Here is a 72,089-nt window from a genome sequence, read left to right as displayed (position 1 = left end):
CTGCAGCGGATAGGCACTTGGTGCAGGGAGTGGCAACTGTCCCTTAACATAGACAAATGTAATGTATTGCGAATACATAGAAAGAAGGATCCTTTATTGTATGATTATATGATAGCGGAACAAACACTGGTAGCAGTTACATCTGTAAAATATCTGGAGTATGCGTGCGGAACGATTTGAAGTGGAATGATCATATAAAATTAATTGTTGGTAAGGCGGGTACCAGGTTGAGATTCATTGGGAGAGTGCTTAGAAAATGTAGTCCATCAACAAAGTAGGTGGCTTACAAAACACTCGTTCGACCTATACTTGAGTATTGCTCATCAGTGTGGGATCCGTACCAGATCGGGTTGACGGAGGAGATAGAGAAGATCCAAAGAAGAGCGGCGCGTTTCATCACAGGGTTATTTGGTAACCGTGATAGCGTTACGGAGATGTTTAATAAACTCAAGTGGCAGACTCTGCAAGAGAGGCGCTCTGCATCGCGGTGTAGCTTGCTCGCCAGGTTTCGAGAGGGTGCGTTTCTGGATGAGGTATCGAATATATTGCTTCCCCCTACTTATACCTCCCGAGGAGATCACGAATGTAAAATTAGAGAGATTATAGCGCGCACGGAGGCTTTCAGACAGTCGTTCTTCCCGCGAACCATACGCGACTGGAACAGGAAAGGGAGGTAATGACAGTGGCACGTAAAGTGCCCTCCGCCACACACCGTTGGGTGGCTTGCGGAGTATAAATGTAGATGTAGATGTAGATGTAGAACACCGATACTTTCTGCTATACGGTAGCTTTCGTAAGGATATAAACTAGAAATCATATTACCTTCACACCGACATGATGTAACAAAAAACAACAAAATTCACCTCAGTAATTCGCAGAATTGATAATTGTTTTACAGCTTACGCCACCTCACAAATTAACACCGATTTTAATTGGTACCTGTCGATAGACAGATTTGGCAATTAAAGTAGTTAATGTATGCAGATTGCAGTACCCATAATTAATTTCACGTTATTATCTTTTACCTCGTTTCGACGCGATCTCCAATTACGTTTTCCTGTGTCTTGAATATTTAACGTTGTAGTGTGCTGTTGTCATTCGTGTTTAATTATTACATTCAGTTTTACAGTTGCTAGTGCAGCATCAGAAATGTTGCGAAAAACTAAATTGCTCGAAGTACCATTTATTATTATTCGGTATGTTATTTTTGCATTATAGTTACGGATCAGTCGGTAGAAAAAAATATAATGTTACGTAGAAGTCGCTCATTTGACCATTGACAGCCAGAATCAATATTTAATGGCAGAAGTCTGTAAAAAAAACCATGTAAATAATTTTAAAGAACTTAAAAACCAATCGAATTGCAGGCTGAGTTCATGTAGAAAGGTTTCTCTTTTACAGACAATAACTGTCAAAAATTGTTAACTGCCCCACAATAGGATTAAAGACATTGATCGTTGACAAAAAGAAACATGTAGATATTTTTTCTATTTGGGAGACGTGAGTTAAACACTTTTAAATATTGATTGATGTTTTAATAAGCACACAGTGTAAAACTAAGACACTTTGAGCACAATTGCCATGCTTACTTTGGATAGCTGGATTCGGCTATGACCCGCCCGGACTGCCCCGCGCGCCAGCACGCCGCTCCCGGCATTTGGGGACGTGCGCCGTTCCTGCATGTAATCAGTCCGGAGTATTGACGACGAGGTCCGGTGTGTTGGTCAACCTGGATGTGGCTTTAAGGCGGTTTTCCTCATCCGGCTAAGTGAATGCCGGGCTGTTACCCAAGTCCCGCCTCAGTTACACAATTCGTAAACATGCAGAAAACATTAGCACACTTTCACTTCATGCGAGGGGCGTTCACTAGCTAATGAAACACACTTTTTCTCTCAGCCAGATTCGGCTGGAAAAATGCAGAATTTGTTGTGAGACATCCTGGAATATTCTCGCTTCAGGTCCCTGTAGTTTCATCAAGTTCTGGTATAGCCTTCAAAATGGCGTCCCTAACGGAGGTGCGTTGCAAGCAGAGAGCTGTCATTGAATTTATTTTGGTGGAAAACCAGAGCATTGCAAATGTTCATAGGCGCTTGCAGAATGTCTACGGAGACGTAGTAGTGAACGAAGTCACGATGAGTCGTTCGGCGTTACGTGGATGATAGGGAGGTTACCGATGCAGCAAGACGTTGGCTCCGACTTCAGACAGGTAGAGTCGTACCATGCAGATATACAGGCTCTCGCAGGGAGATGGCGTAAGGCTAGCACATTGGACGAATATTACGTCGAAAATAGCGTTTTGTAGCCAAAAGAGTGAGGAGTAATGTGGTGTATTGGAATCCTATGTAAAACTAACCTACTTTCAGCAAAAAAGTGTTGCATTACTTACTGATCGACTCTTGTATAACACAGACAAGCTACACAAACTTCGTCTTGTTGGTGAATGGGTAAGGGGTAGGGGGCGCGTTTTCGCGACACCGAGGGCATCCGGCCCCCACACGCCACCGATGTTACTAAATGCGGATTAAGGTGCCGACCCTGTGAAAACACTGGATAAGGTCAGGAGAAAGAAGAAGAAGGAGCAGAAGAAGAAGTTGCGTTCGGCTGTGACAGTTTAATTCTTCCCAGCTGGTACCCGAATCGGTTTTTTTTTTTCATTTACCAAATTGGAATTACGGTGCTGACGATCCGCTTGTGGCAAACAATACCATACAAAAATGTAGAAAATATCTCCAGATATTCTGTACTTTGTAGACTGATAACACATTTGTATATTGTGCAAGCAGTCCGAAGGAGAGCTAAACACTGACAGTAGCGTTGTTCTGTTTCTTTCTATTTTTATCAGGCGAATTAAATCTGCTAGCATCCAGTGAGTGTGCTTAGTGGTCGTACTTTCTTTCACAAATATGATTCTCTTCTGAAACAACTTGGGGTACAAATGCTGTCGGTAAGTACACCATTAGATAGCTTCATTGCATTATCCCCAGAAAATGTGCTGGCTGTATTTTGTAGTACTGATCGGTATAAATCTGCCGTATGTCACCGAACAGCACGACACGGAGTTACAGGAAGCTAGCAAAAATATGAAGGAGTGGTAATTCTTCTGCGAGTGACGTTCAATAAGTAATACAACACTTCTTTCCGGAAAGCCCATTGGTTTTGTTCATGATTCCAATACACCATATGATTCCCCAGTCTTTTGCATACAAAACATTATTTTTCAACATAATCGCCATTCAGTTCGACGCCCTTACGTCGCCTTACCAGGAGGGCCTCTATGCCCGCGTGGTATCACGCTACTGATTGACGTAGGAGCCAAACTGCTTGCAGCGGAGTGCATCCTTCATTGAGCCAAACATATGGAAGTCTGAAGGTACGAGGGTACGAGATCCGGGCTGCAGGGTGGGTGAGGAAGGACAGTCCAATGAAGTTTCGTGAGCTCCTCTCGAGGGCGCAGATTTGTGTGAGGCCTTGCGTTGTCATAGAGAAGGACGACAAATTCGATTGCATTTTTGTTGCGACGAATAGGCTGAAGTCATGCCTACTGAAAAGTATCGTGGTTGGAATATTGCAAGAAAATGAACATACGAATAAAAGCAAGATATGAAAAAAACACTGTTTTTCACTTGCTTCACTAATGATTTACGTTTGCGAGCTATGTTTCGTGTTATTTGCCCTTTGTTCAGCGTAACTGACAGAGACATTGTTGTTTATAATGGTTTAAACATAAACAGCCAAGAATTTACAGGAGATCAGAAGGAAGCAACTGAGCACACGCGCTCCAGTTACTCTTCACTTCTTGGTATTGTCAGACCTGGATGGCCGGCCCGTTGTGACCGAACGGTTCTAGGCGCTTCAGCCCGGTACCGCGCTGCTGCTGCGGTCGCAGGTTCGAATCCTGCCTCGGGCATGGGTGTGTGAGATGTCCTTAGGTTTAAGTAGTCTTAAGTCTAGGGGACTGATGACCTCAGATTTTAAGTCCCATAGTGCTTAGAGCCATTTTTAGACCTGGATGATTGACCAATCTCCATTTTCCAGTAATATTTTCTTTTAGTGCCCCACGATTGCGAATCTATTAATTTATATATTTCATCATAGCAACTATTGCATCTGAGATTTCCACTTCTACGAATATACTGATCATATTTGTAGCACTATGCACATCTTAGTAACGATAGAAAAGTTGGCCGCAAAAATAAATCATTTACTGAAAAAATGTCAAAAATTTTTTGCCGTATAATGAAGTTCCACAAAGCATCCTCCAGTGACGTCAACAGCAAAGAAAGGCAGTTCCGGACGCAAGAGACAGAACGCGATGGTCTCTCGCTACAAAACTAGTAGGAACCTGTCGCAAAAAAAAGAGGAGGAGGGGGAGGAGGAACGTATAAAGCGATATGAGAGTGACCAACATGTCATATAAGTACTAAGAAAAGCGAATGAAATATTAAGATTTATTGGGAAAATTGATTTATGAAAACTGATAAAACACCCTAACCTCCCTATTGTACAGTATTGCTTAAGTGTTTGACGTTCTTACCACATTCTGCTGACAGCTTAAGTCGAACGAATTCAGAGCTGCGATGCCAGGATCACAAACAGATGGTACAGGTCACACAAAAGTGTAACTAATTATTTCGAGCAGTTAGTCCACGAACCCACGCGAATTGTAAATGGTTGCGAAAACACACTTGACCTCTTAGCCACAAACAATCCAGAGCTAATAGAGAGCATCATGACTGATACAGGGATTAGTGATCACAAGGTCGTTGTAGCTAGGCTAAATACCGTTTCTTCCAAATCCACCAGAAACAAACGCAAAATAATTTTATTTAAAAAAGCGGATAAAGTGTCACTAGAAGCCTTCCTAATGACAATCTCGATTCCTTCCGAACTGACTATGCAAATGTAGACGAGATGTGGCTCAAATTCAAAGATATAGTAGCAACAGCAATTGAGAGATTCATACCTCATAAATTGGTAAGAGATGGAACTGATCCCCCATGGTACACAAAAAAGGTCCGAACGCTGTTGCAGAGGCAACGGAAAAAGCATGCGAAGTTCTGAAGAACGCGAAATCCCGAAGATTGGCTAAAATTTACAGACGCGCGAAATTTGGCACGGACTTCAATGCGAGATGCCTTTAATAGGTTCCACAACGAAACATTGTCTCGAAATGTGGTAAAAATCCGAAGAAATTCTGGTCGTATGTAAAGTACACAAGCGGCAAGACGCAGTCAATACCTTCGCTGCGCAGTGCCGATGGTACTGTTACCGACGACTGTGCCGCAAATTCCTTCACCAGGGAAAACGAATGGAATATTCCAGAATTTGAAACACGAACAGCTGTTAGCATGAGTTTCTTAGAAGTAGATGCCTTAGGGGTTGCGAAGCAACTCAAATCGCTTGATACGGGCAAGTCTTCAGGTCCAGATTGTATACCGATTAGGTTCCTTTCAGATTACGCTAATACAATAGCTCCCTACTTTGCAATCATATACAACGGATCGCTCACCGATAGATCTGTACCTACAGATTGGAAAATTGCGCAGGTCGCACCAGTGTTTAAGAAGGGTAGTAGGAGTAATCCATCGAACTACAGACCTATATCATTGACGTCGGTTTGCAGTAGGGTTTTGGAGCATATACTGTATTCAAACATTATGAATCGCCTCGAAGGGAACGATCTATTGATACGTAATCAGCATGGTTTCAGAAAACAATGTTCTTGTGCAACGCAGCTAGCTCTTTATTCGCGCGAAGTAATGGCCGCTATCGACAGGGGATCTCAAGTTGATTCCGTATTTCTAGATTTACGGAAAGCTTTTGACACCGTTCCTCACAAGCGACTTCTAATCAAGCTGCGGGCCTATGGGGTATCGTCTCATTTGTGCGACTGGATTCGTGATTTCCTGTCAGGGAAATCGCAGTTCGTAGTAATAGACGGCAAATCATCGAGTAAAATTGAAGTGATATCAGGTGTTCTCCAGGGAAGCGTCCTGGGACGTCTGCTGTTCCTGATCTATATAAATGACCTGGGTGACAATCTGAGCAGTTCTCTTAGGTTGTTCGCGGATGATGCTGTAATTTACCGTCTAGTAAGGTCATCCGAAGACCAGTATCAGTTGCAAAGTGATTTAGAAAAGATTGCTGTATGGTGTGGCAGGTGGCAGTTGACGCTAAATAACGAAAAGTGTGAGGTGATCCACATGAGTTCCAAAAGAAATCCGTTGGAATTCGATTACTCGATAAATAGTACAATTCTCAAGGCTGTCAATTCAACACTGTACCTGGGTGTAAAAATTACGAACAACTTCAGTTGGAAAGACCACATAGATAATATTGTGGGGAAGGTGAGCCAAAGGTTGCGTTTCATTGGCAGGACACTTAGAAGATGCAACAAGTCCACTAAAGAGACAGCTTACACTACACTCGTTCGTCCTCTGTTAGAATATTGCTGCGCGGTGTGGGATCCTTACCAGGTGGGATTGACGGAGGACATCGAAAGGGTGCAGAAAAGGGCAGCTCGTTTTGTATTATCACATAATAGGGGAGAGAGTGTGGCAGATATGATACGCGAGTTGGGATGGAAGTCATTAAAGCAAAGACGTTTTTCGTCGCGGCGATATCTATTTACGAAATTTCAGTCACCAACGTTCTCTTCCGAATGCGAAAATATTTTGTTGAGCCCAACCTACATAGGTAGGAATGATCATCAAAATAAAATAAGAGAAATCGGAGCTCGAACAGAAAGGTTTAGGTGTTAGTTTTTCCCGCGCGCTGTTGGGGAGTGGAATGGTAGGGAGATAGTATGATTGTGATTCATTGAACCCTCTGCCAAGCACTTAAATGTGAATTGCAGAGTAATCATTTAGATGTAGATGTAATGTTCTCAGTAATCGTGTATGTGATCAATTCTAAGGAAGTAGGTGCGGGTGGATATGTTTAAGGATCTAGTATTCGAGTTGGGCTCCGCCACTAGTCTACTAGCTCCACCGTATTTCTCGCATGGGGCTCATGAGAGACTTGTGCGTGTGCGGTGGCATTTCAGAGTCACCATAAAACCCTGTAGAAGAGATTCCTGCTCAGCCTTTGATTATTTTTTGTGATCCTCATTGCTTATGGACAATAGTTTCCCTCTTCAGTGCAGCTTCTTCTGCTTAGGCTACATGCCAGTGTTTTCTTCTCGACTACTTCGGCTGTTGCGATTCAGCAGTTGTCTGTGCCAAGTTGTTAACAAGCAAGTGCAACGACCTCAAACTCGGACGAATGTAAAGACCGAACTGGCTCGTGTGCAGCTAGTCTGTTATTTGTACCACAAGCCGATGGCTAGTGCGCATGCTTCACGGATGATGTCAAGGCGGCTTGACGGGATATGCACGAGAGACGCTTAACGGCGTATGCGCCGAGAGACAAAACCGCGTCCCTCGATTCGCGGCAACCCCGCAGTGATTAACTGTCTGGCGGGTTTCCGCTTAAACTCGCAGCAGGCATCCTGTTTTTAACGGACGAGAACTAACCGTCCTTCCTTCCGAGATCGTATTCACTGGAAAATCCTCTTTCAAATAAAACCCACCGTCCTAATTGAATGGCCTCGGCCAGCTGTATTTCACCGTTTCTCTTATCGCCTAATCCTAGCCGGAGCCAATCTCACGACGCTCTCATCCATTAGCTAACTGGGAGGTATATATTACGGAGCCCTTGGGGTCTTGTTTCGGTTGTCGAAGCCATTTGTGGGACTTACCATAGCAGTTTATTAATACTCGCTGTCTTTATTATAAAACATCTCTCAAAGCTCTCAGATGAGCCACAGTCTTGTCAAGTGGACAAGAGGATTTTTATGAAGGCACCCGTTGTTAGAAATAAATTTAAACGCATGTTGTCAACTCAGACTTGTTGTATGTTGCTATCCTCAATGCCTTTCGAATTTCACGTGTGAAATATCCGGTTCCCTTAAACGCTTGCCGGATGATGCTGTTCGTTCTGTGGGCTACTGGTGTGACCACACTGGTCACAATTGTCCGAGACGGATGCTGGCATTCAGACACTTGCAGATACATATCCATGTAGGAGAGTTCCTGGTAAACCTACCGCAAAGAAGGAAAATACATTTGAGAACAAAATTTCCTTCTTGTAAAGTTGTGCTGTTCCTATAAATCCAATAATTTTTCTTCGACATGGGAATATGAAACGCGTTAAGACCATTGCTCAGTTTCAAAACAGCAAAATCCATTTACGTCTCGTCAGAGACTTCCATAGAAAGGTATGCCACCAGGTGTGAGCATTGGCACCCATCTGTGAGAAGATGGATGACATGAAATGTGAGACGGAAAGGGAAACGAAACCTCTTGTCGGAGAAGTAAAATTTTCACTACAAGTAGAAACGTTCCATAATGTCTAAAATACCCATTTTCGTTTGCTTGCGTATCATAATAATTATCTTCATTCTGTACATACCCGCATCGATTTTAAATTTGTTTGAATCCAAGAGGAGTCAGTAATATCATTAAAAGCAATCGATGTCAGTCTTCTGAAAACGGACCTCTTATTGCTATACCGAAATAACATTGGCCTGACGAGAGACCCATCTTCAAAATGACGTACCTGTGTACAGAATGCTTCGAAAAATAGCGTCTCGTAAATTTTAGAGGCACTTGTAAGGAGCTCAGAGTAGTTTTATATAAAAGGAGGACATTTTGTTATTACAACTATGCCAAAGACGACAAGTGGTCCTTTTTTATAATAGAGCTATAAACGCCTACAGCTGTCGCCAGTTTGCCGCTGACTACAACATAGAATAAAAATACGAATACTTTGCCAAAAGAAAATAATATTTGGGTCAACATTTGTAAAACTCTAATTCCTCTCTTCCAAACCCCACCCTATAGGGAGAGAGAGTTTTAGTTTTAGCGAGCCGTGCGGTTCTAGGCGCTCCAGTCCGGAGCCGCGCTGCTGCTACGGTCGCAGGTTCGAATCCTGCCTCGGGCATGGATGTGTGTGATGTCCTTAGGTTAGTTAGGTTTAAGTAGTCCTAAGTTCTAGGGGACTGATGACCACAGCAGTTGAGTCCCATAGTGCTCAGAGCCATTTGAACCAAGTTTTAGCGAATAAAAATTTACGAAGTAAATAAGTATTTTTTATTTATCCGTAATCATTTTCCACGCAAAAATCAGAACATAGATTTTCTTGAATTACAGCGTCAACTACCAAGAGTCAAAACAAATGTTCAAGACAAAATGTATGTAGATTTTAAGTAGAATATGATTCTGCAATTAAAAATGGGGTTTCCCATTTGAAATTTTAAAGTTGCCTCCCGCCCCACCCCCAGGGGGCTGGGGTGGCGGCCTAATTTTAGCACCAGCAGATGTCCCCCTCGAAAATAATCAACTTTGGATTCTACACATTTTTTCGTGTGGAGCTTATTTTTCGTGTTATTCTGGTTTGTCAACTTAAAATTTACACCCTGTATATGTAGCATTTCTTTCTTAAGTATGTCCAGTTAAAAAATGGTAAGAAAGTGAAACTTTAAAACGCATTATCTCAAAACACCTATTTTCCATCAAAAATATTCAACCTGTCAAATTTCGAGAGAGAGATCTGTTTTTTTACAAGCTGTTCAAACTCAAAATGAAAAATATACAAGAGGTCCCTATTCTCTTTCCGCCGCACAAATCGGTAAAGCTGAATTTCATTTATTTTCCTCTCAGAAATACAAAATAAGACACCCTAGACTTCGTAATCACGTGTTCCTTGTTTCTGGGGATGCCATTCTGATTTGTTCAACTAGGATGAACATTTTGTATACGTGGGTAAAGTAGAACTGCATTGTATAGAAAATATCTTTGTCTCCAGGAAGTACCATATCCTTCATATCCTTCTACATTTATTTCATGGGTACTATAAACTGTTTGCAGCTAAGTCAGATCTGATGGTGTCATTACCAAACTGTCATGTTTTCTGATACTTTTGATTGTTAAAAGATACGCCTACCTGTGTTCCCGCCAGTTTCGCCAAACGGAATGCGGGTTCTGATACGACAGTATTGTCAGATTCCGTCTCTCAAAATAACCATCCTGGAATAAAGTAGTTTTCTTTTGTCTTCCGATTATATCACTGATATTATGTGACTACGCCTTACATATAAGTATCCAACTTTATTCTTTCCACGTGAAGAAATCGTTTCGCCCGTAGGTTGTTTGGTAAAAGCAGGAGCAAAGTAGTTATGAAAATGAAGTGGATTTCACGCATGGTGCTAGATAGAAAAAAGTAAATTAATTCAGATGAATAGGAAAAACAATCCCATAATATTCGAATACAGCATTAATAATGTTCTGCTTTACGCAGTCACGTCGATTAAATATCCAGGCGTAACGTTGCGAAGTGATATGAGATGGAACGAGTGGTTGACTTCTTCTTGTAGAGAGAATTTTACGGAAGTGTAGTTCATTTGTAAAGAAGACCGCACATAGAACAGTAGTGCGACCCATTCTTGAGTATTTTTCGAGAGTTTGGGATCCCTCCACGTTCGGCTTAAAGGAAGACATCGAAGCAATTCAAATACAGGTTCCTAGATTTGTTATAACGGTAAATACGATGTAAACGCAAGTATTACGGGGACGCTTCGGAAACACAAAAGTGTATCCTGCAGTATCCTGGAGGGGAGGAGACACTCTTTTCGAGGAATACTACCGAGAAAATTTAGAGAACCGGCACCTGAAGCTGACTGCGACACGATTATATTGCGACCAACGTACCATATCGCGTAAGGTCGAAGGAGATAAGACAAGTAGGAATTGTTCGCAGGCACATAGACAGTCGTTCTTCCCTCGCTCTTTTTGCTAGAGGAACAGGAAAGAAAATGAGTAGTGGTGGTAAAAGGTTGTATCCGCCACGTGCCATACGGTGGCTTTCGGAGCATGTGTGTAGAACTGAACGACATAGAATGAACTAGGGCGCCGGCTGATTACAAGATTAATTTGCTTAGAAATCTGGCAACAAATGCTAGGCTCATTTGACAAGTCTGTTGAAATGCTTTGAAACAGCATGATTGTCGTTAAGTATGGGCCGGCCGCGGTGGTCTCGCGGTTCTAGGCGCGCAGTCCGGAACCGTGCGACTGCTACGGTCGCAGGTTCGAATCCTGCCTCGGGCATGGATGTGTGTGATGTCCTTAGGTTAGTTAGGTTTAAGTAGTTCTAAGTTCTAGGGGACTGATGACCACAGCAGTTGAGTCCCATAGTGCTCAGAGCCGTTAAGTATGGCTATTATGACAGCTGTATACAAACATTGAACCAGATTCAGGAAGATAGTTGACCGTTGACATCTGATGTGGTCATTGTAGCAGCTACTGAGTAAAAAGAGGCGAGAAATAAGTTTCGTGCCGTTGTCAAGTATTTTGATTTCAAGGATGGAACGGCTGGACAGAACAAAACTGTGTTGGGTGAAGTATGTGGGGCTCTGAACGTGCACTGATGGGCTTTTAGTTTTGGGTTAATGAGTTCAAATATGACTGTAGAAGTATCCGTTTGAGACGATCAAAAATGACGCACGAAACTGAAATTCAAGCTCGCAGAGTGAAACGTACGAGGTATTTGAGTCTTTGGACATCTCCACTGAACGAGTTAAAAATTTTATGCACGGAAAACTGGAAGTGAAAAAGCGATGGTTGCTGAAATTCCTGACTGTTGACCAAAAACACATCCGAAAATTGGGAACTGATGGAAATTTGTGTTATCCTGGGTGAAGAATATCTTCCGAGAAAAATTTTTGCTCTAAAAATCAATTAATTTATTTTTACAAAAATCATAAAACGGCTCTCATGTGCACTAACCTTCAGGAAGGATGTATCAGAATTCGGGAGGAAGCCTTGGCCATAGAAAAAGTAGTGTAGTGCTAGGTGGCAAGTGTCTTCGTCGCTAACACAGCTGGGTGTCAGTAGGCACTAGCTCACATGTCGTGTGAGTATGCAGAACCTGTCGTTCTTTTCTGCTTACGAAACAATACTAATACAATAACAATGCCTGCACGCCACACGGCACTTCACGCCGGCACGCCTGCAGCTCGCGGCCGGGCTGTCCCGTAATGCCATCTGTTTATGCAGCAGCGCAAGCACGGCTGGCGGGGCGCAAGTCCGGTGTCGGTGGGGCGCATAATGTGGCGCGCTTTAGCCGCAGAGACAACAGGCGGCAGCGGCAGCAACAGCAACAATCGACGACCCCTAATCTACGGTGCTCCCTCGCTGCTCCCTTTGACGTACTCAACACCTCGCACTCGGTATCGATCAATTCTTCATTTAATCTCTGTCTATTCATTGGTCCTGTAATTAATGAAAGTTATGCGCTCAACCAGTACAAATTGTTGAGATTTCATAAAGCTAGACTTTCTTCAGCTCTCAGTATAATTGGAGCGAGATAAAAAGACGTCCGTTTGGCAATGAAGCTCTTGTTGACGCAAACTTTTTCCAGCCACAAATATAATCTCACCCAGCCGTGCTCTTAACAGAGCGCCCTGGATCAGCGTACATGCTGTGGAACCGGTACCAAGCGGCCATGTGACCTTCCATCACTAATTTATGTCGCGGCAATGAAGAGTTGTGTGTGTGTGTGTGTGTGTGTGTGTCAGTACGATGTAGGGAATTAAAGCAGTAAGATAGATCGAGGAAGACACGTAACACGTGGCAGAAAGAACAATGTTGGACGGGCCCATTACCGTACCGTGAATGAATCTGTTCGATTTGTCAGTGTATCAACGTGCACTGTGCAACTCGTCTTTAAGGAATAGTGTACAAGTTGCAGCCATACAATATGACATAAGGACAGTGGTCGTTAAAGAGTCCTAATCTACATCGACTAGAGGTGAGTGTATTGCTTGTCGATGACACTCAGTTCCAAATCAGAAACTCCTGCCGTCGGTGGATGCAGGTCCATCTCGACCAATTTCCGAGCGAATACTGCAAAAATGGCTCTGAGCACTATGGGACTCAACTGCTGAGGTTATTAGTCCCCTAGAACTTAGAACTAGTTAAACCTAACTAACCTAAGGACATCACAAACATCCATGCCCGAGGCAGGATTCGAACCCGCGACCGTAGGAATACTGCAAAGGAACTGTGTTGCAGTGGACAAACGGAGTCTAGAGTCTAGTATCTTGCAAAAGACCGTGCTAAAAGACATTTGCGTCATGTCTCTTTGAGATGACTAATTTTTCGTTCGGTGTGCCTATTTAGATGTGGCAATAGACAGAGGCTGTCAAATGTGGAGAATAGGGTGATTCTTCTGATAATTCGTACATGAAATACCTCAGTTTTCCCACTGCCAAATCCCCTTTATAGGTGCACTGTCTTGATGAAAGTTTTATCTTCGTTTTGGGATCAATGCCCCTCTCACTTTTTCTTCTTTTTGCTTGATAAGACATGCATAGTGTTTGTCATTTAAAATTCTGCTCCTTTCAAGGTAATCAATGAGAACAAATTATTTTTCATCTCGTAAAATATCGAGCATAACGTTCCTACCAAGTGAAATTGACTTCCAACCATTTCTCTGATTACGTTTTGTGAAGCAAAGTGGCAGATGTAAGTTCCTTCTACACTAACAAGTCGACACACAAAATCGTTTATGTTCTGATAAGAAAAGTCTAAAATTTCTTGAAAAATTTCGTTTTGGATCTGCATTTGGTCAACATTTACGCATAGGTTATAAAAAAAAATTTCATGTAGTGAATACCCCGTGTAATGAATACCTCCCTCTATCTTTTGGTATGGCTACTGCGTGAGATTTTTTACTTGCTTTCGCCCAGTACCAATCTGTGTGTACACTTCCTCGATATTTTTATCGGCCGTGGTTGTTTTGCGATAGTCGTCTTCGCTTGGATCATCTGTATTCTAGAAGAATAGTATGAGCGTACTTGGAATAAGACACTCATTTCTTTTACTGTTGGAACTAAAGAGAAGGTTTCATACAACCATTCAATTCTACATGTATTTTATGTGTCTGTAAATCGTACAAAGCAAAGAAGTTTGTTACGACACAGTTTCAACCTTTATCCATTTGAACAGAATACACAAAACACGACTGTGAATGTAAATGTTCATCAGATCAAGCTGTCACGTAACTTAGGTAATTGCACAACTATTACCAACATAACATTTTTTTTTCATGGCTCCTTGTCCATACCAGGCCTAGAAACTCCATTTCTCACATAATACACTGACGCAAAATAAAAATCTCAACGCCAAGAGGTTGTGGTAGGCGTGATTTTACATGTGAAAGATGACGTCTGCTCACATTTTGCGCCAGATGCATAAGAGTGGCGCTAGTAGCGTCAGTTTAAGGACGCAAATCATGTTTACTGTAATCGTCGTGAGCGTTAGTTATCTTTGAGACTGGACGTGGTGAGTTGATGTTTGTCAGTAGTGCCTTCAAGGCGACAAAGACGCCGTTATCAGCAAAATGGCTCGGAGCGCTATGGGACTTAACTTCTGAGGTCATCAGTCCCCTAGAACTTAGAACTACTTAAATCTAAGGACATCACACACATCCATGCCCGAGGCAGGATTCGAACCTGCGACCGTAGCGGTCGCGCAGTTCCAGAATGCAGCGCCTAGAACCGCTAGGCCACCTCACTGAGTTTGAACGAGGTCACGTAATAGGGCTACGAGAAGCTGGCTGTTCCATCTGCAATATAGCGGAAACACGTGGCAGGAATGTAGCCACTGTACTTGATCGCTTTCAGCGGTGGTCACGAGAATGTACGGTCGCAAGAAGACAGGACTCCGGACGGCCACGTGCCACTACCGACAGCCGTGCGTAGTGGCCGCGCGGTTTGAGGAGCCTTGTACGGGCTGCGCGGTCACTCCCGGCGGAGGTTCGAGTCTTCCATCGGGCATGGGTGTGTGTGTTGTTCTTAGCGTAAGTTAGTTTAACTTAGTTTAAGTAGTGTGTAAGTCTAGGGAACGATGGCCTATTTAGTTTGTTCCCTTAGGAATTTACACACATCTGAACACTACCGACAGGGAAAAGTATCATGTTCGGCATGAGGCTTTTTCGCACCCTACTGCGTCTGCAGCACGAATTTGAACGTCAGTTGTCGCCACAGTGGCACAACGAACTGTAACAAATCGGTTACTTCAAGGACATCTCCGATATTCCACTGACCCCAAACCACCAATATTTGCGACTTCAGTGGTGCCAAGGGAGTGCTATGGAGGGCGGGGTGGAGGTCTGTCGCGTTTTCTGATAAAAGCTGGTTCTGCCTCGGTGGCAGTGATGGCCGTGTTTTGGAGGCAAGTTGAGGACCTGCAATTAACTATTCTGCTTGCTAGATACGCTGTAGTTACACCTGGAGTTATGGTTTGCGGTGAGATTGCGCATGACAGCATGAGTACTTTCGTGGTTATTCCACGCACCTTGACTCCACATGTGTACGGCAGTCTTGTGCTTCGTCCTGTTGTGCTGCCATTCATGAACAACATTTCAAGGAGTGTTTTCCAGCAGGATAACGGTCGTCCATTATACCTGTTTTAATGCAACATGCTCTACAGAGTGTCGACATGTTGTCTTGGCCTGCTCGATCAACAGATCCGTCTCCTATCGAGGACATATGGGACGTCTTCAGACGATAACTGAAGTGTCGTCTGCAGCCAGCATTATCCGTTCCTGTATTGAATGATCAGGTACAACAGGCATCGAACTCCATCCCACAAACAGACATTCCGCATCTGTAAAACACAGTGCCTGCATGTTTACATGCGTGAGCATTCTGGTCGTCATGCCAATTGTTAACGTACCAGCATTACACACTTGCAGTGGCTTCTCTCGTACTTTCACTAACCTGTGATGTTGCAGTGTTAATCACTTAAATATGTTACCTATAGAAATATACTCCCGAAATTTATTACTCTACATTTATTATGTTATGCTGCTGTGATTTTTCCGTCAGTGTAGTAAGAATCGTAGTTGGTTCAAATGGCTCTGAGCCCTATGGGACTTAACATCCGAGGTCATCAGTCCCCTAGAACGTAGAACTACTTAAACCTAACTAACCTAAGGACATCACACACATCCATACCCGAGGCAGGATTCGAACCTGCGAACATAGCGGTCGCGTGGTTCTAGGCTGAAGCGCCTAGAACCTCTTGGCCACACCGGCCTGCCGAATCATAGTTGCTACGCAGCCTAAACGTACTCGCCGAGGAGCTGCATTTTGTGTGCTCAATATTAAAACGAGTTGTTCATGTATATTTATACCCCTTTATTAGCAAGAAAAGTTCAGCCTATGAAATGATATGATGCCTCCCTACAGCTGCCCTGTGTTGTGGTAACCTTTTGAGGTGTACTGCCTACGACAACCGTTTTATACATTCTGTTCTTTGTTTTTCCTCTCTTCCATTTAAAATGAAACTATTAATTTATGCCGTATTATATGTCCCACTGAACTCCTGTTAGTTATATTTTGCAGGGTTTTTCCCTCACTCTTTGTGCCAGTACATCGTTTCTTGCTTTGTCTGCTTACATTTTTTCGAAATAAATATGGTAAGATTACGAGGTGTTATTTGGGATATGTGCGTCTGAAACGTAGCACCTTCTGGCGAACTAGAGTGCGGTGTGGGGACAAGCGCGAGGTAACGGCTGCTTGGAAACCTAACTGCTCCGACCGTTTCATAGTAGTTTGATGAGTGAGAAATGCGACGTGGCCTTCTGACTAACGGCCCAGGACTCGGCCGGCAGTGGGGTGGGGCGTAGCGTGGTGTGGCTGCGCTCGGAGTCCAGCCGGCTGTGGCAGCGGCCGCCGCCGGCGCCGGCGCCGCCGCCGCCTGGTTCACGAACAGCCGCCCCTCCGTCCGTCCGCGCGCCCTGACGCCCAGCCAACCGCCACAGAGTTTTTAATTAGCCGGGGTTGGCAGCCGTGATATAGCACCGCGCAGATCAATATGGCGGCGGGTCGCGGGCGCTCGGCGGGCCGCCTCCGCCTGCGCTCACTCATTGCCGCTCGCTCACACCGGCAGACAGGTCGCCATCCGCTTCAGCTGACAGTAGCTGGGACGTCGTCAGCTGTGCCAAGCACAGCGTTTTGGTGCGGACCAGTGGGAAGCTTTCTGTTCCCTAGCTACTTGTAATTCCACGACGACTACAGTGGAATCTGAATGGTCTGCCGGCGCTTGACGATGTAAATAAAACTACCAACTTCCCGGCTACGGTTGTCGCAACCTTCATAGGAGCTACTATTGATAGTGTTTCGTTACTACTGTGCAGCTGCGAATGTGCTGCTGGACCCATGTCCCTGCATATCTCACAGAACGGAGGAATTTTGACATCCCGTGTGTTGAGTGGGTGACAGGATCAACTGGGCGGGAGATCACGTGTTTTATAGATGAGATTTTGAGATCAAACACCGACAAGGAAAAGGTCGTTGGAGTTTCCTCAATCCTGTCACTAACCCAACAGAAAGGGTCCCAGTATGGATCCAAAGTTGCAGAAATGTAGGACCATGAACCAGCTAGCATGTACTCATCCGTAAGTAAAAGAGCGTATATGCCTTGATGACGGCAACCTGTATTCGTATGTTACACATTGTTTTGTTTAAATCGTGATGTGTTCGCACAGCACAAGGAATTACACTGAAGCGGAGTTCAGACGCAGAATCCTTCGGTCATAAATCTTTGCTGTTTGTTAACCCTAGCCGTTATCGCGCTAGACTTAATAGCATCCTGGGTGAGTTTTGTTTTATGGGCATTGAGCTGTGATCCTACGCATATTTTCTGCCTAATGTTTCGTGTCCCAACACTACAGACATTATCAGAAGCTATAAAGAATCGTGTATCATTTCCAAACCAACCCACTCCGCGATCTTAGGTATCGCTCTGATGACATCACGAACCGACCATGGCGTGGGTACGTATAAACAGTTCGGCTTGCTGAGCTTGTTTATCTTTCGTACTGCTCAGTCTTTATAGCCTACAAGGAAACAAAGGTTTATTTTGAAAGGAAACAGTTGAGACATAACAATTGTTACCTGGTCGTCACTGTTGACTGAGCGCTCAGCTTCAAAGAGCACTTGCTGAGAACTGCCGTAAGATGAAGACAAGAAACAGCATCCTGCAGAAACTTTGCGATACGACATAGGATTCGTCAGGTCCAACGCTAAGAACATCTGCTCTCGCACTGATGTAACCTGTAGCAGAATATTGCGCTACACTCCGGATAAATAACCCGTAAACTAGACTCCATGGTACACAGCTCAACCAAACTATTCGCATCATCACAGGAACAATCAGAACGACTCCATGTTTCTGGTTGTCTATTCTCAGCCATATAGTTTCCCCATTTTTGCGCAGAGAATCTGTTCTCAAGTCGGAGTTTCCAAAAATAGCTGCTCATCCTTATATTGCTGTGCACGAGGACGTTTCTGCACCCAATAAAAACAGGCTTTGCCCGCATCCGCCGCGTCCTCAAGGTGCAAAATTTTTGGTGAACAACAGAGTAACGACAACATGCCGATGGACAGAAATATGGTGAAACAACGCTACCCCAGAACAGCTTAAGATGCGTCTCGTCAGGCCACCAGGTTTTGAATAGCACCGAAAAATCTGGTATGTACTTAACAAAATGAGGACAGATAGTGGAAAATGTTCTGACTCAGTATTCAAATGGGGATTAACAATCTTGCCCATCCGTGGAAGTGGTGGTGAACGACAAACCATTCAGCATGCCATATGTGCGTGCCCAAAACGATCCTTTCCTCGCGATTCGAAAGAGTTCCTGATAGCAACAAACATGTGTATCCAATATAATCAGCAGCTGGATATAAGTCTGTGACCTTCTGCGATTTTTAAATACTGATATGTATTCGTAATTAATTTATAAGTATGCTTTTTCTGTGTATTAGTTTGTGTTCAAATGGCTCTGAGCACTATGGGACTCAACTGCTGTGGTCATAAGTCCCCTAGAACTTAGAACTACTTAAACTTAACTAACCTAAGGACAGCACACAACACCCAGCCATCACGAGCCAGAGAAAATCCCTGACCCCGCCGGGAATCGAACCCGGGAACTCGGGCGTGGGAAGCGAGAACGCTACCGCACGACCACGAGATGCGTATTAGTTTGTGTATAGGTATTGTTAAAGAAGAATGTTTTGCGATGTGATTCTTACTAGCCATACGCTAAATAAATAAACAGCCTCTTATGATGCCTCCATCTTTGGAAGACGAAAATTCAGGTCAGAAAAAATGTCTTGGACCACGATTTAATGCCCATAAAACAAAAATGCAAATACTGACCGTGAAAGCCTGCAAATCACGATTACATCGAAATATTCATCTCTTGCCGCGGGTAGGATTCTGTTTCTAAGATAGGGCATGACAGCATACTTTATTCAGTGTTCTTCCCCATAGGCAGATATTTATCCAGTTTGGTACTGTATTTCTTTGTCTTTTACCGTTCCCCTGAAACTGCACAACTACTTTGGAATTCATATTGTTTTATCATCATGTGTGTCTCCTTCGCTCTTCCTCTTTTTCTTAACGCCATGCACTCCAGTGCACCTATTTATATTGTTTCAATAAACGTTTATACTACTTTCGCATTCCTAATTCAATCTATTCAGTTTTTTTATAACTTCCTCCTTATCCAAATTCCGAAGCCGACTAATCACTTTCTAAGTGATTTTCTTATCACACCTCTGCCTCATTCGTAACCACCCCCTACAAAACAACACCTGCCACGTATTTTACACCATTGACACACTTGAATTAAAATAACTCAGTGGGCGTGGTTCAATGCGTCGAGTGGTAGGGTCCAGCCGCGAAGCAAATCTCACAGTGGGGAGATGTCAGACACGGCCAACCGATTCAGCTCATTTTTGGTACGTTGTTTGTGTACAACCTAAAATAAAAGACTCTAAGATATTTTCGTTCAGAAACCCCCCATTCTCGAGAAAAGTACTCTCAAAGTTCACGACGCGCAATCGATTCGCAATTGACGGCAACGATACATAATTAAGCACCGAATACAGGGTCCACAGACTCGTATTGTCCAAGCTCAAATGGCTCTGAGCACTATGGGACTTAACATCTGTGGTCATCAGTCCCCTAGAACTTAGAACTACTTAAACCTAACTAACCTAAGGACATCACACACATCCATGCCCGAGGCAGGATTCGAACCTGCGACCGTAGCAGTCGCGCGGTTCCGGACTGAGCGCCTAGAACCGCATGTGACCGCGTGTTGCAGGTCCTGTACGGGCCTTTCAGGGTACAGAAAATGTTCGACTGCGGCCCTGGCCAACACATACTCCAGATCTCTCACCAATTGAAAACGTCTGGTCGATGGTGGCCGAGCAACTGGCTCGTCACAATACGCCAGTCACTGCTCTTGATGAACTATGGTATCGTGTTGAAGCTGCATGGGCAGCTGCACGGGTACACGCCATCCAAGCTCTGTTTGACTCAATGCCCAGGCGTATCAAGGCCGTTATTACGGTCAGAGGTGGTTGTTCTGGGTACTGATTTCTCAGGATCTATGCACCCAAATTTCGTGAAAATGTAATCACATGTCAGTTCTAGTATAATATATTTGTCCAATGAATACCCGGTTATCATCTGCATTTCTTCTTGGTGTAGCAATTTTAATGGCCAGTAGTATATATCGTTAACATATGGGCTGTTAAACGAAAGCGCCGCTGTCGTAGCCGCCATGGAATCAGGTTCCCAAGTAGACAACCTGTGTTTGATCCGCAGCTGCATTGTACGTTTTTTCCGCATCTAAACAGATAGGAATCAGAGGGTTGTAAGGTAAGTGAATCAATAAGGAATATAATAGTGTAAACTAATACATTTCTCAAAGACTTAGATTAGTAATGAGCTAAAATTTTAAGCCTCGTTGTATGAAAACAATTGCGGTTAAGACTGCTACGAAGATGAGCATTCAGTGCACGTTATCGCATAAAAGAGAAAAATTAATCCTTGTCGTAGTTGGTAGAGTACATAACACATTCATAGATGAGACAATATTCCATCGCAGTGTCTGGAAAATTGTTGCCTATAGTTTTCCCGTGCTAATAAGAAACCAATGATTAATTTGGTCCTCGGTTTAAAGTAGTCAGTCGTTTAACTGACACGTTAAAAAATATTTATTGCACTTGCTCCAAATCCGGGAAACAGAAGAATTCAAATTACAAAGCATATCTTGAGAACATTTCAAAACCATATGTTGCTGGTAACAAGCTTTGTCTGATACAGGTTTCCTGGTGTGGACAAACTGACACCGTCATGTATGATAGCATGTTTATCAATGGCGAGGGTCTACCGGCCTGCACGGTAGAAGTAATACTGCCAAACTGCACACCTTTGTGCTAGACGTGTGATTTATATTTTCATCGCCAATTTAAAAATTTTATTTAGCGGCTTCAAAAATACAGTCTGCTTCTGGAAATCTAGCGAGAACTGTGCAACAGAGCGGACGCAATAACGATTTTCAGCATAATTTTTGATCAACTGTCAGCAAAAATGTTTCTGACAACGACAACGTTATCGAATGCGTGGTTTGCATCAAAATTAATTGCCGAGAAAGAAATATTTTTAAATGTAAACTAACTTTGTTTTCCCTCGAATCTTCGGAAGGAACGATTTCGCTGCACGAAGACTGCATTATATAGGTGTTCTTGGTGCCGCGATTATATTTCCTTCAAACGTTTGTATGACCGTTACCACCCATCCGGTTGTTTGAAGGAAACTGAGGCCATGTAACATAGTGAGTGAAAGAGTTTTAAAGCAACCAGGATAAAATTTTTAATTATTTACTAATGCAAATCGTAGGAAAAATTTATTTTCTTACTTTGTTTTTACTATCCCCTGTTCCTTTGTCACCTTATGAACACTGCTATCCCTACAAATTTCGACACGTAAAACATACAAATTAAAAAAAAAACCTGTACGATGCAACTGGGGATGGAACACAAGCTGTCAGCTCCACAGCCAGATGCATTGGTCGCTGCAAAAGTGGCGCTTTCTATCAACTACTCTGATCTTATGGGTACATAAGGGGCAATTGAAAGAGTTACTTCCCTCGATTTCTAGGGAAATATGCGTTTGAGGACCTACATATTATGTTGGTGCTTAAGTTCGTAGCGTTTGTCCATAGGTTTAATAAACATAACAGGTACACATAACAGAGATGTTAGTCATCAATAATATTTTCTCCTCCACTGTTTAAATGAACCAATGCCACGGTAACTTTTCGATAAATCAAACCATGTTCGGAACCCTTTTTTACCAGGAAAGGAAATTACTTGAAGGTTGTTCGATAGAGAGCGGAAAAGATGAAAACCTGAGGGCGCAAGATCAGGTGAATAAGGCGAGTGCGGTATGACTTCCCAACCTAACTCCCGTATAGTGTACCTTTTTCTCCCAGCCTAGCAGAATGCAGACCGGCGTTGTCGTGGAGTAGCATCACTTCACGCAGCCTTCCTGATCGTTTTTCTTGGATTGCGTCTGCAAAACGTCTCAGTTGTTGACAATAAATATCAGCACTGATGGTTACACCTTGGGGAAGCAATTCTAGTACTACACCACACCGTCACTGTTCCGCCAAATGCATAAGATTATCTTTATGGATTCGTGCAGGTACAGGGAGCTGGTGCTTGTTTAGGCTCAACCATTCCTTTGTTTTTCTTACCCTAGCGTAGAGACACCATTTCCCGTCACCAGCAACGATACAGGATACGAAGTGTCGGTGTTGTTCACGAACCAATTGATGACAAGGTGAGATGCACATATGGCCACCCACTGATTAGAGCATGCGGTACCCATACACCCAATTTTTTAACCTTCCCCATTGCATGCAAATGTCGCACGATGGCGGAATTACAGTTCATTACATCTGCCCCCTCTCGAGTACACTCACAAGAATCATTGAGGATTAATGCTTTTGAAAGTTCGTCGTCAGACTCCGAAGGTCTTCCTGAACATGGAGAGTCACTAACGTCAAAAAGAGAAAATTATGTTCTTGCCGTGTTCCCTCCAATGACATTATCCCCAACCACGACGCAGATGTTCCTGCTTAGGTCCACTGCTGTGGCTCGTTTATTGAACTCAAACAGAAGAATACGTCGGAAATGTTTCGATTTCTCCACATGGCACTCTGTTTTCTAGCGGCCACAGCTCGACTCAACTATCTCCAAATGACAAAATGACAATATGTAAACTAAAATAGCAACAGTAAACTACAAACTGAAAATGACAGTCTATAAATAAATTAACAGCAACCGGAGTACCAACATGCAAAACAAAAACAGTACGAGTTTATGCACCAACATAATCTACTGATGAAAAATCCTCAGTATTCAGTTATTTATGGATCTTGTCAATTCTGAGTCAGTTGCGTGTAACGAACTTTATGAATAGTTTTCTCAAAAACGGGGGGGGGGGGGGGGGGGAGGGGATGAGCCGAAATACCTTAGACTCTTCAATTTTAGGTTGTACACAAGTGACCTGCCAAATATGAGACGAATCGGGTGGCCGTCTGTGACGCCCTCGCCTTGCCAGTCCTTTGTCGAGCTGTCCTGCCTGTTTTGCAGGAAGAGACAGGTGCGTCCCGTGAAGCGGCGGTGGCCGCACGCCGCCGACACTGTCGCAGCCACTGCAGTCTGTCGATTACAATTTTATTCGAGCTCGCAACTGACAGCGCGAGGTCTGCCACTGTCCTGAAGTGCCGCAAAACGTAATATCACAACCCTCGCTGCTATATTTATTATGCCACCTGTTCGACGAAAACCAATATATGGCGATTGATTGAAACAACTGGAAGAATACAAATCAATTTCCATGAGTCTTGTCGCGGCGTTTCAAGGACGCAGAATGTCAGCTGAAACTGTTGTCACTGCGGCTGGCTTGTACGGACGCAGGTCCACCATATGTGTTCTGTTCAGAATACGATACCTCTGTGCCAAGAAATTTGACGTGGAGGATGTAAACACATGGAGTGCGGCCGTATTTTGTTTCATGGCCAGGTCTGAGGTAAGGCTTAACCCAACAGCGGACTCTTTTTCATCTTGAACGGTGAAAGAAAACCTCTTTTCGGCGAAATATCGCAACTAGATACTTCCAGTCTCGGCCGAACATCTTGTGGGATTCGCTGCTACTTCCTTTTGAGAGACCGATCATGTTCATCTCTCCCAGAGACCAGGTGTTGGTCTACTTGGCTAATTATGTTGATATGATTCTGAATCCAAACTTTAGATCCCATTAAATACATCTGGTACGTACTAGGATGACGTATTGCGCCTTTGTCAGCGCGTTCCTTGAGTCTTCGAGAACTAGAGTTTGGTTGTTCTGAAGAGAGACGAAATGTTTGGTAGATGTTCATCATATACCTCATCCGTAAAAGCGTAACAGCGTTGGATGTTCTCAGTCAGCACATACTGTGTACGCTTCTTCACTGTTCTACTACTGCAGTTTTGTCGCCTCAGATCTGGACACATGCCAATATGTTACAGTACAGTTGTATATTCCTTTTCGCGTAATATCACAGTGAATGAGAACCTTACTATTACTTATTTGTAATATATAGTATGTTGCTGTATTGTTTTACGAGTGTATAAAGATTCGAAGCTGTTGAAGATACTCTCCTTTCTTCGAGGGAAATTAGAAACACAATGACAGATCAAGTGATCTCTCTCTCTCTCTCTCTCTCTCTCTCTCTCTCTCTCTCTCTCTGTGTGTGTGTGTGTGTGTGTGTGTGTGTGCTTTATGAAGTTCTGTGACTTGTATCCCTGTGGCTGATTGATTTCAATATCTAACTGTCCAGTAACTTGTTTCTTGTTTCAGTATCAGAAAATTTAATATTTTGCTCTGGAGGAAGATTAACCAGGTGCTTTTTTTTATTCTCCGAACATTCGAAACATATAATACGAGACCTGGTACTATGTAAGACCCCCTTGTAAACCCTTACAGACAGACGAGGTCTCGTCCGACTTAAATCCCAAGACCCGTTGTTTTTCATGCACAGACTGACCTGTTGCGAATTGTACGGATTGTGAAGGTCTTTAGGTATTCAGTGTCCAATGATTTTCGAGGCAAGCAGTTAACTGAAGAATGAGATTAGCTCGCCTATCAGCTAGCTGGAGCACATGCTTCATAGATTATGTAGAGGTGACGTAATGGTGCCCGCGCCACTGAGCAAAACAGAAGCTGGAAGTGCCGCCAACTACGACCAATAACTAGGTAGTTGTCAGGCAACTTGTGGCAGTTGTGTGCAGAACGGTTGTTCAACTCTTCAAAAGTCGAAATCTTTTGTGAGCTATAATAGAGTACTATTCACGGCAGTTAGAAGAAACAGTGGTGTATTGAGATGAACCGTTTTTCTGGAGGAGTGTATGTTTCAAAGCAAGCACGATCCTCAACAGATATCTCACGAAATTAAAGTCTCGTCCACCGATCAGGACTGAAGTTCTAATTTTTCGCATTAAATCGGTTCTAAATTAACAAAACGCGATTTATTGTAAATGGAAATGTCCAAGTAAATACAACTGATGTCAAAGTATTTATATTATTCTTTTTTGGCTTTTTATCGTTACTTGCTACTGATGCCACCATGAATGCCAGTTACCTATCGTCTTCTTGGTCATGGTATTTTCATTGCTTCTCATTGATAGTAAACCTGTCCTGAGATACTATTGGTCTAGATGCTGGGAGCATACATAGTAATCGGGTTTAAACCTGCCACAATTATTTAAAAATTGTGATTTGGACTTTATTTCAACTGAAATATAAACTGAGATGACAAAAGTTACTGGACAGCGACAAACACACACTCAAATAGCGGTGGTATCGCGTACACGAGATACAAAAGTACAGTGCATTGGCGAAGTTGTCCTTTTGCACTCAGGTGACCCATGTGAAAGGGTTTCCGACGTGATTATGGCCGCAGAGCGGGAATTCACAGACTCTGAACGGAGAATGGTACTTGGAACTAGTCGCAAGGGGCATGCCATTTCGGAAATCCTTAGGGTACTCAATACTCAGAGATCCACTGTGTCAAGAGTGTGCCGAGAATACCAAATTTCATGCATTAACTCTTACCACAGGCAGCGCAGTTGCCGACGACCTCTTCGCTTAACGACTGAGAACAGCGTCGTTTGCCTAGAGTTGTCAGTGCTAATAGACAAGCAACACTGCTTGAAGTAGCGTCAGGAATCTATGCGAGACTTACGACGAACATACCAGTTACGACACTGCGGCGAAATTTGGCTTTAACGGGCTATGGCAGTAGACGATCGACGCCGGTGCCTTTGCTAAGTGCACGACATCCCCTGCAGTGTGTCTATGGGCGCGTGACCGTCTTGATTGGGCCCTAGACGACTGGCATGGCCAGGTCAGATGAGTTGTGATTTCAGTTGGTAAGAGCTGATGGCAGGGTTCGAGTGTGGCGCATACCCCAGGAAGCCATGGATCCAGATTGTCAAGAAGGCGCTGTGCAAGCTGGTGGTGGCTCCATAATGATGTGGTCTGCTCCAACTGAACCGATGATTGACTGAAAATGGTTACGTTCGGCTGCCTGAAAACCATTTGCATCCATTCGTGAACTACATGTCCCCAAACATGTCACCGGGCCGCAATTGGCTCCAAGAACATTCTGGACAGTTCGAGCGAATCATTTGTCCACCCGTATCGCCCCACATGAATCACACTGAACATTTATGGGACATAATTGGGAGGTCATTTCATGCACAAATCCTGTACCGGCAACACTTCCGCAATCATAGACGACTATAGAGGCAGCTTGGCTCAGTATTTCTGCAAGGGATTTCCAACGATCTATTGAGTCGAGTTACTGCACTATGCCGGGAAAAGGAGGTCCGATACAATATTAGAAGGTATCTCATGACTTTTGTCATCTGAGTGTATAGGGAACTTTATAAATCCATCTATGTCATAGCTCCTTGATAGGACAGACAAGTCAAATAATCCAGATCACTGTGTCGAGCGATACGACACACTCTCTTCCACCAACAGAACGGGTCTTAAGTGCACAACATACATATCGTAGCCCCTTTTTCGCCCTTTCTGGTTTAGGTGATCAAGAAAACATTAGCAGTCATTACCAGCGGACAACTAAATCGGGACGACAGGCCTCATCCGACCAATGCTTGTAATCCGCTACTAGTATTTCTTACACTCAGTTTTTGCCTAGTAACAATGCAACGCCTGCCAACTTGCTCGTATAGCTTAACGCTCAGCACGCTAGATTTGGAGACAGGGAGATGAGCAATATCCGTATCGTATCCGCGCAGTGCATTAATGACAGTTGGTGTGGTGTGAATGTGATTTTTAGGCGGTTTTCCACTCTCTTTTAGACAAATGTAGCAGTAGTCTCCAATCTCCGCATCAAAGATCATGAGAAAACTTGGAACAATGTTTGTACGATTCATAGGCAGTTGGTACACACGACATTCCTCACTTAGGCTGGTTGGCAACTGGGCGACGGAAAGGGCATCCAGGCAGTTAAAATAAACTTGCCAAATCACGATAAAAACCTCGGGCACGTTCGACATGATGGACCCTACAAAAGAGAGAGCAAGGCAGCGCCTGCCATCAGCTAGAACGGTAACCCGCTAGACACCAAATGTTCGCGGGACTGCCGCTTCCCAGCGGACCGGGGCTAATCTTTTCCTATCACATATGGTTCAAATGGCTCTGAGCACTACGGAACTTAACTTCTAAGGTCATCAGTCCCCTAGAACTTAGAACTACTTAACCCTAACTAACCTAAGGACATCACACACATCCATGCCCGAGGCAGGATTCGAACCTGCGGCCGTAGTGGCCGTGCGGTTCCAGACTGTAGCGCCTAGAACCGCTCGGCCACCCCGGCCGGCCCTATCACATACGTCTGTAATGAACATTTGTCAGTGACGCATGCGCTCGAGCAGCTATATTTCGACGTAAATAAGTGGTTGTTAATATTCATGCCGTACACTCATTTCTCCTTTAATATATCTGCAACGTGCACACTGAGATATCGGACTGTGGAATAGTCATTACCTGTGCGTCTTCCCAAAATATCACATGTAATCGAGTGAGCGAGTAAACACTATGGATCCACAGATGGATTTCGTTATGAAAGTGAGCAGCAAAGCCGCACAATATGAAATAGTTCGTGTATTAGCCGCAGTTATAACGCCTGAGACAAGGAGGAATTTACTGAGTCTGGCATAGATACCGGTATATCGATGTGTACCGGTAGTTCAGGGTTTGCTTCCATCTTGTTGTATTCCCTGACTAAGGCTGCTTCTCGTCGCATTTTTGGGGGTGGTATATGACAGGTAGCCATATGTTAGGTGTAGACGTAACGGTTTCTGAAATAATGCGCATGGTCTTGTTAAGTTCAACATTGATTTAGTTCACATGGCTACTGTTTAGCCATACTAGTGCACAGTACTGCGCCGCAGAGTATACCAGGCACAGCGCAGACGTCCTTAGAGTTGTTGCCACCGATCCCCAGGTGGCTCCGCAGATTTTATGTATGAAGTTGTTTCTTGTTCTCACCTTGGTACCCGTTTTTTGTAAGGCGTGATTTAAATCACAAGGTTCTGTCAAAGTGACCCCTAGGTACCTTAGCTCCTTGTTATGGTTATGGCGTTTGTCTTCCAAAGCTCTGTCGGCTTCTTTGTTATTGAGATGGAAGCAAGTTACTTCTGTCTTCGTGGCATTAGGCGTAAGCCTCCATTTACGGAAGGACGCTGCCAGGGCAGACAGATCGGATGTCAGGATTTCTTCCATTGAATCAAAATCTGTGTGCCTTGTTGCAATGGCCCAGTCATCAGTGTAGCCAAATTTCCTATAAGCTGTTTCCGGCATGTCAGCAATGTATAGGCTGAAAAGCAGTGGGGCTAATACTGAGCCTTGAGGTAAGCCATTTTGAGGGAATTTCTGGCTGCTGACTTTGTTTCCCATGATGACCTGGAATCCTCTGTTACCAATAAGCTTTGTCACTTTTTGACGGGGAATTATTTTCATGAGTTTATAGAGTACGCCTTGTCTCCAGACGGTGTCGTAGGCTCCTGACAAATCAATGAAGGCCACATATGTTTTTAATTACTTTTGGAAGTCCGCTTCAGTATGTAAGGACCAGGACTTGGTCTGCACAGCTTCGGTTGGGACGAAAGCCGGCTTGTTCTACTGGGATGGCCGTGAGTATTGTCTGACCGATCCTGTTAAGTACTACCCGTTCCAGAAGTATGTACACCATGCTAAGCAGTGCTATGGGCCCGTAGTTTCGCGAAAGATTTCCCGGTCTACCTGGCTTTAGGAGGACGATTATCTTGGCACGTTTAAGTTCTTGAGGTATATTTCCTGTCTGCAGTAGTGATGTAAAGAACTTTGCTTACCATGTTTTCGTATATTAGCCAGACTTGATAAGAAACTCGGGGAGGATGTCATCTGACCCGGGGGCTTTACCTGGTTTTGTGTCCTTTACTGCTGCCGAGATCTCTTCGGGGGTGATGTCGCATGAATATTTAGTGTCAGCACTGGCTGTTGCTTTTAGCTTTCTAAGTTCGCATTTAATGCGTATTGTTGTCTCTCGTTCTTTTACCTCTTTAGGTGTTTTAACAAATTGTGTAAAATCAACGGATGTTATTGTTATATGCTGTCTGCATTAGCCAGATGGACCTAGTTTTTCGCGTTAGGTGGTAAATCCAAGTCATATTTGGCCCTCAACGGAGTGTTTAACGCTTTACAGTAGTCAGTTACAATATGCAAACGATGCGTTTCGCGCTCTCGTTGAGGGCTTCCGTCTAACGCTCTGTAATACACAGCTTATGTAAATGACGTGAAAGCTTTCGCACGGCTTTTGTCACAGACTATTTTGGAGTGCTGCGTGCATACTGTGTGCTCAGGTGCAACGAGCATGCTACGTAGTGAATTTCATTGCGAAAAATTCAGTACCGGCGGCATTATGTCGGCAAGTTAACAGGCTATGGTTGAATAGCAGCCTATGTAAAATCAAGAGATCATTGGAATAAAATGTACAGGATATGGATCTGAATAGATTTTTTGTATAGTGCCGAAAGCGAGAAAATTTGTCCCGTATTCGGCGATACGACACTCTCTGCATTTACAAAACTAAAGTACCTAGCTTATTCTGCAAACATTACTTATTGCACGTACATATGATATTCCGCTAACAGCAGAAATAACTGAAAACAATATTGCTCTAACGACTATTACTCGTCTACCATTTACCCGTGAAAGCAAAGGCGTCTATCGCTCAATATTTATCTTATTCTTAGTGTTCTCTACGCATATTTGTCAACACCTGTTTACTTTCGCTCTCATACAAAATCATTGGGTATACGGTAGTGAAAAGAATCGTAAATCAATCAACCCGTAGTCACACGTGGCATTCTTCTTTCGTAATTGTTAGGGTAACACGTCTTGTATTCTCTTACTGTAAAACAACCACGTCCCTCACATAAATAAATTTCTAGTGTTGACATTTAATGATCGCAATTGATGTAATGTAATGACAATAATGATGATTATTATAGGCTTCTACAAGCTCAACTTCGTGTACTTCAACACTTGCACTAATAGAAGTTGTGGTTTAAAACTACAAACTACGAGAATTTCCACAGGTACCACAAACAGGTGAGTCTCCCGCCAGAGTAGATAGCCGGCGGCCAGTGGATAATGCCTTAAACGTTCTAGTGGAACACTGAGTAAAATATCATCCCCTCTCTGTGACCGGAAGTAAGAGGGCTACCACCGGACTGTTTATTTCAATGACCACAACTTCTTCTCGTTCACTTGCGAACACTCTTGATTTTACCTGCTCATTATCTTTTGCTTCCACAGCATTACATTTCGTTTTTCAAGACATACGTTAAATATTTCAGGAAGTGTAACTATGAACAGTTCCAAACAAAAATACGTATTTGCATATGTGAAACTTCACGTGTATCAAGCAAGAAACAGCGTGTACAGCTTAAAGTGACACATACGTATACAGCATCATCTGCGTTTAGATATCTGGATTCTTGTGATCAACAATGATTGACATACCCTTGGTTACACGTGGTATCTTACCGCACCGTCATTTTAGGATTATGCAAAATAGCCGCAACGATTATTACAATATCTTTCTTCCGCTGCGAGAGTGCTTTTGTTTCTTCAGCATAACAAATACCGTACACATTTCTGCCGTAAGTTCACGCATCAATTGCAACTTTCTCCGCTGTAATGATCGCCGTTGTACGTTCCTAAGCCATTTCTAAATTCGAAAGAGTGTGATAAAATAAAAGGAGGGTGGCTGCTTGTTTCACGAAATTTCCAGTCCTTACGGAAAAAGTCAACATCGCCATTATGTAGCTTAATGGGGAGCCACTAAGAGAGGTCAATGGCTGTGGAGACCATGATAAATGCTCAAGTTACTAGGAATCAGTGGATTCTTTTCAAAAATTTTGACAATAAGATATAGACGTATGACTGATTAATTCTATAATTCATTCTTTATGCGAATATTCAAACAATCGCATTGGTTTACATTACCTTAATTTTTCGAAACTGTCCTTTTTGACAGTTCTTGGGATGTTTTTATTAGTCGTAATGAAGAAATTTGTGTTGGATAAATGGCAGCTAATGATTTCCGTTTATCCTTCTAGCAACTGCAGTAGAAAAATAATAGACGGCCACCCCAGACGTGCATAAGAGAAATTTTCGCTGGATAGCGTGTTCAAAAGAATTATAAACGAAATTTGTTGAGCCCATATTTTGCTGTATGTGCTCTAAGCGTAAGTACGCTTGGATTTTGTCGATTCAGTTTGCAAGATAATGCTACGGATGGCCAGAACTGTATACAACTATTTTCCGCCTACGAAGCGAATTAAAAGGTAAACCAAACTGACAAGAACGTCTATTAAAACGCACGAGAGAGACAGACAGACAGACATGACAACAACGTATTCATCAGTTTTATTGCAAGTGGAGCGCTAGAACTGGCCAAACGTATGAATTAAACGTTGCTCGGCAGCACCTCTTCCCCATTGTCAGTTTATTCCCACGATCACTCTCTTACGGTTAGCAAAGCACATTACTTTTAACTGGGGTGTTGCTGCAGCGTGCCACGTAAGCAAGATGGTTCTTGCGGCGAATGGAACTGCAGTTAGCTTTGTTGAGTGTTAACTGTGTCACCTGTTTGCCAATAAGGGAAGCAGCGTAGCCCCTTTACCCAAATTTCAGAGTACGCTCTACCAGCGAGGTGCTTCTGCGCAACGGTGACTGCCGCATTCGCCTATTAGGCAGTCTATAATTGCTAGGTGTATTAGCATACTCTCATGGCAGCGAGCTATAAAGAGGTTACGTTCAGGAAGTAACGAGCAATTCGGCCGACACTTAACGAGCAAACCGAATACTAATGCGGCCTCACATATTTATTATGCGGCCTGCGCCGCTTTCCGTCTGACGGCGATATATCAGACTTTCATTTTTCTCCTTGTTCCGGTTTTACTTTTAGCCTGAGTAACGGCCTTTGTTCTGCCCGCTGAGTCCTTCCCCTCTCCGGCAGAGGGCTAAAGGCGGACGGTTTTATAAGGGAACTGCTGGTCGAACTCGTGCGCCCTTCTCCCTCTTGAATATCTCTTCCACTTTTATGGCAGAAATTTTGTAATGTCCTCGAACAAGGCGAACTCTCGGACTGCGCTCATTTCGGGTCGTGACATTGCATCTCCATACTGCTGACATCGAATAAAATATCTGGGTCACAAACTGACAAGGCGCTATGAAATGTCGCACAGAGAAAATAAAAAGAGTTTCAAAACGTAACGTTGCTCTTGCCAGTGTGACAGAGATCTGGACAACTCTTTTTACGACAGCCGCCTGCCTCCACTCTGTTCGAGACACGCTTTGACATGCTGTATGTTTTGAAAATGAAAATGTCTATCTCAGAGCGTATGGGCTAATCAGATCTGACAACGCATTTCGAAGCAGTCTTGGTCATGTTACAAATTTGCCGCATTTACATAAAAGTACGATATCTAGGAGCTAGTCACTGGCTGCGCAGAAGCAGTGTAGCGAAAATTACAAGAGTGTTCTGACCAGAACATCGCTGAGAATACTGGTAGACGGATGCTTGCCGGGACGCATGTATGTCGGGTGCATGGGTTTTTCCTAAGTATCCGCGAAAGACTTCAACTAAATTACATAAACTCCTCCATAGGGATGATACTATTTGAACATTTCACTATCCGTATCTTTATCATCCAGAAATAACAAGATTACGACGCATACGTGTGACTGTGAAGTGGCAGTTACGCCTCACCTACTTTCGATCCGATCAATAGACTGAATTTAGACTGGGACATGAGATATGATTATGTCCATATTATGGAACTTGGGCAATGGCTTCATACTCTCGCGAATGATACACTCATGCTCATAAATTAAGGATAATGCTGATACAGGATGAAACAACTCTCTGGTGGGCGGTTTCCGGGTTTAAATCACCTCGTGGTATGACCATACGGTGCATTTGACCTGCGGTCGTCGCACGGTGGCGCTGGCAGCAGTCCACATACGCAGAGGTGTGTTGGTGCATATCAGAGTACGGTGCAGCGAATAAGTGTGCAGTCGTTTTCAGACATGCTAATGGTGACTGTGTGTTGAAAATTGTTCGAAGAACACTAAGGCGACTGGAGGCTGGTCAAACACAGCATGTCGTAGCATGGGCCCTCCGTGTGCCACAAAGTGTGATCTCATGATTATGGCAACGATTCCAGCATACAGGAAACGTGTCCAGGCGCTACAGTACGGGACGTCGCTACAGTACGGGGCGTCCACAGTGTACAACAGCACAAGAAGACCGATATCTCACCATCAGTGCCCGCAGACGGCCACGGAGTACTGCAGGTAGCCTTGCTAGGGACCTTACCGCAGCCACTGGAATAGTTGTCTCCAGACACACAGTCTACAGACGACTGAACAGGCATGGTTTATTCGCTCGGAGAGGTGCAAGGTGCATTCCACTGACTCCTGGTCACAGGAGAGCCCGTAAAGCCTGGTGTCAAGAACACAGTACATGGTCACTGGAACAGTGATCCCAGGTTATGTTCAAGGAGTAGTCAGGTATAATCTGAACAGTGATTTTCGCCGGGTTTACATCTGACATGAACCAGGAACCAGATACCAACCCCTTAATGTCCATGAAAGGGTATTGTATGGAGGTCGTGGTTTGATGGTTTGGGGTGGGATTATGATTGGTGCACGTACACCCCTGCATGTCTTTGACAGAGGTACTGTAACAGGTCATGTGTATCGGGACGTCATTTTGCACCAGTATGTCCGCCTTTTCAGGGGTGCACTGAGCTCCCATGTGGAGGAGTACCCTGAAACAGAAAATATCGGGGGAATGGAGTGGCCTGCCTGTTCTCCAGACATAAATCCCATCGAACACGTCTGGGATGCTCTCGGTCGACGTATCGCTGCACGTCTTAAAACCTCTAGGACACTTCAGGAGCTCCGACAAGCACTCGTGAAACAATGGGAGGCTATACCCCAGCAGCTCCTCGACCACCTGATCCAGAGTATGCCAGCCCGTTGTGCGGCCTGTGTACGTGTGCATGGTAATCATATCCCATATTGATGCGGGGGTACATGCACAGGAAACAGGGCGTTTTGTAGCACATGTGTTTCGGGACGGTTTTCTCAACTTATCACCAATACCGTGGACTTACAAATCTATGTCGTGTGTGTGCCCTATGAGCTTTTGCTATTAGCGCCAGTTTTGTGTAGTGCCACGTTGTGTTGCACCACATTCTTCAATCATCCTTAATTTATAAACATGAGTGTATATCGAAAGCTAAGCTGTATGAATATAAAAATACAGTAAGACTCGAGAAAGGGAGCGGAATACTAACAATCAAAGCTCTTAATTAGGAACTAAAAATCAGCAAGTTTTAACGACCTGTACAGACGGAGAAACTTCCTTAGAAGTTATCACAAGATCAAGATTAACACGTGGCCTTTCCAACGATGTGGCTAATCGAGTGCTTGTGGAAGATCAATGACCAATTCTTTTGTGAGTATAACTGAAGGGACGATTTGGAGTGTCCGTTGCTGGTTTCTCTCGAGACATTCCCAGGAAAATGGCTCCAGATGAGTACGGTGGAGATACGGCGTTGGATGCTTTGGCAGAACCACCGATGTGATACCAGGATTACTTCCCCGATGACATGCGGCTCATCTCTCGCTTGAAGAAAGAAATCAGTTTCGTGTCGGAAGGACTTCCAGTGGACTCGATAATGTAGCGGGGAGCAGGATATATAAGTAGAAATAAGTAGTAGTCTGGCTGCAGTAATGGTGTATAGTGAAAGTCAGTAGTTTTACTTTGTTTTTCCTAAATAGTTTAATATAGAATCTGAGACTAGTTGCTCGAGAAGTATCAAGTCATAATTCCTCTATAAAATGACAACTACTGAAAGTGACATAATACAACGCTGATATTTATTTTTAAGGCATTAGGTAAAGAGTAGAAAAGATCTCTAGTTGTAGCATATTTATTCGAGACACTATACCGATTATATGAATGCATTGTTGTAATATTTATCACGGATATGATTCGAGTACCATCATCTAGATTAGGTAACGAGACTGTAGTTTTAATTTGTAGCAACAATAAATAAAGTCGAAATCCATGGCTTATATTGTTTTCGGTATGGAAAACATGTTTATCAAAAGTTTTGTGTTCGTTTTGATGGCTTTTTGAAGTAGAAATCAACATGATTTTCACGAGTATCATTTTTGAAAGCTCACTTCGTTCACGAGGTCCAGAAGATTGCCGGCCGAAGTGGCCGTGCGGTTAAAGGCGCTGCAGTCTGGAACCGCAAGACCGCTACGGTCGCAGGTTCGAATCCTGCCTCGGGCATGGATATTTGTGATGTCCTTAGGTTAGTTAGGTTTAACTAGTTCTAAGTTCTAGGGGACTAATGACCTCAGCAGTTGAGTCCCATAGTGCTCAGAGCCATTTGAACCATCCAGAAGATTGTACATAAAGGAACCCAGGGTGATCCTGTCTTTCGAAACTTCCGAGACGTCTCTGAAACAGTTCCTCACTGTTGTCGTATCAAATCAAGCGTTCCACGGAATAATGGAAGAGCACCGGGCCGATTCTGCTGTATAGGAGTACTGGGCAGCCGTCCAGAGCTCTGCGGTTTGGAATAGCCGAAATTTGGGAGGAGAGCCAGAAAATTTGAACAAATTGGACCATCGGTATGTTTATGTTGACAGCTGTTTTACCTTTCTGACAGGTTCTTGCGACCACACATCTGGGTACGTGTATTTCAGTCTGACAATGAAACACACCTTCAACAATGCCTCAAAATCATCGGTTCCCTCCACGCCTATACGACATCGGTACACATCTGTTCCTCCAACACTAAGAGAAACGGTAATATTACGACACCAATTATTTTTAACGTTATGAATAATAGTCTTCTGTACTGCGATTGACTGCCACAAACAAATCGGGCAGACGCCGTATGAGATTACATCTATTAAAGCTTAAGTGCCGTTTCAGGGGGTTTTAATATTTAACAAAGACTGCTATGAAACTATTCTGTTCCGACACAAGGCACAACGCATCACCTTTCGTGTAAACTGTAAAATGTCAACGGTCTTATATGTGTAAAAGATACTTCTTCATTTATATTGTAGCACCTTCATAATCAAAAAAATCATAGAATAGTTCTTGTTACCAAAAACATCTCATAATACAATCATAGACAGTGTATCAGTGTATGCTATTATACTGTCTTACATGAAATACCGTAGATCTTTACAGTAGTTGCTAGTTCTCAGAGAAAATGTAGACGTGTATTGTTCACATACTTATCAGAAGATACGGTTTGGTGGAAAAAGATCGCTCCAATAATTCACGTTGCTCTAGTTGCACACCACAGTTAGGTTTCAAATCATGCAGAAGCTCTTGATTTAACTGATGAAGATCTGTAGGATTCCATCATAGATAGATGCAACCATGCTTCTTCACCAAGAAAGAGCGTTTAAAGATGTATGATCTGATGCTATCAACGTACTAGTCGCAAGGGCTAAATGTCCAAACGATTTTCTTGAAGCGCTTTCCAAGGCAACTACTAATGTGTCTATTTCGGCTAACGCCGATACGCAATCTGCCATGATCCGAAAACAGCTCGCAGCGTATGCTCCGTGTAGTAGATGAAACACCCTGTATTATTCATCTAGAGCCTAAAACTAGTAACAAGCGGCCCTGAAACAACTCTATTATTGAATTAATGCAGGAGGATCTGCAGCGAATTGACGCATGGTGCAGGGAATGGCACTTGAATCTCAATGTAGACAAGTGTAATGTGCTGCGAATACATAGAACGATAGACCCCTTATCATTTAGCTACAAAATAGCAGGTCAGCAACTGGAAGCAGTTAATTGGTTCAAATGGCTCAGAGCACTATGGGACTCAACTTCTGAGCTCATTAGTCCCCTAGAACTTAGAACTAGTTAAACCTAACTAACCTAAGGACATCACAAACAACCATGCCCGAGGCAGGATTCGAACCTGCGACCGTAGCGGTCTTGCGGTTCCAGACTGCAGCGCCTTTAACCGCACGGCCACTTCGGCCGGCGGAAGCAGTTAATTCCATAAATTATCTGGGAGTACGCATTAGGAGTGATTTAAAATGGAATGATCATATAAAGTTGATCGTTGGTAAAGCAGATGCCAGACTGAGATTCATTGGAAGAATCCTAAGGAAATGCAATCCGAAAACAAAGGAAGTAGGTTACAGTACGCTTGTTCGCCCTCTGCTTGAATACTGTTCAGCAGTGTGGGATCCGTACCGGATAGTGTTGATAGAAGAGATAGAGAAGATCCAACGGAGAGCAGCGCGCTTCGTTACAGGATCATTTAGTAATCGCGAAAGCGTTATGAAGATGATAGATAAACTGCAGTGGAAGACTCTGCAGGAGAGACGCTCAGTAGCTCGGTACGGGCTTTTGTTGAAGTTTCGAGAACATACCTTCACCGAGGAGTCAAGCAGTATATTGCTCCCTCCTACGTATATCTCGCTAAGAGACCATGAGGATAAAATCAGGGAGGTTAGAGCCCACACAGGGGCATACCGACAATCTTTCTTTCCACGAACAATACGAGACTGGAATAGAAGGGAGAACCGATAGAGGTACTCAAGGTTCCCTTCGCCACACACCGTCAGGCGGCTTGCGGAGTATGAATGTAGATGTAGATTAAAGGCTTGTATCTATCGTAATCTAAACCTAGTTGTAATTACTAAAACATCGTCAGGAAGATGCTTTGGGCACCCCTCAAGAGATACACATCGAGTGTAATCCCACAAGGAACAACACACAGACTTTGCCGTGGAGGGGTGTCTTGAGTGCCTTGGTGGTAGACGCTGCCTCGGTGGTAGACGCCGGACTGACATGTGGTTGCTGAAGAGGGGCAGGAGCCACTTTGGTGGTTTGAAGGTTAACTACTGTATCTGGGTCGTTGAATAACCTGGCTTTGTAACATTAGTCAACATGGCCGTGCTGTTGCAGATGTCCTGGTCGGCTTAGTGTTGCGTTTTCTCGAATTCTTGGAGCTCTAACACGATAACAGGCAGCCTTGATACCCGGTTTATCATAGCATGTGACTTTTCCCGCCACTGAGAAAATACTGCTGTCAGCGGCAGGGCCTAAACAAAAAAATGGCAATGGCGTGGGCCACAAATTTTACAACGAAGTATATGTACGTCAATCCCAGAAAACTTTTAACAGTTCCGTGGTAGCCCCATAGCAGGCTTTGCGGCAGGAACTGGTAAGACCGTGATTGTTCAAGGAGGTCGGAAAGTAAACGGAGATAGGACAGAGGATGGAAAGTAACAGTTGCCGAATGAGTGCTGTGATGACGAGACAACGGTGGACGTGAGAGAGGGGATGAACGAGTCCAGGCTTGAGCACCAAGCATAAATCTCACTGGCACATAGGTACAACATTGGAACGTTTTAAGTGCGTTAGAAATGAGTTTGGGTTAAAAATACCAAGGCATTGTGGTGTAGCGATGGCTATAATTATAGAAAATTGAATAGCAAAGTTTACGATGACAAGCTGGAGTTGTTCACAATACCACTTAAATATGTTTACGGGGCTGGGATGGTGTTTGTAATTGTATGTTTTCTTAACTGGACAATGAATCAAGTTCATTTTCAAAGAGAATAAAGGTAATTTTGTAGTACGTGGGCTACCATTTAGTCTTCTTAAGTGTTTTTGTATGTTTTATTTTGACTTAGCCTCTCCAGTTGATAAATTCACTCCATTTCACTGTTCAAAGATCGAGTCACTAATCTTTGAGACTAAAGTAGTCATAGGGCCTTAGAATTTCAGTAGATTCATAGCCCTGTCTCACGGAGTGTTAGCCTGTGACTATATCTGATCTTCGTATTCAAGGAAGAATACGGGGCGAGAAAGAACATTTTCATCACAGTGTCAGAAATACTAGAAGAAACATAGGGTAAGATTCCTCTTACCAAACATGGAAAACATTTCATTTCTGATTTATTATAGAAACAATGTGATACAAAGTTCTCATGTTAGAAAGAAGAGATCGTTTAAGATTTGGGGTACAGATAAAATACGAAATGAGAAGGAACTAGGAAGTTCAGCCGACGAAAACGGCTACAGAATACACCACAAAAAGATTCAGGTGAGTAGGATATCAACTAACTTGACGCAAGAAACTGTAGGTTATGAAAATTCATTGGAACAGAAAATCAATGCGATAAGCGAAACAGATTGCGGAGAACGGCATCAAATTACTCGAAAGACTAGTGATACACATCTGAAATTGCTTTAATCTAGGTCAACAGATAGAACGAAAATTATCGTCGCTTTATTATCTCCGCAGATCAAAATTCCTTAAGTTTTGTTCTCCTCTTCCCTTCGCCAACATTTTCAGAGAAAATCGCTAAATACTCACGGTTCAGGGTGAATGTAAATGATACATACTTCAGCTGGACTTTTCATACTAACAGCTTGAAACTAGAAAGTTCTGTAAGCATCGATGCATATGGAAACATGAAAGTAGAAATTTCAGATTACAAACCAATATTAAGCCCCAGATTACCGGAGCCTATCATACTTTGGCTCTGAGAATTACAGTCTTCGAAATTAAAACCATTAGTTTCAAAAACGGTACATTCTCTTAGAGTAAAAATAATTCTCAGTTGTGCAACGGTAAGCTAATATTTTCAGGTGCCTCCTGATATACTGCATGAAAGCGCATTGTTCGAAAACTACTTAGCTAGAGGTTCCTTATTGATCATTTATTACATTAAAAACCATATGCACCTATCTTCAAAATTTGATTCTTAAATAGGCGGTACAGTCTGGAGCCGAGCGACCGCTATGATCGCAGGTTCGAATCCTGCCTCGGGCATGGATGTGTGTGATGTCTTTAGCTTAGTTAGGTTTAATTAGTTCTTAAGTTCTAGGTGACTGATGATCTCAGAAGTTAAGTCGCATAGTGCTCAGAGCCATTTGATTCTTAAAGATAGAGATACATTCTTTTTATGTGACTTGAAGTCTTCATGTATAGAACTTAAGTAATATTTGATGCGTCACACATCGAAATTAAACACATAACCAGTTTGCAGTCGGCAAACACTTCTTTATTACAAACACATGTTGTTAATGAAACCAAGAGTAACACGATTATAATAAAAGGCACCTGGCCAACAGAACCAGCAATAGTACTCAAATTGGAACATCAATGCATTTAAATGTGACAGCCGCAGATTTCTCAAAATTTACTCAAGCAATTTTCATTAATTAAAACAATGTTCATCAAACCCCATTAACAAAATTTAACTGACATAACTGAATGATTCATGACTTACGTAGGAACTGGTTTCCATATCAAATTTTAAAGTTGCTTCCATGGACTGATTTTAATCAGTTGTAACAGATTAAAAGGATTACCGGATTAATGCACTCGACTAAGCTGTAGTATTACTCACAGGTACAAGGTTCACATACATTTCATGGCCAGCATATAATAGTAACATATTAAATAGTCTTAGCATGGAGGCGTAAGCAATTTTCACTAATTAAAACAATGTTCATCAAACCACCATTAACTGACATAACTGAACGCTTCATGACTTACATAGGAACTTGCTTTCACATAACCCATATCAGATTCTGAAACTGCTTCCATGGACTGATTTTAAACAATTATAACAAATTAAAGGTGCTATCAGATTAATGCACTCGACTAAGCTCCTCTTTGGTATTACTCACAGGTACGAGGTTCACATACATTTCATGGCCAGAATGTAATAATAGGATATTAAATAGTCTTAACATGGAGCCATTACAATTTTCACGTTGAAAATTAGTAATGGACGCGAGCAGACCGAAAGGTGTTACCACATAGAGGATATTCACGGACGAGAAGGTGAAAATGGAACTATACTCAACTTTTGGGCTGCAATGAAGCTTCCAGAAAACCGCAACGCCCCACCGGAAATATGGAATTTCAGGACACTAACAACGTAACCACAGACACTGATCCAGGTCCTTAAATTTCCTTGGCCGAGCGGTTCTAGGCGCTCAGTCCGGAATCGCGCGACTGCTACGGTCGCAGGTTCGAATCCTGCCTCGGGCATCGATGTATGTGATGTCCTTAGGTTAGTTAGGTTTAAGTAGTTCTAAGTTCTAGGGGACTGATGACCATAGAAGTTAAGTCCCATAGTGCTCAGAGCCATTTGAACCTTAAATTTCCCTCTTCCACCGTAATATCCCGATCGGAGTTTGCTCGCATCGACCACTGCCAATTATCTGAAACATAAACACATCAGCGGCAGACAACATTCTGGCGCATCAGATAGACAAACAACTGGTTACAAATAAACCTTTAATTATACACGGCATCAATGAACCCAAGTTTGACTAACCTAGATGAGCACTTGCCCGGTGAAGGCTCTTAAAATTTGATTAGCCAGTTCTCTAGAGCAAAGAAATGAAATAATAACATAGGAACAGGAAATAGAAAAATTATTTCGGCCCGCTCTTGAACGTCAGGCATAGACCACTAGCTACGCATTAAGCACGGCTTCATATCTATTTGTTGCGCGTGGATAGCATTCTCTTAAATACCACCAACATATCTGGCGCCCTAACCAACTGAAACAACGAAGATAGTTTTCAGTGCACTCGGGTATTCAATTAACGTGAACAGGACCCACCAAGAAACACTTCGATGACTCCAGTTCGTTCACTTTGAGTAACATGTAACAGAAGCGAAGAAAATCTGTCCTTCAAATCTCCAGGAAATCCCGATCACCATCGGCAGCGGATCTGCATTCAAACGGCGAAACACGCCGCAGCCGCTGCCCACGCTCCTTCGTCGTACCGACTCGGTCACACGCCAGCGCCATACGTCACACAGGTGATACCCGAACGCAAGACCCTGCAGAGCGCGCGCCGCAGTTAAATAGCCGTCCGCCAAAGATGCGAAGAAGACAAGCAGGCATCGAAAATCGACCCACCACGATCGTGATGACAATCGATGGAGACTGGCGCCAGCAGCGCACCAGCTCAATATTTTTACCGTATCTATATTTGGGTTAGAGTCTTTGTATTGATTCTGACAGTGTTCCGTGCATATTTTGTGATTTACATTTCGATTGTGATCTGTGGTTCAATTAAAGTAGTATTTCATGTCTGGCAGTCCATTTAAAACTGTGCTATAAATACTCCCCCAGGGACCAGGAGTAAAATGTCTTGCGTCATGCAATACCGCCATGGGTTCCCTGCTATAGCCTTCAGTTTCTACAGAATGGTTAAGTCCAAACCGATCACGTTATCTAAAATACAATCACAGCAGGGTCGTGATAACGTCTGTTGAAAAAATATTCCTGAAGGCCTCATATTCTTGGCAGACAGGAGTGTTCAGGTATTTTCATGTAGTGGTGGGTCAGATATTATTCAGCTAACGCGTTAAATCTTAATAATCAGTTTTTTCTCGTGGCATCAACGTTATTAAGTGCACAGACTCATCTTTCTTCTTTACTTATCACGTTTGAGAGTGTGATTAATCTCAATAACAGTTCTGTAACAGCATCCATACGGAGTGGTGCTGGAGACCGGAACTCTAGATGTATTGGGAATACAGTGAAGGGAAAAAAATCTGAACACCAAGAAGGAGTTCTGCGACATAAACGAAAGTTGGTAGGTATGTTTCTACATCTGAACGACGATGTCTATTCGATCTTCGTGCGAGTCGCGTAAGTGTGGCGCTAGTAGCACCATTCTGTGAGGATGCAAATCAGGTTTGCTTTAAGTACTCACTGTAACAGTCGTACCTTTAAGATTGGCCGTAGAAAGTCGATTGTTAGTCAAGAATGCTTTTAAGGCGACAAAGACGCCGTTATCAACATCTCACTGAGTTTGAACGAGGTCGTGTAATAGGGCTACGAGAAGCTAGATGTTCCCCTTGCGGTTTTGCAGAAAGATTTGGCAGGGATGTCTTCACAGTATATGATTGCTGGCAGCGGTGGTCACGATAATGTGCGGTCGCAGGAAGACCGGGCTCCGGACGGCCACGTGGCACTACCGACAGGGAAGACCATCGCGTTCGGCGTGTGCTCTGGTGCATTGTATTGCATCTGATGCAGCAATTTGAGCAGCAGTTGAGACCGCAGTGTCACAAGGACCAGTCACAAATCGATTACTCCAAGGACAGCTCGGTGCCCAACGCCCTGATGTAGCATTCCACTGCCTCCAAACGACCTCTATTTGCGACTTCAGTGTTGTCAAACGAGAGCTCATTGGAGGTCTGGGTAGAGGCCTGTTGTGTTTTCTGATGAAAGATGGTTCTGCCTCGGTGTCAGTGAATGCCGTGTGTTGGTAAGGAAGAGGACAGTCGAAGGGCCTTCAACCAAGACAGAAGCACTCTCGCACTCTCGTGGTTATCCCACCCACCCTGACTGCAAATTTGTACATCAGTCCGGTGTTTCGACCTTTTGTGCTGCCAATCATGAGCAGCATTCCAGAGGCTGTCTTCCAACAGGATAACTCTCTCCCACATACCGCTGCTGTAACGCTACATGATCCGGCGCAAGGAAATAGCTTCGAGGAAGTAGAAGGGGAATTAGAATGCTCGCTACACGTAATGTCTGAATACTATAAAGAGAACTCGCTCAAACCAAATCCTTCTAAGACACAGGTTAGCGCTTTCCACCTCCGCACAAAACAGGCAAACAGGAAGCTGAACGTCACCTGGAATGGCAACAAACTGGACCATACGGACAAACCAACATACCTTGGTGTCGTGCTGGATAGATCACTGACGTACAGATATCACTGTGAAAAAACCTGCGAAAAAGTTGCTGCCAGGAACAATATTTTAAGAAAACTGACGAATAGTAAATGGAGAGCTAGTCCGACTGTATTACGAACAACTGCTCAAGCACTTTGCTTCTCCACGGCAGAATATGCATTCCCTGTATGGTCTCGATCCACACATGCCAAAAAAGCAGCTGGATTCTCATCTCCTGAATCCCGAAGAATTGCGCACGAACATACAGAAAAATTTTAACAGATTTTCGACGACCGCCACCCGCTGCATGGTTCTTCATGTGGACGTAGCAGACTTAAATCCCGCAAGAGATTTCTCACTAGTGAATTGAACGAGCCTCCGAAGGACTACCCTGCCTCATGAGAAATACCCAGCGGCAGTACATCAAGCTGGAAGATTTGGAGAACACTGAACCGCATCAGAACAGGCGTAGCACCAGTTAAAGGAAACCTAGTCAAATGGGGCTTCAAGGACGAAGGAGACAACAAATGCGACTGTGGTGTTCAGGATATGGAACAATTCTACAGTGTTCCATCTGCTCCACAAGGTGTACCCATGACGAACTATGGCTTGAGAAGAGAGAAACATTGGACAATGGGCTGAAAGGCTTTGAAACAAATCTCCGGACACGAAAAAGTAAGTAAGTAAGCTACATGATCTACAAAGTGTCGACATGTAACCTTGCCCTGATCGATCATCAGATATGTCTCCAAACGAGAACATATGGGACAACATCGGACGACAACTCCAGCGTTATCCAAAAACTGTCCCTGTATTGACCGACCTAGTGCAACAGGCGTGGAACTCAATGCCACCCGACACCTGTGCAACACAATGCACAATGCACAATGCACGTTTGCATGCTTTCATTAAATATTGTGGCGGTTACACCGGTTCGTAATGTACCAGCATTACGCATTTGCAAAGGCGTGCCTCGCACTTACATTAACCTGTAATCTTGCAATGTTAATCACTTAAATAAGTTACGTAGACATATTGTTTCACGAAATTTCATTATTCTACATTAATTATTTCTAGTGTTGCGATTTTTGCCGTCAATGTATTATTCAGCAGGGAATGTAATGTGTTTTACTGCCCGTCTCGGGTAACCTAACCTCGCAGAACTGTTGTCGAGCGAGGGTGTAAAAAAAGAGGGTACTATTATCAGGGATGATGGCGATTTAAATCCCTGTCCAGCTATCGACATTTAGCTGCCTCGGGCATGGATGTGTGTGATGACATTAGGTTAGTTAAGTTTAAGTAGTTCTAAGTCTAGGGGACCGATGACCTCAGATGTTAAGTCCCATACTGCTTAGAGCCATTTGAACCATTTTAACCTATATGCGTCCTTCCTCCCTTCTGAATGCCCCGAATACAATATTTCTTCTCCGAATAATAAAAGACTAGGTGTACAGTTAATATTGCAGTTTTTTCTTTCCTAGGGTATGAGAATAACTCAGTGCGTTTCTTTGTGAAGTACAAGGCTACAATCATCACCAAGCAAACACTTCGCTATGCCCAGCTCTACCCCAGGAAACTGGAAGTAAATGTAAATAATTAAGCCATTGTGACTAGAGGCGTCACATACTTATCAAGCATTATGGTTAATCGGCACTAAACTGTAACTGTACTATCCACTGTGCTACTGTTTCGTGTTTCATCTGGCACAGAGGTCGTCTATCGAGAAACGACACCTTTCTGTGGCTGCTGGGAGAGAGAAGCGCCGGTATTGACAAGAGTCTTTTCGGGCACACCTCACAGCGTTCACATTATACTGCTGTGGCGCGGAAACAGCTGGTCAATTAAAACGACTGCACCGTAATTAAAGACGTTCCCTGGCAAAGCGAACAGCTATCCGCTGTTGGCCTACTTCCGTTAGATTGGTCGGCATTCCTTGGCCCGGGAATCACATTAGAGCGAACATTGGCGCGGAATTTGTTGCAATTTGGCGGCCGCGAGCCGGATGTTGGCCCTAACGATTGGCCGGCCGCATTTCGGCTGTCGGCGGCGTGCTGACAACAGGAGCGGCCGCTGCTCCGGGCAGTGGCTGGGGCCGGGGCTACAGCTGCAGCAGAGGTAGCCTTCGCCCGTCTCCGGATCAACGAAGCTGTACCAGAGGCAGGGCGGCTACCAGCAAGGCGCGGAAATTAACTTCCGCCGCCGCCACCGCTACTGCCGTCACATTTGCAAAGGCCGCCTGCAGGCCTTCCTGCCCAGTGCTCATACTCCAGCCCCATTTCCGTATAGGGCGAGGGCACATGCACATTCCTTTGATCACCGGGAGCTTTCAATCTAGACCTAGTCAACGTAAGTTCACCTGACAGAGGATACAACCTGAAGTAATGAATTAAAATTTGTCCGAGGCTGGGGCTTGAACCTAGGTATCCTGATTACTAACCACACGTGCTATCCACTACACCACCATGGCTTTGTGGCTTACACACCTGCACAGGTAACTCTAGTCCAGTGCCCTTCCTAACACAAACTTCTATTCACGCCTCAGCCCACCTTCATCTTCCCCTTCTTAGCACATCTGCCTGCTAAGCAGGAGATCCGTGTTCCTGTCTCCGCCGTGGCACAATTTTAAACTCATTACTTCAGCTTCTGTCCTTATCGAAGATAAAGTTGAGACTTAATATGTCTCCAGAAATGTATAATACGACCTGACAGAGTATAACCATCTCGATAAAAGAGCACATTAGTTGCTTTGGAGCGTTGTGGTTTGGATAGAACTAGTCATGCGATTCGCCACCGCTGACGTAAGTCGTAGCAGTTAAGTGGCGTGTATGAGGCAGTCGGTTGGTCGGAATCAGCACAGCGACGTCAGTCGACGTGGAGACGTAGCAGTGTGCCTGAGGGGTGGTATTCTGTATGGATGTTCCCATGACTAAATCGTGAATGAAACTCCCCGATTGGTGTGTGTATAAACTCAGACTATCCAAAGCCTCTACAAGGGTTCGTGTACCACTCCCAACCATAGAACGCGACATAAGAAAAGTTGTGGTAAAAAGATCCTAACAACAGGGAATGTATTAGAATGTCACGACTTGTTAATGACAATCAGTTTCAAAAGCGACAGGAATTGCTGCTGTCATTGAGTGCAGGACCATTTCAGTTACCAAGTGAACACTGCCAATGACATGGATGCAGTGGTCATTTACAGAAGGAAATTTTTTAGGTTGGTGCATAAGTTCGTAGCGTTTTTACATAAGGATACGCATAACAGAGACTTTAGTCATCAGTAATATATTCTCCTTCACTATTTACAACAGTCCGCCAACGCTGGTGTAACTTTTCGATTCCGCAACTGTAGAAATCACGTGGTTTTGAGGCGAAGAACTTGTCAAGCCATGTTCTAAGCTCATTTTCATCTGGAAAGGAAGTTCGTTGAAGGCTGTTCGATGGAGAGGGGAAAAGATGAAAATCTAAGGATGCAAGAACAGGTGAATAAGGTGGATGCGGAATGACTTCCCAAACGAACTCCTGTATAGCGGGCAGTCTTCCAGTTCGTTGTTCTCGGCTTACGTCTGCAAGGCGTCCCACTTGTCGACAATAAATACCAGCAGTGATGGTGCGATTACACATGAGTGAAGCAATTCGTAGTACACCACACCGTCTCTGTTCCACCAGATCTTTGTACGGTTAATTGCTGCTTTTTTAGCTCAACCATTCGTTTCTTTTCCTCGTTTTAGCGTAAAGACAAAATTTCTCTTCACAAGTAACGATATATGTTAGTAATGGTCGATGTTGTTCACGAGCCAATTAATGACGAGCAAGCAGAGATGCTTATATGGCCACTCGCTGATTGTTGTGATTTTGGCTTAGAGCATGCAGCACAGATGCATCCGATTTTTGAACCTTTCCCATTGCATGCAAATGTCACACAATGGGCCGGCCGGGGTGGCCGAGTGGTTCTAGGCGCTACCGTCTGGAACCGCGCGACCGCTACGGTCGCAGGTTCGAATCCTGCCTCGGGCATGGATGTGTGTGATGTCCTTAGGTTAGTTAGGTTTAAGTAGTTGTAAGTTCTAGGGGATTGATGACCTCAGATGTTAAGTCCCATAGTGCTCAGAGCCATTTGAACCATATATATATATATCCTAACCTAACCTAACCTAACCTAACCTATATATATATATATATATATATATATATATATATATATATATATATATATATATATATTTTTTTTTTTTTTTTTTTTTTTGTCACACAATGCTGGAATGATCACAGTTCATCACATTTGCCAGTTCTCGTGTTCTCGTGTACAATAACGTGGATCATTGTGGATTAAATCGTTTAAACGATCTTCATCTTTCTGAAAGCGGAGAGTAACTAATGTCAAAACGATCCTCCTTGAAACGAGACAACAATATTCTTGCCGTGCTCTGTTCAGTGGCATTATCCCCATACACGGCGCAAATGTTTCCGGCTCCTTCTACTGCTGTCACCCCTCTACTGAACTCAAACAGGAGAATATGTAGGAACTTTCCCTATTTCTCCACTTGTCACTACAATTTCTAGCGTCCTCATCTCCACTCACTAGCTCCAAATGACAAAATGCAATATGTAAAGTCAAACAACAACAGGGAACTGTATATAAAAAATGGCAGTCGATATATGAACCCATAACAACATGCATAAGTTCGTAGCGTTTTTGCATAAGAATACACATAGAGACTTTAGTCATCACTAATATCTTCTCCTTCCCCCCTGCGGTTTCGGGGGTTAGAATAGGCCCGCGGTATTCCTGCCTGTCGTAAGAGGCGACTAAAAGGAGTCTCAAATGTTTCGGCCTTATGTGATGGTCCCCTCTCGGGTTTGACCTCCATCTTTCTAAATTGTTCCGAAGAGCGAGCCAATTGGGGAAGGGCGCCTTACATGGTGCACTGTATCTGTCGTGCATTGAGACCTTTAGCCGGCTTTCTCGTCGTTGCAATGGTGTCCAGCTCGTTTTCTATCTCTTGGGCGAGAATACGTCCATGGGTGCGATTTCCACGCTGCACTGTGCAGTGTTGCTTTTCGCTGCGACGACGACCTCATACATTTTTGCACCTAAGATCCAGCACGGTAGCCAATCTGTTGTGGTGGGGCCGCCATGTACCCTGTTGGTTGTAGCCCCCTGACAACACAGGGATTGCTCTACTGATGCCTGCGACGTTTACTCCCCATGTATGCCAAGGAGTAGATGACCATCTTCCTGGGGCATCGGGACTCCCAGCAATGGCCATCCTGCCAGGTGGCCCTTGCTGTGGCTGGGTGGCGCCCATGGGGAGGGCCCTTGGTCGGAGTAGGTGGCATCAGGGTGGATGACACGCAGTGAAGCGTGGCACATCATCTCTTGCTGGTGGCCAGCCACCAGCAGTCTCTAAGCGTTCGAGGGCTCATTTTAAAGGTAACGTTTATGACCCCAAATCGTTCCCATCCCTGGCCACACCATGGGAGGAACGAAAGGCAATGAATGACACGTATTCGCCCCGGTATCTCGTCTGTACCAGAGCTGATGGGGAATCCTTTGTCTCCGTGAAGCCTCAGTTCTTTGTAGAGCATTTACAGGACATTTTGGGGAGGTGGAGGGCTTGTCCAAAATGCGCTCTGGGTCAGTTTTGATAAAAACGGCATCCTCCGCCCAGTCACGCAGGTTACTTGCTTGTGACAAGTTGGGGGATGTTAACGTTACCATCACACCACATAAGAGTTTAAATATGGTCCAGGGTGTTATTTTCCACAAGGACCTACTTTTGCAGTCTGATGACGAGCTGCGCGCCAACTTAGAGCGTAGAGGTGTTCATTTTGTCCGGCGCGTTCATCGGGGTCCGAGGGACAATCAGGTAGCTACCGGTGCCTTCATCTTGGCCTTCGAGGGTGATACATTACCGGAGAAGGTCAAGGTGATGGTCTACCGTTGTGACGTCAAGCCCTATATCCCTCCCCCAATGCGGTGCTTTAAGTGCTGGAAGTTTGGCCATATGTCTTCCCGCTGCACTTCCAGCCTCACATGTCGAGATTGCGGACGCCCATCTCATCCCGATACTCCATGTGCTCCGCCTCCTATCTGTGTCAACTGTGGAGAGCCTCATTCACCTTGCTCGCCAGACTGCAGGATCTTACAGAAAGAACGCAAAATCATGGAATATAAGACCCTGGACCCACTGACTTACACTGAGGCTAAGCGGAAATTTGAACGGCTACATCCCGTGCGCATGATGGCATTTTATGCCTCAACTGTCACTCCTGCTCCAGCTCCTTTAGCTGCACCACAAACAGTCAGCTCTCAGAGTCAGAGGACTTCACCTGCCCCCTTGACGATGGGGGCCCCTTCTCTCGCTGTTGCTCCCACACCATCTACCTCGGGAGCAGCACCCACTAAACCACCGGGGACACCAGTCCCCACTTCTAAGCCGGAGAAGCGTAAGTCTTCCTCGGCTTCTCTTGCTCGGAAGGGATCCCTTAGGTCACTCCCTTCCCAGGTTCCTACCAGCCGCACAGGAGATACCAACCAGTGGCTGAAGAAGCCACAGGTCGCTGGTCGTCGAGCTTCGCGATCATCTTCGGTCCCGGAGACTGACTCCAATAAGCCCTCTCAACAACGACAACCAAAGGAAGAGTGAGAGAAAACGACATTGAAGACCCGTAAGACCAAGGCACATGCGGTGGCACCTACTCCACCGCTACCTACAAGCTCTGCGTCTGAGAATACGGTGGAGATTCTTGCGTCCGCTGAGGACCTCGATCTCGCCGGTCCCTCAGACGCAATGGATAGCACTTGCACAGGTGCTCCATCGAAGGCAGCAGGTGACCCAGAGGCGTAATCTGCCTTCCCAGTCCCGTCACGCCTTTCTCAGCCATGGACAATTCCATCCTCCAGTGGAACTGCAGCGGTTTCTTCCACCATCTAGCTGAGCTCCGACAACTTATCAGCCTTCACCCTTTCTTCTGCATTGCTCTTCAGGAAACTTGGTTTCCAGCAATGCGAACCCCCACCCTCCGTGGCTATCGGGGTTATTATAAGAACCGGGCAGCTTATGAAAGGGTGTCTGGTGGCGTCTGCATATATGTCCTTAACTCTCTTCACAGCGAGTCTATCCCTCTACAAACAGCTTTAGAGGCTGTCGCTGTTCGGGTGTGGACGCCACGGGCTGTTACCGTCTGCAGTCCTTACCTTCCACCGGATGGTGATGTCGCGCAGCATGTCCTGGCTGCGCTGATAGCCCAATTGCCGCCACCTTTCTTCATACTGGGCGACTTCAACGTCCATAACCCTCTGTGGGGTGGGTCAGTGGCCAGTATTTATTGGCACAGCTCGATCTTTCGCTGTTAAATGATGGTTCTTCACACACTTCAGTGTGGCGCATGGCACGTACTCCGTCATTGACCTTTCGATCTGCAGCCCTAGCCTCTAACCATCTGTCCAATGGAGAGTGCATGACGACCTGTGGTAGTGACCACTCTCCGATCTTTCTGTCACTGCCACAGCGTCAGTCTTCTGGGCGCCCTTGCAGGTGGGCAATGAATAAGGCTGACTGGGACTTGTTTTCCACCATTGCCGCTATTGAGCCTCTCCCTACTGATGGCATTGATGCGGTGGTTCAATCGGTCACCACGGGCATCGTTACTGCCGCCGAATCTTCCATTCCCAGTTCTTCTGGGTCCCCTCGGCGGCAGACTGTGCCTTGGTGGTCGCCTGAGATCGCTGAAGCGATTAAAGATCGCCGGCGGGCGCTCCAACGTCACAAGCGACATCCCTGCATTGAACACCTCATTACCTTCAAACGTCTGCGTGCGCGGGCCCGCCGCCTTATCCGCCAAAGCAAGCAGGAGTGCTGGGAGCGGTATGTGTCCACCATTGTCCTCCATGTTTCTCCATCGCAGGTCTGGGCCAAGATCCGACGCCTCTATGGCTATCGGACCCCTGTCAGCGTCCCTGCGTTCTCACTGAATGGAGCAGTTTGTACAGACTCCGACGAAATTGCCAACCGCTTGGCAGAGCATTTTGCTCTGAGTTCTGCTTCTTCCAATTACCCCATGGCCTTCCGCTCCATTAAAGAGCGGATGGAACGTCGGAGCCTTTCTTTTCGCACCCACCATTCTGAATCCTACAATGCTCCATTCAGTGAGTGGGAATTTCACAGTGCCCTTGCCGCTTGCCCTGATACCGCTCCTGGGCCAGATCGCATCCACTGTCAGATGCTGAAACACCTTTCAGTGGACTGCAAGCGACGCCTCCTTGACCTTTACAACCGTCTCTGGGTCGAGGGTGAGTTTCCGTCGCAATGGCGGGAAAGCATTGTCATCCCCGTTTTGAAACCGGGCAAGAGCCCTTTGGAGGTGGACAGCTACCGCCCCATTAGCCTCACCAACGTTCTTTGGAAGCTTCTCGAACGGATGGTGAGCCGGCGCTTGAATTGGGTACTGGAGTCTCGGGGCCTTCTGGCTCCGTCTTAGGGTGGGTTCCGTAAAGGCCGCTCCGCCACCGACAATCTGGTGAGTCTGGAGTCGGCCATCCGTACTGCCTTTGCCCGCCGTCAGCACCTGGTCGCTGTCTTTTTGGACATGCGGAAGGCGTACGATACGACATGGCGTCATCACATACTTCCTACGCTTCATGGATGGGGTCTTCGGGGCCCTCTGCCGACCTTTATCCGAAATTTTCTGTCGTATCGTACCTTCCGCGTGCAAGTCGCGGCCTCCCATAGTTCCTTCCGAGACCAGGAGAACGGGGTACCACAGGGATATGTCCTCAGTGTCTGCCTGTTTTTAATCGCAATAAACGGGCTCGCTGCGGCGGTGGGAAATTCTGTCTCTGCTTCCCTGTATGCTGACGACTTCTTCCTTTACTACCGCTCTACTGGCATTGCAGCTGTTGAACGTCAGCTACAGGGCGCTATCCGCAAGGCGCAGTCTTGGGCTGTAGCGGATGGTTTTCAGTTTTCGGCTGCCAAGACTCGCGTTATGCATTTCTGCCGGCGCCGAACAGTCCATCCTGAGCCGCGGCTTTATCTTGCCGACGAACTCCTTGCTGTGGTGGAGACCCACAGGTTTTTGGGTGTAGTTTTTGATGCCCGGCTGACTTGGCTGCCTCATATTCGGCAGTTTAAACAGGCGTGTTGGCGGCATCTAAATGCTCTGAGATGCTTGAGCCACACCCGCTGGGGCGCCGACCGATCTACCCTGTTACGGCTCTACCAGGCGTTAATCCAGTCTCGTCTGGATTATGGGAGCCTGGCTTATGGCTCAGCATCCCCATCTGCGCTGCGGGTACTGGACCCAATCCTACACAGCGGAATACGCCTTGCCACTGGTGCTTTCCGGACCAGCCCAGTGGACAGCATACTTTCGGAGGCAGGTGTCCCTCCATTGCGGTTCAGGCGCCGAAATTTACTGGCCGCTTATGCTGCCCATGTTTTTAGCTTGCCCGGGCATCCAAACTATCGTCTCCTGTTCCCGCGATCGGTCGTCCATCTGCCAGAACGTCGGCCCCGGTCAGGTTGTACGATCGCGGTCCGCGTCAAAGAGCTTCTCTCCGGGCTTAGGGTTTTCACTGTTCCACCTCCTTTCCGGGCCACTTTGCGTACTCCCCCATGGTGTGTTCCTCGCCCTTGCCTTCGGCTCGACTTGGCACAGGGCCCGAAGGACTCAGTCCTTCCAGAGGCCTTCCGCCGCCGCTTTTATTCCATCCTGGCCACGTATCAGGGCTCTGACGTTGTTTACACTGACGGTTCGATGGTTGCTGGTCGTGTCGGCTATGCGCTAACTCTAGGGGACCATTCCGAACAGCGTTCCTTGCCGGCTGGCTGCAGCGTTTACACTGCTGAGCTGGTCGCCATCTTTCGAGCCCTAGAGTATATCCGCTCCTGCTCAGGTGAGTCCTTCGTGATCTGTAGCGATTCCCTGAGCGGTTTACGAGCTCTCGACCAGTATTTCCCTCTTTCTCGTCTGGTGATGGCTATCCAGGAGTCCCTGCATACTCTTGCCCGTTGCGGCCGCTCTGTGGTCTTTGTGTGGACCCCCGGTCATGTCGGTATCCCGGGCAATGAACATGTTGACCGCCTGGCGAAAGAGGCCACCAGGCAACCATCTCTGGATGTTGGCCTCCCAGAGACTGATTTGCGAGCGGTCCTCCGCCGAAAAGTTTTTGCGCTTTGGGGCGCTGAATGGAGCGATCGGATCACGCCCAATAAACTCCGTGCCATTAAGGAGACGACGACTGTATGGCGGTCATCCATGCGAGCCAACCGCAGGGACTCAGTCGTCCTTTGTCGGCTCCGCATTGGCCACTCCCGGCTGACACACAGTTACTTACTGCGTCGGGAGGACCCTCCTCTGTGTCGCTGCGGGGCGACTTTGACAGTGTCCCACATTTTGTTGGCCTGCCCCCTTTTAGCTGTGGTCAGGCGGAAATTTGCGCTGCCTGATACGCTCCCTGCCCTTTTAACTGATGACCCTGCTATGGCTGGCTTAGTTTTACGTTTTATTCGGGCAGGGGGTTTTTATCATTTAATATGAGTGTTTATGTTTTATTTTATTGTTTTGTGTTGATTCTGGCCTTTGGCCTACAGTTTTAAATTGAGTTTTTAATGTGTTCTCGGTGGTTGGCTTTTCCTTTTTTTATTCTATGGTCGGCCAACCACTGCCACACTCCGTGTGATTTTAATTTGTTATGTCTGTTCTTTGTCTGAGTTTTTCTTGTCCTGTGTTGTCTGTTGTCTCTATTATCCGTTTTTTACTCTGTGTAGTAGTTTTTAAGTTTTGGAACAAGGGACCGATGACCGTTGCAGTCTGGTCCCTTTAATCCCACAAACCAACCAACTAATATCTTCTCCTTCATTATTTACAACAGTCTGCCAATGCTAGGGTGACTTCTCGAGCCCGCGATTGTGGAAATCACGTGGTTTTGAGATCAACACGCAAAATAAATAGCAACATGCGAAATAAAAACGCTACGAACTTATGCACAAAGTCAATACAGTAGTTCTGGATACAGGTGGATCTGTGATGTTTTCGGGGTGTTTTTCGTCGCATGACGTGGGATCGCTCATTAAGAATGTTTAACACTCAGATACCTTATCACAGCTCGACCGATCCACTAAATAACCTACTAATCAGAATCCCCGAAATTCTGAAGCTACGGGATATAATAATCAACGTATGGCTTCAGATGGTTGTTATGTACCTACAGAAACTTGTGGACTGTCTTCCTCGCTGAAATGTGGCCATTATCAAGGTGAGAAGGAATATTACACAGTATTAGTTCAAATGGCTCTGAGCACTATGGGACTCAACTGCTGTGGTCATCAGTCCCCTAGAACTTAGAACTACTTAAACCTAACTAACCTAAGGACATCACACACAGCCATGCCCGAGGCAGGATTCGAACCTGCGACCGTAGCAGTCGCACGGTTCCGGACTGCGCGCCTAGAACCGTGAGACCACCGCGGCCGGCACAGTATTAGTGTCATGTCTCCTATGGATGGTTAATTTTTGACTGGTGTGCTCATGTATTGTGCATGGCACTCGTAGTCTCACATGGTTCGCAGCAAATTAATTTCATGTTTATGCTACATGAGACTATATTCAACAACCCTCTGCACGATCGTCCCGCAGGAACTACAGTATGGGCCTGAAATGTTCGTTGAATGCAGAAAAACAGATGATGGAAAAAAATATCTTTATTCACGTTTATGGCAATTTGTAGCTGATAGCGAAGGTGTCTTTTGGAGTAAAGCGTAGCACTGAAGCCGTGTGGATGTGGTCAGTCGAAATGTGTCGCACACAGGTGTGCTCAGCAACTGTGCTGGTTGCGCACCCTGCAGTGGGGCGAGCTGCTGTCACTAGATCTCGTGCCCTGCTACGATTATTTGTGGAAAAGGTGGAGCTTAGTCGCAATATCTAAATTAGTATAAATTTCAGCTTGTTGCAGATTTCAACAACGTAAATGAACATTTTAGGATTATCAGTATCTGCATGTTGCATATTCTTTGTAGTTATAGTAAGATGTTGGCTCTCCGCTGCTTCTTAACGAACATAATAACTATTCGCTCATGAAACAGAAAATGAAATTCCTTTGAGAAGGGAAGTCGTCGTTAAACGGGACATATCCGATTCAAGTACTCCTTTGACAATGTCTCCCCGTTAGAGCTCTTTTTTGTCGTCAGTCTTCTGACTTATTTAACGCGACACGCTCCAGTAGAGCATATACTGTTTAATCCTTAACCTTCTGGGTTATGTTTCCAGCTCCAATATAATTATACATACATCTAGAACCTTTTCGACCATTATCTGTAAGTCAAACGGTTGCGATAGTCGGTCCTCGCTCTGTTTATAAACGTATATAAACTTTTGTCATTTTCTTGCACATAGTATATAAACTTAACTTATTGCAATTTAAGAGCTGTGTAATGTGAAATTCTGTGTATGCACAATTTTAATCTATCCGGGTTTCCGTAAATCAGGTGCAATTTATAAAATATGTTCCAACTAGGGCGAAATTAAACCAAGGTGTGGAACGTTTAGTTTAGTATAAACAAAATATGAAAAGACAGTTCTAGACAAAGAATTTATGTTTGAATTTAGAAAATGTCGCAACAGGTATAAATTTAAATAAAGGGGAAAATGGGTGTAGTCGAAGTAAGTCATGTAAATTCAGGAAACTGCCTTGTATTATTGTGTGGATGGATCTGCCATACAGTGATAGATGATCTCCAATCTTGTCTGTGGACATTGCAGTCGCACTGGAACTTTGTAATGGGGCTGGATCAGCCTCTTCAATCACTTCAAAATACGAAAAGCAAAGATGTGTACACACATCATACGGTAATAGCAACCCCAATTTCTTGCTAAAATTGACAATGTCATAATGAGGTACTACAGGCCCGACCTCAACCGGTATTTTACACAGCTATATATACTTCAAAACACTACTCCCACCTGAAACAGCCGCGTTAAAGTGTTCGCACTGCAACAAAACCAAATTTTTTCTTCCTCCACACCCGCAATGGAATTCGAATGAAGTATTGGGTACATCACGTGCCTTCACCAATGGAATGAAGATTAGGGTTTAACGTTCCATCGATGACGATTTCATTACAGACATACATTTTAAGATCGAAAAGAAGGGGGAAAGAAATTGGTTGTGCTGGTTGTGCCCTTCCATAGGAAATATCCCCTCGTTTGCTTTAACGTACTTTGGAAAACGAGGAAAAACCTAAATCTTGAGAGCCGCACTGGGGTTCGAACTGCCTTCCTCCCGAATACGACTCCAGCATCTTTCAGCTCCGCCACCTCCCTCGGTCTCATGCCAATCACTTTACTTCCTACTCAAGGGGTATAAAATCAGAAGAAAGCCTTTCACAAAACTGACGTCGTTCTGCCAGCCAGCATCATATCTGCCTCCAGTCTATGCTCGTCTTTAGTTGCTAAGAAACAGTATCGACGGTAGTTGAGAGATATATACTAAATAAGTTAATAAGATACGATAGTGACCCCCTTGGTAACAAAACGGGTCAGACCACTGCTGTAGAAGCAACGAAAAAAGCATGCCAAATTTAAAAGAACGCAAAATCCTCAAGATTGGCGAAGTTTTACAAAAGCTCGAAATTTAGCACTAACTTCAACGTGAGATACTTTTAATAGTTTCCACAACGAAACATTTTTTTCCGAATCTGGCAGAAAACAGAAAGTGATTTTGGTCGTATGTACAGTATACCAGTGGCAAGACGCAATCAGTACCTTCACTGCGCGATAACAATGGTAATGTTATTAATGACATGCCACTAAAACAGAATTACTAAACATGGTTTTCCGAAATTCCTTCATACAAGAAGACGAAGTAAATATTGCACAAATGGAATCAAGAACAACTGCCAACACGAGTAACTTAGACGTAGATATCCTTGGTGTAGCGAAGCTGCTCAAAGTACTCAATTAAGGCAAGTTTTCCGGTCCAAATAGAATACTAATAAGGTTCTTTTCAGGGATGCAGTGCTCCGTACTTAGCAGTCATATACAACCGCTTGCTCGACGAAAGGTCCGTACACAAAGACTGAAAAGCTGCATAAGTCACACCAAAACCCGACAAAGGAAAGAGGAGTAATCCGCTGAATTACAGACCCGTATTTCTAAGGGCGATTTGCGGTAGAATTTTGGAACATGTACGAGGGCAGTTCAATAAGTAATGCAACACATTTTTTTCTCGGCCAATTTTGGTTGAAAAAACCGGAAATTTCTTGTGGAATATTTTCAAACATTCCCGCTTCGTCTCCTATAGTTTCATTGACTTCCGACAGGTGGCAGCGCTGTACGGAGCTGTTAAAATGGCGTCTGTAACGGATGTGCGTTGCAAACAACAGGCAGTGATCGAGTTTCTTTTGGCGGAAAACCAGGGCATCTCAGATATTCATAGGCGCTTGCAGAATGTCTACAGTGATCTGGCAGTGGACAAAAGCACGGTGAGTCGTTGGGCAAAGCGTGTGTCATCATCGCCGCAAGGTCAAGCGAGACTGATCTCCCGCGTGCGGGCCGGCCGTGCACAGCTGTGACTCCTGCAATGGCGGAGCGTGCGAACACACTCGTTCGAGATGATCGATGGATCACCGTCAAACAACTCAGTGCTCAACTTGACATCTCTGTTGGTAGTGCTGTCACAATTGTTCACCAGTTGGGATATTCAAAGGTTTGTTCCCGCTGGGTCCCTCGTTGTCTAACCGAACACCATAAAGAGCAAAGGAGAACCATCTGTGCGGAATTGCTTGCTCGTCATGTGGCTGAGGGTGACAATTTCTTGTCAAAGATTGTTACAGGCGATGAAACATGGGTTCATCACTTCGAACCTGAAACAAAACGGCAATCAATGGAGTGGTGCCACACCCACTCCCCTACCAAGAAAAAGTTTAAAGCCATACCGTCAGCCGGTAAAGTCACAGTTACAGTCTTCTGGGACGCTGAAGGGGTTATTCTGTTCGATGTCCTTCCCCATGGTCAAACGATCAACTCTGAAGTGTATTGTGCTACTCTTCAGAGATTGAAGAAACGACTTCAGCGTGTTCGTAGGCACAAAAATCTGAACGAACTTCTCCTTCTTCATGACAACGCAAGACCTCACACAAGTCTTCGCACCCGAGAGGAGCTCACAAAACTTCAGTGGACTGTTCTTCCTCATGCACCCTACAGCCCCGATCTCGCACCGTCGGATTTCCATATGTTTGGCCCAATGAAGGACGCAATCCGTGGGAGGCACTACGCGGATGATGAAGAAGTTATTGATGCAGTACGACGTTGGCTCCGACATCGACCAGTGGAATGGTACCGTGCAGGCATACAGGCCCTCATTTCAAGGTGGCGTAAGGCCGTAGCATTGAATGGAGATTACGTTGAAAAATAGTGTTGTGTAGCTAAAAGATTGGGGAATAACCTGGTGTATTTCAATGCTGAATAAAACAACCCCTGTTTCAGAAAAAAATGTGTTGCATTACTTATTGAACTGCCCTCGTACTATGTCCAAACATTATGAATTTTCTCGAAGCAAACAATTTATTGACAAATAACAAACACGGATCCAAAAAATATCGTTCTTGTGAAACACATTAGCTCCTTATTCTTACGAAGTAATGGCTGCTATCGACAGGGGACATCAAATTGATTCCATATTTTTAGATTTCCACAAGGCTTTTGACAGCACTCCTCATAAGCGACTTTTAATGAAATTGCGTGCCTATTGGGTATCGTCTCAGTTGTGTTGCTGGTTTCAAGATTTCCTGTTAGAAAAGTCACAGTTCGTAATAACTGACCGAAAGTCATAGAGTAAAGCAGAAGTAATATCTGGCGTTCCCTAAGAAGTGTTATAGCCCCTGTGCTGTTCCTGATCTACATAAACGATTTAGGAGACAATCTGAGTGATCCTGTTTGTTTACAGATGATGCGGTCGTTTACGGTCTTGTAAAGTCATCTCATTATCAAAACGAATTGCAAAAAGATTTAGACAAGAGATGAATACACTAAACAGATTGAGAAGGATGTAGGTTGCAGTAGGTACTGGGAGATGAAGAACCTTGCACAGAATAGAGTAGTATGGAGAATTGCATCAAACCAGTCTCTGGACTGAAGACCACAACAACAACAACCTGTATGGTGCGAAAACTGGCAATTGGCTCTAAATAATGAAAAGTGTGAAGTCATCCACATGAGTACTAAAAAAATCCCCTTAATTTCGGTTACACGATGAACTACATATATCTAAAGGCTGTAAAATCAACTGCATACTTAGGGATTACAATGACGAATAACTTAAATTTTAACGATCACATAGATAATGTTGTGGGGAAAGCAAATCAGAGACTGCGATTTATTGGTAGCACACTGAGAAAATGTAACTGGTTTACTAAAGAGACTGCTTACACTACGCTTTGCCTCCATATTCTGGAGTGTTGCTGTGTGGTGTGGGGTCCGCAACAGACAGGATTGATAAAGGACATCGAAAGAGGAAGGGCAGCTCGTTTTGTATTATCATGAAATAGGGGAGGGAGTGTCACGGATATGATACACGAATTGGGGTGGAAGTTATGTAAAGAAAGGCGTTTTTCGCTGCTTCAGGACCTTATCATGAAATTTCAATCACCAACTTCCTCTTCAGAGGGTGAAAATATTTTGTTGCCGCCCATTTACATAGAGAAAAATGATCATCATAATAAAATAAGAGAAATCAGAGCTCGCACGGAACGATTTAAGTGTTCATTTTTCTCGCGTGCTCTTCGAGAGTGGAACGGTAGAGAAGTACCTTGATGTCGTTCGATGAACCCTCTGAGAGGCACTTAACCGTGAATTGCACATTTATCATGTAGATATAGATGTATAATAGTGCTGATTTTTGTTGTTAAAAGTACACAGTTTCTGCCATAACTGTCTTCCGATGGAAGATATTACATTTTAACTTCCTATCGTACCAACTGCCTACTGTTATTCCTGTCGCCTCCAGTGTGTTTGCTGTCTCCTCGTGATTGAGCCATTAGAGACAGGCGCGGCTGAACGCGCCGCTGGCTCGACAGGTGACGCGGCGCGAGCGAGCCCTGACACAAGCGAGCATAACTGTCAGGGAAGCAGGGACTGGAGCTGTCCTCTACCAGCAGACGACACTTCAGACTCTGCAGGTGGCGGAAAGAGAAGCCATGACCTGAGATGGCTGACAAGAGGACAGCATGTAATCTGGAGAATTACTTCGAGTCGAAAACAACAGGGCAATAAGGCTTCGCTGGTAGCCTATGGGATGAGGTTCCGCCAGGGAGGGGACTCAAGCGTCCGAAAAATCACGGCTATACCGTTGAAAAATACCCAATGACACCAAGTGAAAGATAAAAACGAGACGAGAATGTGCGTAAAAACGCTGACTGGGTAAATAGAACAGAACTTACTATAGTGAAGATATTAGATATAAATATAGCTATTAATTTACGAAATTAGTAGCTTATAAACGACTTAAGCGATTTTAAAGAACCAAGTGTCCACAGATAACACTTGAACAGCACTATTTTTTTTATGTAACGCATTTTTCGAATTATGAACCAGAATTTTAATCCCCAGAATTAAAAAAAATATTTTAAGGCTAAATAAATTTCAACCCAGTAAATGTAGCAGCTGTATAAGGCAATAAACCACCATATCTATCTGCAAACATTTAAATTTCGTTACGTTTAATAGTAACGTATATCAAAAAAGGGTAAGTTATCTGTCTCTCTGATTAAAACGTAAACAACAAGAAAACCCACGCACTCAGCAAATCCTAATGTCACCATTGGATAGCTAGTGAAATTCATGAGCAATATGTGTAGTAGCAGAAAGTTAAATATAAATTTAAGCTTTTTGTAACGACAGATCGCGTCGTTTTAAGGGCAGCAGCCATATTGGCTACTGACAGTTCACTTTGAGAGCTGGCCGAGGACGAACCTATGTATTGATGAGTGGCATATCGATTGCGGCATAACTACGGAAACTGAAATATTTCCGGTAAATGTTTCTTGGTTTTGTAAAATTTTGTGCAGGACTTCTGAAAACTTAGAGTAGGATCCCATTTGGACTTGGGAATTTTTCGGTAGTTACATTTGTGGACTCTAACTTGGAACAGGATCCCATTTGGACTTGCAAATTTATTTACATTAGCTTTATGAAGTGTAACCATGAATAGTAATGAAAGCTGTGTCGGAAATAGCATTATAGTAATGCAGCTAGTGATTCTATGTTATTGTTGCTTCCTCGAGATTAAAGAAAGAGTTAATAACAATGTTTGTATCTAAACGTTACCCAGCTGGTGATTAGAACATTTTTATTTATTCCTGTCTGCAGCTAATAATTATTAGAAACTGACAGAGCCATTTGTTGGGCAATACAACACGTGAGTACCCTAGACACGTATAAAGACAACTAACATTAAATCGGCATCGCATTTACTAACCCTTTGAATTTCCAGAACGCTAAAGAGAGGCACAGGCAAGTATGTCGCACGATTTACTTCAAGTAAGAGCAATATTGTTTTTCACTCATACTGAACGAAGTAGCGCAGTGATTAGCACACTGCACTCACATTGGGATGGACGACGGTTCAATGGTCAGGCCACCAACATTTTGGTTTTCTTTCATTTCCCTGAATCGCTTAATACAAATGTTTAAAATGGTTCAAATGGCTCTGAGCACTATGAGACTTAACTTCTGAGGTCATCAGTCCCCTAGAACTTAGAACTACTTAAACCTAACTAACCTAAGGACATCACACACATCCATGCCCGAGGCAGGATTCGAACCTGCGACCGTAGCGGTCGCTCGTCTCCAGACTGTAGCGCCTAGAACCGCACGGCCACTCCAGCCGGCAATACAAATGTCAGGATTGTTTCTTTGCAGGGTTACAGCCGATTACCTTCCCCACCCTTACTTAATCTGAACTTGTGCTCCGTCTCTGCTGACCTCGATGTCGACAAGACGTTGAACACTAATTTTCTTCCGTCCTTTTTCACCGTTAGTTTGCTAATATTCACTATTATCATTCGATGTAATTTTTACATGACGTCGAATTTTTGTTTAACTGAGTAACATGTTGTCCGTTCTGGGTTTGTATGTCTTAGATTCGTGAAGCTCTGCCAATACCAAAATACATTTTCGTTAGTTACTTGCTTGTGACGAAACAAAATATCGATGTTATAAGATTCTCTCTCGCTGACTTGTAATTTGTTCTGGAGCAATTGTGTAACATTCTTCACATATCATTAGTAACTCACTTTTCGCTTAGACGAGTGATTTTTTTCCGACGTTGTAGTGCAGTGACGAAGCCCCAGGGCCACGGGAGAGAACACGACCGTCATTCCACGTGGCTCGTACCTGTCGCTGGAGCGGCACCTGCGCCACAAAATGCACGTCGCAAAAGCAGCTTCTGTCACTGCGATAGCTCGTAAAGCATCGCGCGTTGCGGATAGCGCCGAGATAGCCAATACCGCTGAAAAGTGGCGCCATACACCCCGGAAGGTAACTGCGCTCTATCGGCGAGGTGCTCTTCCTGGCGTCAGGACGTGCCGCCGTTCTCACTTCATTCCCGGTTCAGTCAGGGAAAGCGAAAACCCCTGCCTCAGCACTCTCTCTCTCTCTCTCTCTCTCTCTCTCTCTCTCTCTCTGTGTGTGTGTGTGTGTGTGTGTGTGTGTGTGTGTGTGTGTGTGTGTGTGTGTGTGTGTCTGTGTGTGTCTGTGTGTGTGTGTGTGTGAGAGAGAGAGAGAGAGAGAGAGAGAGAGAGAGAGAGAGAGAGATGAGATTTTGTGTGTGGGCGGTTTTGTGCGTCGGTGGGTGAGTGTGGGAGGGTGGATTCTTATGCAAGACCAGCATTATGATCGCCACGGTTGCTTCGTCGTGGTCCTGTAGCAGAACAGTTATCTGGTTAGGAAGTTATCCGCACCTATTTGTAATATTTGTAACTGCCCTTTGTGTATGTCAGCCAATATAAGGTCTAAAAACTATTCTATTAAACGAGCTGTGTCAGCAATTGCTTATGACTTACCGGATGCTATGAGCAATAGTACTGAGTGAACGCTTGATTTGTCCGTTCCACGTTGTAATGCTTTCAGGGCTTTAGGACCTTATCAGTACTACTTGCTGATTACCCGTCAGTGTGTGTGTGTGTGTGTGTGTGTGTGTGTGTGTGTGTGTGTGTGTGTGTGTGTGCGCGCGGAACAGTTTACCATTGACTCAGCATGAGAAACGCTCTAACTTTGCATGGCTGGCGATCAAGTAAGGGTGTAACTGCTTTATTCATTCTCCGCACGAGGAGTGGACTGACTGATTTACTTGTATTCCCAGCGCTGTCGTACAGCATCATTTACACTTTGTGTATATGTGGCGTGCTGATTCATACCACAGGGGCGGTCCAAATATTTTGACTTAACAGTTTATTATTCTCTGTAGCTTAGGCTCGTCTGTATTCACCATTTACGCGCAAAGCCCAACGCTGAGTTCCGTCTTCGCTATTGTACACACATCGGTACGACATAGCATACTGTAAATTGACTATGAGTCACTCAGGCTTGTGATCCAGCGTATCACAGTTTTTCAAGTATTGTAAGTGTCTACTAAGCAAACGGCCTTGTCGAATTGGTAACACCGGTTCCTGTCACGTCACCGACGGTAAGCACTGTGGGGCTTCGCCAGTTGGGGTTGGGTTGTTTGGGGAAGGAGACCAGACAGCCAGGTCATCGGTCTCATCGGATTAGGGAAGGATGGGGAAGGAAGTCGGCCGTGCCCTTTCAAAGGAACCATCCCGGCATTTGCCTGGAGCGATTTAGGGAAATCACGGAAAACCTAAATCTGGATGGCCGGACGCGGGATTGAGCCGTCGTCCTCCCGAATGCGAGTCCAGTGTCTAACCACGCTCCGCTAGTATTTAGATGGATGACCGTCATGGTATGCCGAGCACTGTTGGCACGCGGGGTGCATTCAGCCCTTACGAGGTCAATTGAGGAGCTACTTGGCTCAAATGGTTCAAATGGCTCTGAGCACTATGGGACTTAACATCTTAGGTCATCAGTCCCCTAGAACTTAGAACTACTTAAACCTAACTAACCTAAGGACATCACACACATCCATGCCCGAGGCAGGATTCGAACCTGCGACCGTAGCAGTCCCGCGGTTCCGGACTGCAGCGCTTAGAACCGCACGGCCACCACGGCTACTTGACTGAGAAGTAGCGGCTCTGGTCACGAAAACTGTCAACGGCCGTGGGAGCGGTGTGCTGGCTACATATCTGCATGCAGTGACACCTATCGGCTGAGAATGACACACGGCCGGTCGGTCGGTCCCGTTGGACCTCGCGAAACCTGCTTGGACGGAGTTTTAGGAGTTTATAAATGTGTACTTAAAGGAGAGAGGTGAACCGATACACTACTTGTACAGTTGTACCTGTGGTCTAGGGGCCGCGGCACGGTTGCTCAGCGTGTTCGGTCAGAGGGTCAGCTGCCCTCTGTAATAAAAAGCTGAGTAGGTATATCAACGATGAACTTGAAGGGTGTCAAGGGATGTCCACCCCGAACAAATGCAATGAACAATATCAACCATAATAAGATTTTTTAAAAAAGAAAGGGGGTAGCGTCTTTGATTCATAATCAAAATGTCTTCGGTCCCGGGTTCGAATCCGGACGCTGCTTAACTTTTGATGAATAATCAACATTGGCGGCCGAAGACTTCCTGCAGAAGAAGTCACCCTCATTCTGCCAACAACATTGTCAAAGAGGGCGGAGGAGTGGACAGAGGTTCAGGGCACTCTCTTGTCCTAGGTGTGGGAAGCTGCCCCTGAAGGCAGAAGAATCAGCAATGATCAACGTCATGAGGATGCAGAAGGCAATGGAAACCACTGCAATAAAGACGCGTAATGTGTATTCAAAGGACATGTGGCCTGTAATTGAAGAAATATGATGATAATCTCTCCATTGGGAAAAGATTCTGGGATAGTCCCCCATTAGGAACTCCGGGAGGGGCTACTAAGGGGGTGGTTATTATGAGAAAAAGTTTGAATAATCAACGGAAGGGTAACGTCCTACGAGCCGGGGCGTGGAAAGTCAGAAGCCTGAACGTGGTAGGGAAGCTAGAAAATCTCAAAACGGGAATGCAAAAGCTCGATCTAGATATACTAGGGGTCACTGAAGTGAAGTAGAAACAAGGCAAGGATTTCTGGTCAGATGAGTATAGGGCAATATCAACAGCAGCAGAAAATGGTATAACAGGAGTAGAATTCGTTATGAATAGGAAATTAGGGCAGAGAGTTTGTTACTGTGAACAGTTCAGTGACAGGGTTGTTCTTATCAGAATCGACAGCAAACCAACACCGACGACGATAGTTCAGGTATACATGCCGACGTTGTAAGCTGAAGATGAGAGATAGAGAAAGTGTATGAGGATATTGACAGGGTAATACAGTATATAAAGGGGGATGAAAATCTAATAGTCATGTAGGACTGGAATGCAGTTGTAGGGGAAGGAGTAGAAGAAAAGGTTACAGGAGAATATGGGCTTGGGACAAGGAATGAGAGAGGATACAGACTAATTGAGTTCTGTAACAAGTTTCAGCTAGTAACACTGAGGTTTACTTGGAAAAGGCCGGGTGATACGGGAAGATTTCACTTAGATTACATCATGGTCAGACAGAGATTCCGAAATCAGATACTGGATTGTAAGGCGTACCCAGGAGCAGATATAGACTCAGATCACAATGTAGAAGTGATGAAGAGTAGGCTGAAGTTTAAGACATTAGTCAGGAAGAATCAATATGCAAAGAAGTGGGAAAAATGCGAAGACATCGAAAAAGAAATGATTGTCAGAAGAACAGACTCAGCATACAGGAAAGTCAAAACAACCTACGGTGACATTAAAAGCAAGGGTAGTAACATTAAGAGGGCAACGAAAGTCTGTATGAGGGGGAAGATTTGTCTGATGTGATAGAAGAAGAAACAGGAACTGATTTAGAAGAGATAGGGGATCCAATATTAGAAGCAAAATTTAAAAGAGATTTGGAGAACTTAAGGTCAAATAAGGCAGAAGGGATAGATAATATTCCATCAGAATTTCTAAAACCATTCTGGGAAGTGACAACAAAACTATTCATGTCGGTATGTAGACTGTATGAGTCTCGCGACATACCATCTGACTCTCGGAAAAGCATCATCCACAGAATTCCTAAGACGGCAAGAGCTGACAAGTGCGAGAATTATCGTACAATCAGCTTAACAGCTCATGCATCCAAGTTTCTTACAAGAATAATACACAGAAGAATGGAAAAGAAAATTGAGGATGCGCTATACGACGATCAGTTTGGTTTTAGGAAAAGTTAAGGCACGAAAGAGGCAATTCTGACGTTGCGGTTAATAATAGAAGCAAGACTAAAGTAAAATCAAGACACGTTCATATTATTTGTCGACCTGGAAAAAGCGTTCGACAATATAAAATGGTACAAGATGTTCGAAATTCTGAAAAAGTAGGGGTACGCTATAGGGAGAGACAGGTATGTACAGTATGTACATCAGCCAAGATGGAATAATAAGAGTGGACGATCAAGAACTAAGTGCTCGTATTGAAACGGGTTTAAGACAAGGATGTAACTTTTCGCCCCTACTGTTCAATCTGTACATCGAGGAAGCAATGATGGAAATAAAAGAAACTTTCAGGCGTGGAATTAAAATTCAAGGAGAATAGACATCAATACGATTCGCTGATGACATTGCTATCCTGAGAGAAAGTGATGAAGAATTACATGATCTGCTGAACGGAATGAACAGTATAATGAGTACAGAGTATGGATTGAGTAAATCGAAGATAGGCGAAGATAAGGAGAAGTAGTAGAAATGAGAACAGCGAGAAACTTATCAGGGTTGATGGTCACGAAGTAGATGAAGTCTGCTACCTAGGCAGTGAAATAACCAATGACGGACGGAGCAAGGAGGACATCAAAAGCAGACTAGCAATGGCAGAAAGGACATTCCTGGCCAAGAGAAGTCTACTAATATCAAATATCGGCCCTAATTTGAGGAAGAAGTTTCTGGTAATGTACGTCTGGAGTACAGCATTGTATAGGGTTGAAACATGGACTGCGGGAAAATTGGAACAGAAGAGAATGGAAGCATTTGAGATGTGGTGCTACAGACGAATGTTGAAAATTAGGTGGACTGATAAGATAAAGAATGAGGAGGTTCTACGCAGAATCGGGGAGGAAAGGAATATGTGAAAAACACTGATAAGGAGAAGGGACAGGATGATAGGACATCTGTTAAGACATCAGGGAATAACTTCCATGGTACTAGAGGGAGCTGTACAGGGCAAAAACTGTGGAGGAAGACAGAGATTGGAATACGTCCAGCAAATACACTCCTGGAAATTGAAATAAGAACACCGTGAATTCATTGTCCCAGGAAGGGGAAACTTTATTGACACATTCCTGGGGTCAGATACATCACATGATCACACTGACAGAACCACAGGCACATAGACACAGGCAACAGAGCATGCACAATGTCGGCACTAGTACAGTGTATATCCACCTTTCGCAGCAATACAGGCTGCTATTCTCCCATGGAGACGATCGTAGAGATGCTGGATGTAGTCCTGTGGAACGGCTTGCCATGCCATTTCCACCTGGCGCCTCAGTTGGACCAGCGTTCGTGCTGGACGTGCAGACCGCGTGAGACGACGCTTCATCCAGTCCCAAACATGCTCAATGGGGGACAGATCCGGAGATCTTGCTGGCCAGGGTAGTTGACTTACACCTTCTAGAGCACGTTGGGTGGCACGGGATACATGCGGACGTGCATTGTCCTGTTGGAACAGCAAGTTCCCTTGCCGGTCTAGGAATGGTAGAACGATGGGTTCGATGACGGTTTGGATGTACCGTGCACTATTCAGTGTCCCCTCGACGATCACCAGTGGTGTACGGCCAGTGTAGGAGATCGCTCCCCACACCATGATGCCGGGTGTTGGCCCTGTGTGCGTCGGTCGTATGCAGTCCTGATTGTGGCGCTCACCTGCACGGCGCCAAACACGCATACGACCATCATTGGTACCAAGGCAGAAGCGACTCTCATCGCTGAAGACGACACGTCTCCATTCGTCCCTCCATTCACGCCTGTCGCGACACCACTGGAGGCGGGCTGCACGATGTTGGGGCGTGAGCGGAAGACGGCCTAACGGTGTGCGGGACCGTAGCCCAGCTTCATGGAGACGGTTGCGAATGGTCCTCGCCGATACCCCAGGAGCAACAGTGTCCCTAATTTGCTGGGAAGTGGCGGTGCGGTCCCCTACGGCACTGCGTAGGATCCTACGGTCTTGGCGTGCATCCGTGCGTCGCTGCGGTCCGGTCCCAGGTCGACGGGCACGTGCACCTTCCGCCGACCACTGGCGACAACATCGATGTACTGTGGAGACCTCACGCCCCACGTGTTGAGCAATTCGGCGGTACGTCCACCCGGCCTCCCGCATGCCCACTATACGCCCTCGCTCAAAGTCCGTCAGCTGCACATACGGTTCACGTCCACGCTGTCGCGGCATGCTACCAGTGTTAAAGACTGCGATGGAGCTCCGTATGCCACGGCAAACTGGCTGACACTGACGGCGGCGGTGCACAAATGCTGCGCAGCTAGCGCCATTCGACGGCCAACACCGCGGTTCCTGGTGTGTCCGCTGTGCCGTGCGTGTGATCATTGCTTGTACAGCCCTCTCGCAGTGTCCGGAGCAAGTATGGTGGGTCTGACACACCGGTGTCAATGTGTTCTTTTTTCCATTTCCAGGAGTGTATTTGAGAACGTATGTTGCAAGTGCTGCTCTGAGATGAAGAGGTTAGCACAGGAGATGAATTCGTGGCGGACCGCATCAGACCAGTCAGAAAACTAATGACAAAAAAAAAAAAAACACGTGAAAAATCGGTTACCATTCCCATACAGGTTGCCTATCGCGATTTTACACAGTATTTCGTAATTATACGGATTCTATCGTACTAGCTGTCCGCTTACATTAAAGATCGCGTTGTTAAAGCGGGCTACCAATTCTATGGTGAATTATGTCTTAGCAAATTGTTTCTTAAGAGCTTTGCTAGTGACGTGCACTGAGGCAACATATTTACTCCACTACTAGACTCATTTATAGCCACCTAGGAGGCACTACTAACGGATCCAATAAATTAATTAAACGACGATATTTTACTAGCAAAACCCCATCAAAGACAAAGGTTAATGTTTGAGTATTTATCTGTCGTCATCGCGTACACTCGAGAGTGTCAAAAATTCATTCTGGAAACAAGCATTTGGCTGTGCCTAAGTCATTCCCAAAATCTCGCTTCGCACAGGGTTTCCAGTCCGGCAAGGGACACAGGAGAACATCGGTGAAAATCACAACCAATCTTTCACTCTCGGTCACAATGTATTTTATACAGTAACTTCCCAATAGATAAAAACCCTGTGTGAGAGAGGGAAAGAACCTACTTCTCAAGCTTTTGTTTGGTTAGCGAGACGTGCCTAGCTAATTTATTCGTAACAAATAACGTGCAAGGCAAGAGCCTAGCATCATAGTTTTAACATTTCAGTATATTTCAAAAAGTCTTGAATTTTTCGTAGAGTCCACTTTTCAAGATATTTATTTAACCGTGGGTTTCAGCGGACCCCCTGCCATGAATTCATTACGTCAAAATTGAAACAAAAGTAAAAATAAAAACTTACGTGTGGAACTCCTCGATATGTTATGAAGTAAGGAACAGACCTGTAACATAAAGATAAAAAGATCGTCATTAACCATACTATATATAAAATAAACAGTTGACAAATCAATATCTTATTATTGCATGTTAAGCCAAGAAACAAATCATACCTACAGAAAAAAGGCTTTTTATTCTGTTTTAAACCCCAAGATACATTTTACTCAGTGAGCCTGACGTTTGTGCACCGTCGCCCTCCAGATTTTTAAAAAAATCACGTGGGCTAAGGGGGAACTGTCTACTTTCAATCTCATGTCAACGAGAACGAGAAGCGCGACTGCTACGGTCGCGGGTTCGAATCCTGCCTCGGGCATGGATGTGTGTGATGTCCTTAGGTTAGTTAGGTTTAAGTAGTTCTAAGTTCTAGGGGACTGATGACCACAGATGTTAAGTCCCATAGTGCTCAGAGCCATTTGAACCATTTGAGAACGAGAAGATCAAACTATGACGACACTGATCCTCAGTAATTTCTGAATAGATGCTGGCACAGTGACTAGTCCCTGATGGCTCGATGATTCTACCTCCCGGCTATGGCAGCCCGCTTAATTCTGTTATGTCAGTGGATCGTAGGACGCAAGTGCCGTGAGCTTTAAATTTTTCGGCGCCACTCGTTTGTCCGGTGCGTAGTGCCAGTTTACTTTCTGTACTTCTTGTGTGAGTCCCCATCAAGGATTCACATGGATTGGATCGCAGTTTACCATTGTGCCTATCACATTACACCAATTAAAATACATCTGATTATTAGAAAATAAAATTTTGGCTGCCCCTCAAAAAATTCAGATACAGTACTTTTCAGAGCTCAGTATCAGCTGAGATGCACTAATTGATTATATAGGCTCATGCAAAGCGCATACCATGTAACGGAGCGCGGCAGCCAAGAAAGGAAAAAGCGAGACAAAGAGCAAGACGTAAGGACGAGATAGATTAAGTAACATAACAACTCACTGGAAATCAGTGAGTGTCGAGGAATGTTG

Source organism: Schistocerca nitens, chromosome 2 (genome assembly GCF_023898315.1).
Source record: "Schistocerca nitens isolate TAMUIC-IGC-003100 chromosome 2, iqSchNite1.1, whole genome shotgun sequence".
Classification (NCBI taxonomy): domain Eukaryota; kingdom Metazoa; phylum Arthropoda; class Insecta; order Orthoptera; family Acrididae; genus Schistocerca; species Schistocerca nitens.
Note: the sequence above shows the minus strand (reverse complement) of the source record.